The following is a 59,080-nucleotide window of genomic DNA, read 5'->3' as shown; positions in this document are numbered from 1 at the left end:
AAAACCTCTGTCAGTAATCGCCGATTGTGATCCAGCTGTCCAGGATCTGAAAAACTGATTCAAAACCCTTTTTGTCTCACATTTCGAAACTTTATTGTCGAAAAGACGTAATCTGACTTTGTGCCTTTAGGATTTGTTGTCACGGATGTCGTTAGGATCATTGCTGTCAAATTTGTTTTCCGAACTGATAACTTTGAGGTTTTGAGCTATTATTTTGGACCAAAATGCCCCTGGATAGCCGTATTTCGACCCGATTGTCCGAAAATTGTTCTGACAGTTTCTTTGCCTTAGTTTTACCCTAAAACTATCTTGTAAACAGATTTGATCGAAGAAAAAGAGCCGAAGCCCTTTTTCCTTTGAGGCCGTGGGCTATGTCCTTTAAGGGGGAGTTTTTCGTTTTCGAAAACTTGTCTTTTCGTACCCGATGATCGTATTCTGAAGCTTTAATGCTTTGTCTGTCGTTTATGTATTGTATTGCGATCGAACTAATCGATTTTGTTTGGATTTTGCTTTGTTTTTCCTCCGAGGTTCAGTTGAAGGAACTTTGGAAGTTTCAAGGCATTCCTGTGAAGGAGATTTGATTTGCGAAGCTGGAACAGCTCGAGGTTAGGGCAACTTCCTATATTTAGCTATGATTGCATGATAGGCGTCGATAAACTCGACCTATGCTTTATCTGATGTTGTATATGATGATGATTTATTGTTATGATTGTTTTCATAACTTATGATATTGATGATGTGTTGAATTGAGCGTTTTGATGCAACTTCGGAGTGGAGGCTCATTGATCTGGTGATCTTTGACATTTCGGGTTGGATGAGCCACCCTAGGCAAGTTCAAACGAGGGGTTTGAGACTTAGCCATTTGTTGGGATTCGTTTGAATACTTAGACTTTCCCCGGGAAACTTCTTTTGGGTGGTTGGCTTTCGGAAAACCTAGAATGAGTAGAATTTCGAAAACTAGAGACTTTGGGAGACTTAGACTTTGAGAAATAAACTCATAATCTGACTAATGTGAATTGAAATTATTTTTATTAACGAATAATCATAGGAGACTGAAGGGGAAAATATTTATGAAAGACGGGGAAAAGTCGACTTTGTTGTGGGTTTGGAGAGTTATTGGAATTGGGGAAAGCCACTAAGGTGAGCTATGGTGATGATTGGAAGTCATCGAGTACTCTAGTACTCCTGGTAGTGTTGTTCGAGTCGTGTTGTATTGACCGACACTGACTCTGGCTTTGATTTTGGGTTTTGTTGTTGGGGTTGTGTTGTATTGACCGACACTAATCCCTTGGGTTATCTTGTTGTTGGAGCTGTGTTGTATTGACCGACACTTAGTGCTCTTGTTGTTTGGGCTGTGTTGTATTGACCGACACTAGGCCCTTGTGTATTCTTGTTGGTGGAGTTGTGTTGTATTGACCGACACTTACTCCGAGTTGTGTTGTATTGACCGACACTAACTCATGGGCTTGTTTTGAGTTTGGGTTGTGAGCTAAACACTTATGTGGTGAGGACGATTCGATGTTTGGCTAACCATATTGCATCAATCGGGTGAATAACGAGAATGGTTCACCTGTGCATTTCATGGTGAATAACGGGAATGGTTCACCTTGCATTAATGATGAATAACGGGAATGGTTCATCATATGGTGAATAACGGGAATGGTTCATCCAGGATGAATAACGGGAATGGTTCATCCATAGTGAAGAACGGGAATGCTTCACTTGTGGCGAACGGGAACGCGTCACAAATCCGGATTCATATTGTGCATTTCACGCATACATTCATTCTGACTTGAATTGTGTGCTGTTTGATTTATTGAAGCAATGTTAGAGCCATAACATGCTAGGATTGTTTATATATATATATATCAACATATATATCTATACCATTATCACATGTTGAGTGTATATCTACGTATTTCTGTGAGTTGACCCTAGCGCCTTGGCTTTGTTTGTATGTTTGTGTTTGGGCGGTCGGCCTGCTGCCAGATGTCGATGGTCGTCTGGTGTTCAATGGTCTCTCCCTCGGGGGGGGGGGGGATCAGGTATGAGTTGGTGAATCGTGATGCCCCCACCGCTTGAATGATTGTTGTTGCTGGTCATCAGGCGACGTACCGGGGAAGGGTCAAGGAGGACCGGACTGACGAGCGTGGACGTCTGACGAAAGGAGTTCTACGACGCATGAAGCTGAGCTTCAACTTGCCGACTTCAGATCGCTGTGGGCTTGGTACTGGGAGGTTAGGTTTAGGCAGGCGTCATATCTTGTGTAGAGCTCTGATTCGTTTTGCTTTTGGGACAGGGTAGGTTCCCGACGCATGACTTTTTGTGTGGTTCTCTTACTGAGGGATCACAGTGAGTCAGTCAGACCATAGGGGTCTTTGCTTAGGCCATTTTGAGGCCGACTTTCTCCTAGTGGGTTGTAATTATAAACTTTCTTACTCACACTTCTGGTTTTGTATATACTTGCCTGCGGGCACACCACTTTGGAGTCATTGCGAGGGCGCGTGACATAGGAGTGCAGCTGAGGCTGTACATGTGTATATATTTGTATATTGGTTAGTTTAGTGGTTGGGCTATGCCTTTACTTCCTATCGCTTTATTTAAAAGGAATCAAACGAAAAAAATTACCTGTTTTCCGCGTAAAGATTATTTTGGTTACTAAAGTGACACCTGGAAAATCGGGGTGTTACAGGGCGGGCCCCACGGGTTCGGGTTCCGTTGTCATCCCTAGCAACCACCTTGCTAGCACTGTGGCATGCATTAAGTGTGTGGCACCAACGGAGGATGCGGAGCATGTCCTCTATCATTTCCCGAGATCGGTTTTGATTCAAAGCCAGTTTGCGGGTCGTCTTCCTTGGATTCTAGTAGCTGCTTCATTTCGTCATTGGATGTTTGTGCACTTACACCTTAATAGTCATGCCCTGTTTTGTGCAATTGCTTAGAACCTTTGGAAATGAGGAAGACTTTCATCTTTGAGCAAACACCTTGGCTTTCGGGGGAGGTATTGCGTCATCTATGCATGGATGTGGTGGAATTCCAAAGGTGGGGGATGGCCACGTAACGGCAACCCATGATGGCGGCGGGGGGTGGTGCAAGCTTGGTCGTGCTGAATACTGATGGAAGTTGGCTGCAGCGGGAGAACATGATGGAAGGTGGCGGTGTTGTCTGTCACAAGGACGATCGCTAGATTTCTGGTTTCGCGACCAGCTAAGGCGTCGGGGACGCCTTCAAAGCAGAGCTACTGGCAATCGGGAGGGGTCTCGCTTATGTCTGGGATTTGGGGTATTGGTGTGTGGCCTGTTACACAAATTGCCTTCAAGCATAGGAGATCCTTACGAATAATACATAGGTGGCTAGATTTTGGCACATGAATGTGATTATAGCGGTCCGGGAGTTTTTTCAAAAAAGGAGAATAACATATCATAAAAAAAAAGATTCAGTACTGACACAAGCTAGATAAAAGCCTGACAAGAAAAACAAAAGCAACTACTCTAGATAGCTAAAGATTGTTAAATAAGGATAGGAGAGTGTCCATCGTCCATGTAACTCGGGAGCAGAACCAGGTCGCAGATGCGCTCGCAAAGCTCGTCGTGAATGAGAATCGGGACTAGAAGGTCTGGTCTCAACCACCTACAACAGTGATACCTTTGCTCTGTTAGGATGTTGTTAGTTAGGTTCTTTTCTGCTTTTTCTTTCTCTCTGTGACAAAAAATACTAAAATAAGTAGATGGTGTTAAAAGTCACTATAATTGCGGACATTTTCAAATAAGTATATTTTTAATGTTTAAAGAATTTAGTCTATTTGTGAAACTTTATGACTTTCTAAGGGTACAAATTTGTATCGTCACCCTTACAATGTTTAATTTTCTTACCATTAGACTAACATGGTATATAAGTTTGTATCCGTGTTTATTTTATTGTGAACGATTTGAGATCGTTTACACAGTAGAATTTACTATAAGAAATAAATCATTATTCCTTCTATTTTGATTTATAAGTCAATTTTTAGAAGATAATTGTTCTTAAATAAAAGTCACTTTATAATAGTATTTATAAAATTTCACCATACATGCCAATTTGACTAGTTCCAATAAAAAATGATCAAGAACCAGTTGAACCAATCAATATTTTCCACCATGGGTGAGCCGTGAGCATGTCTTGTATCGCTATCTTTTGGAAGTAGAGGAGTATCATTCGTTTGTCACAATAATCTAGACTTGGAAGATGAGACACACAAAAATAAAAAAGAAACAAATAAAAGACTCAAGAAATCACCAAACTACCTCAGGTCAGCCATCACCTTAGCAAGTAGCCCGGGAGAGACTTTGACTTCAACATCACTCCTAGTAGCTGAGCTGCCAGCACTTCCATTGGTGATGGTGAAGGAGGAGCCTTCAGCACCACCATCTCCCTTCTATACCCCATCTTCTTCAGTGCGTTTTCGTATAGTGCCTCGGGAGATCGAGAAGATCTTTTTTGGTGACCACAAGGATGGTGAATGTGGATGTGGAAGGCATTCATATTGAGGGCATTGAATATGAGACTAGAGCAGGGGTAGGCTTGGGAGTATGAGTGGAGCATAATGAGGAGTCAGAGGAGGAGCTAGAGGAGCTGCTTAAGGACTTACTGCCAGAGCTGTAGCTATGGGTGGGTAGTGTAAGGTTGGTTTAAGTCATTGGTGTGAGCCACTTGTTTGTTTTTTAGGGACAGGGTAGAGCCAATTGTAAGGTCTACACGAGTTCTCCCTCTATAAGAACATATAATCTAATATGTTTTAATGATGAAAAAACAAGGAAGACTGTGACAAAACAATGAAGATCATGACAAAACAATGGAGACCAGCACAAGACAATGAAGACAAGGCAAAGCAAAGAAGACCATGACAAAGAAGAAAGGACAATGGTCAAGCCTCAGGACAAAGAGAAAACAAAGAGAAGATCAACATGAAAAATGCGAAGATCAAGACAAGATGTTGAAAATTGACACAAGGCAAAGATGATCGAGACAAAGCAAAGGAGATCAAGACAAAGGCCTCTTAGATGATCGACAAGAAGAATGGAGAAGACGAGCTCAAGGAAGAAACATTGAAGACTTGTAAGAAAAGGACAAAGCACTGAAGTCAAAGCAAACACCCAAGACCAACTATACAAAGTCTATGGTACAACATCATCCATATGCTCAACGGTCTGAAGTCCACATGCATCGTCTGAAGACTCCAGAATTCAGCAAGTAACGATCAGCGTCCAAGAAGAAGAATCGAGAGTACAAAGTGAAGAACTGAAGATAGCAAGGAACTATACTATGCATCCTGAAAATGATACATGTGAGACCCAAGATTTTAAGCTTAGAATAAAATAGTGAAATTCCTTATTAACGAATAAGTTCGAGGTATCGTGAAGGGAAACCTGAACAAGAGTTTATTGGATGAAATAAATTTATGAAGGAGAAGGTTCAGGAAAAGTTCAAGGATTGTACCAAAACCGATAAGAGTTATAGCACGACTAATATTCGCCTAAGCCTAGGTCAAAGACACTAGTAAATAGCTAATTTACACTTTAGGACGCGATGGAAACTAGTTCCAAAAATCTCCAGAGGAATGTTAGAATTTCTCTTATTCGTCTATAAACAAGTATTTCGATGCGAAACCCTGGAATGTACGAACGTCAAATTCCAATTCTCGGAAGTTTGCCGAAACGGAATCCCTGATAGTTCAGAAACCCTAAAATCGACGGACGATGAAGACTTTTTCTATTCGGAGCTTCAAATAAAGATTTCATCCGCGTACGCCCACTCTAATCGACGTTCCAAATCTTTCTTCAGAAGGAAGTTTCTGCATCCGAGGTCAATATCATAAAGTGCATAAAGTGCATTTTTAATGCCGGTAAGCATTAAAACAAGCCTCGAAAACCAAAAATCATACTGATATTTCTTTGAAGATTTAGAAGATTCAGCGGGAAGAATATCGTGTCTAAAATACGTTGGAATCAGTAGGAAAAATCGGAATCGCGAAATAATCATTTTTCCGCATTTTCCAAATCCTATAAATAGGTGGAAAATGAAAAAAAAAAAAAACAAAAAATTCCCACCTTTGAGAGAGAGAGGCCGAGAGCTTGAGGAGGAGGAGAGGAGAAGTTGATTTTCGCCGTTTCTTGCCCGATTGCTTCACCGTTCCTTGCTAATCGAAGACATCGAGGTATAGTTACTATCCCTCACTTCTGATCGTCAGATCTGTAGACTTTTTCTATGTTTTTCTGAGCTCAAAGTTTGGAGCTTTTTGTAAAATTGTCCAAATAGCTTGATTTCTCTGTCTAAACATCTTCCCTACGTGCCCAAGAGCACTTCTGTCGGATTAGTATTTCCGTAATGTCGCCGGAATGCTGCCGGAATCGATTTCTGTGAGAAATACCCATTTTGGGCAAAGTTTTGTTCTTTAAGCTAAAAACTCACGACTTAGCTTAGCTTTAGTAGGATTAGTTGTTATAAATGTCGTTATGATCGACCCCATCCAATTTGTTTTTCAAAATTCTGATTTTGAGTTTCTGAGCTAAAAATAATGACCAAAATACCCCTGCGACAGTTTTCGACCTGATAATTTTTCTGAGAGTTTCCCTGGCCTAGATATCGCCTAAGAATACATAGGAATTGATTTAGACCGAAGAAAAAGTTCGAAAACCCTATTTTCCATAGTGGCCGAAACCTATTTGCTTGGGTACCGTGTCCAAAAATAATTTTTGGGTCTCTATGACCTGAGCCATTGCGTAGCTCTTTCAATTGTCGAAATTTTGGCGCCGGTTTCGTGTCATTCCGAGTTCTGTAGCTCGAGTTATGCACGTTTTAGCGAATAAAGTGTTTTTGTACAAAACCTGAATCGAGTCAAAACTTATCCATTCGGGGAAAGCCCTTCCTTTCGTGCCTAAATGTTGTACTCTGAAGCTTCTTGAGCTTAGTCGAACATTAGTTAGGATTGTTTCGACGGTATCGACTTGTTTTGATTCATTATTGCTTTGTTTGCTCAAAGGTTCGATTGTGGAAACTTTGGGATTGACTGAACAAGCTTGTGAGGGAGACCTACACCGCGAGACTGGAACAACTCGAGGTTAGGGCAACTTACTTACTAGCTATTTTTGTGTGTAGGCGTCGATAAATTCGACTTGAATGTATTGTGATCGTGAGTGGCAACTCACCGTTATTAGTTAATGACCTAGAGTCGACTTGTTCGACTTATTTGTTAAATTCTGCACAAATATTGCTTGAACTGTTCTGAAAATTTTTTTCTGGAGGCTTCGGCCGAGTGAACTATATGAGACGTGTGTCTCCGTTTTTTGAGAGGCTTCGGCCGTTTACTGGTTTCTGTCTTATCGCTTTCTAGTGGACATGACAGGGTTATGTTTTGCAGCACTGCATTAATGTTTCATCGCTCGATAGAGCTTGATGTATTTGTGTTTAAGATTAAATTGTGCTGACTATATTCGTGCATTTAATGCGACCTTCGGAGTGTGGATTACACTTATCTTCGTCATGGCAATGACGGGTTTGTTTTGGGAATGTTTGATAGGTTGAACCAAGGTTCGAGCCTTTATTGTTTTAGGAATCGAGACCTTCCCGGGGAATTACTTGGGTTTATTGGGATCTTTTTACTTATAGAGTTTTGAAACAAACGAAATCAGAACTTGACTTGTAAATGAAATTCATAATACACTAATCAAAGATAGAACACTTTTAAATAATGATGATAACCTCTTGGAAAAGACTTAGGATGTGAAAATGGTTTGGAAAACGGGAAGGGTCGACAATCTAAGTGTGAGGAAAACTTTGAGTGCGATAGCACCTTTTGTTTCTTTAGTGGTTTATCTAGCCATCCATAGGATGAGCCTGGGGTGATTGGAAAGTCCCCAAGTGCGAGTGCACCATCTTTGCTCATTGAGCAGCCTTTCGGCCATCGAGCTGATGAGCCTGAGTAAATTGAAAAGTCACTGAGTGCGAGCAGCATTCTCCTTGTTCGTTGAACATTCCATTTGACCATCGAGCTGGTGAGTCAAAGTAACTTGAAAAGTCACTGAATGCCAGATGCATCCTTTTGCTCGTTGAGCAGTTTGATTGGCCATCGTGACGGTGAGCCCAAGTGACTAGGAAAGTTACCAAATGCGATTAGCACTTCTTTGTTTACCTTAGGGTATTGTAGAGACAATGTACTCTAGCTAGACACGCGTGCCTTGGTGAGGACGATTCGTTGTTTGGCTAACCATATTGCATTCATGCATACATTTCTTGGAAAGTGTGCTGCTTTCCGAAGGACGATCTCAGATCGGACTTCAACGGAGCTTGATGCCCCAAATGGAGCTAGCTGCTTCACAAGAGCGTGCTGCTTCCCAGGAGCGTGCTGCTTCATAAAAGCGAGGTGCTTTAGCGAAGCGAGGTGCTTGGCTTGTCCCATCCATCGAGATGGTGACATTTTATCCGGATCATCTTTTGAGCATGACATTGCACTGGCACGCCATGCACCTAACCATACTTGTGGATGTTATTGTGATTTGTTGTTGATAAACATCGTTATATATATCTTGATGATTTTATGTTGATAAACATGCTATGTATCAACCTTAGGGTAGGCAATACATGACTTATATGTATATATACAACATATATATATATACCACCTTTATCACATGTTGTTTGTATTATCTATTTTATTCCGTGAGTTGACCCTAGCGCCTTGGCTTTGTTTGTATGTTTGTGTTTGGGCGGTCGGCCTGCTGCCAGGCGTCCGTTGGCCGGTTCGTGATGATTCGTTGTGCGGGAAAGACCCGGAGCGAAATGACTATTACTGAAGCTGTCGACGAGGACCCGGACTTCATGCCTGATCGAGGAAGGGTCGATGAAAGTAGTGTGGGATATGGGTGGTTAGAGTCTTTGAGTTGGTTGTTAGAGTCATAGCTCTGATTCGTCATTTGTACTTTTGGGACAGGGTAGTCTCCGACACGTTACTTTCGTGTGGTTCTCCGTAGTTGGGAATCCCATGGAGTAGTCGGTTGTAGAGGTCTAGAGGCGGCCATCTGGGGCCGACTATACCCTTCTGTCACTTGTTTAATATTTCGAACTGATTATGCTTTCTGAAAACTTGTAAACCTTGCCGTCACTGGAGGACACTCGTGACGATGTTTTTTAGTTGCAGCGAGGGCTGTGCTTGTATTGTATATTAATCGCTGTTAATCGTGATTGGGTTGAGTCCTTATTTTCGACAAGTCTTTTTATTTAAACAAAACGAAAAAAAAAATATACCTGCTTTTCCGCTTTATTTTATTTTTGGTTACTAAAGTGACGCCACCGAAATCGGGGTGTTACATTGTGGTATCAGAGCTTGTCGAGTCTTTCGGGAGTCTTTGGGGAATAGGTCTTCTGTGCTAGGTTGTGTGACTCTGCAAAGAGTGAAAATTGATTGTCTGTCAAGCGATTTTTCGCTTTAATTGATTGAAGTTGCTACCTAATCATATTGTATAGCTATGTATAATACTATCTTATGATTGGTACTGACTTTTTGCTAAACGAATACAGAACATGGTGAACGCGAACCAACTTGCTGAGATGGTGGCCACTTTAGTCCAAGCAATGACTGTACAAACGAATGACAATGCACAGAGGCGTGCTGCTGAGGATGCACGCGAGCTACACAGGCTTCAGAGAGAAGCAGCCCTGGACCAGAACAGGGGATTGAATGATTTTAGAAGGCAGGATCCACCCAAGTTCACGGGCGGGACTGACCCGGACGAGGCGGATCTCTGGATCCAAGAGATTGAGAAGATTTTCGAAGTACTACAGACTAGTGAAGGGGCCAAGGTGGGCCTGGCAACTTATCTGCTGCTGGGCGATGCTGAGTACTGGTGGAGGGGTACCAGAGTAATGATGGAAGCAAATAATGTGGAAGTGAATTGGGCTTCATTTCGTGCTGCTCTTCTGGAGAAGTATTTTCCAGATAGTGCTCGTGACGAGCGTGAGGCACAGTTTCTGACTCTTCGTCAGGGTAGCATGTCCATTCCGGAATATGCTGCTAAACTGGAATCGTTGGCCAAACACTTCCGATTCTTCCGCAATGGGGTCGATGAACCCTACATGTGCAAACGCTTTGTGAATGGGCTGAGGCCTGACATTGAGGACTCAGTGAAACCGTTGGGAATCATGCGCTTCCAGTCCTTGGTTGAGAAAGCCACAGAAGTGGAGTTAATGAAGAACAAGAGGTTGAATCGTGCTGGAACTGGAGGACCAGTAAGGTCAGGTCCTCAGAACTATAAAGGAAGAGGTAAATTCAAACAGAGGAGGCCGTATCAGCATCCAGAGGGGAGAAGTTTTACCCCAAGATCTTATAAGCCTTTGACTACTGCCACTCCAGGGGTAGGAAGCCAATCAGCACACCCAGAGGTGACATGTTTCAGGTGTGGAAAGAATGGACACTATGCTAATGCATGTCTGAACCAAGGGCCTCGATGTTTCAATTGCAACCAGCCAGGGCATGTGGCCGTCGATTGTAGGGCACACAAGGTGGAGCCAACTATTAATGCTGTGAAAGGAAAGCGCCCTGCTGCTGGAGGAAGAGTTTATATCATGGACTGTGAAGGAATTGAAGGTGCTAATGGGTTAATCAGAGGAGAGCGTAAGAACGATGGTAACCTTCTAACCGTTCTTTCTCATTCTAGTACAATACGCTCCAATACTCTCGTAGCACATGCAACGCACCTATTTTACTTATATTGTTTAAGCTTTGACCTTATAGTTATTACGCCTAATAGTACTTTATTTGACCGTTGCTCGTGTTTAAACTATAGAAGTTACACGAGGTTTAGAATAACACGTTAAGCCTAGAAAGTAGTCTTGCACCGATGCGTTTAACAAGAAGCTAGAAGCTGAAGGATGAATCTCAGCGAGATTCCGTATGGATAGTATACGTATGATGTCGAGAGTGTGTAGTTCCGTAGCGGCATCATTGAGGATTTAATATCAGGGTAATTGAAACTACTGGATGTTAGGAACTCATCGACTGTTCTAGTGGGTTTTTCTAAACCTTCACCTTCGAAGTATTAGGCCGGATCAACTTAATATTGAGGGGGTGATATTCGGAATCAGAACTGGCAATGGACTTTGATAGATGGATTGGTAAGGTTGATTTGATTGGATCGAGGACTAGTTGAGTTGGGAGGTAAAGTTCGCGTGAAGTATTTGTTTGCTTGCGAAGGAGTTATAGTTTTAAGAAATGGATATTCATTTAAGAAGTATTGAAGAATTAAAGGACATTTGGGTTCCAAACTTGGTGAAAGTTTAGTTTTAAGTCCATAATTCTTGCCCTAAGTGTTTAGGACTCAAAGTTTGTCAGGTCTTGAACGAGAGACTAAGTATCGGATTGATTGGAGGACGATCTAGTTACAGAAATAAAGAGTTAGTATTAAGATGAATACTTGAGGTTGTTGTATGTGGGCAAATTTCTTAGAGTCTAAGAATGAATGGAGCTTTGTTATGGATTTTGATATTGCATGCTAGGGTAGCAAGTGAATTTCACTAAGTTAAGTGAGGATCTTAGGGTTAAGATTGACCTTGGGAGGTGAAAATCATGTTCGAATAGGAGATTTAGTGGTGTTAGCATTAACGATTGTAGTTAAACCTCAGAAGGTTGAGGGATCGGATGATAAAATGACTAGTTAAGTTTTCCGAGGTACTGTTATGATTTGATCTTCTAGGGAATAAGTTCGGATTTGGGGGGAAGTGTTAAGGATTTTAGGTAATTGTAAAGTGGGTTGTGAATAAGTGAAGGTTGGTTTTATGGTTCGAGTAAGGGAAGTCTCGAAAAAGGGGGATGACAATGATGGATTGTAAGATATTGATATGATGATTAGCTTATAAGTTGCTGATGAATGGATGTTACAAGGGATTGGGTCTAGCGATGCACAAGGTATTAAGACTCAAGCCGGGTTTTAATTTGAATGATGACTAAGTAGAAGATTGATTTCAGGGTGCGAATAAGGATAATTACGAAGTTAGAGGTAATGATTAATGGACTAGTAGATTCCAAGGGAATTGTTCGTCTATGAGTTATAGAGCGATCAAGTTAAGTTTTGAAACATGAGTGAAAATCACAAGGACAAGTTGAACATTCACTCTGGAATGGCAGAGGTGTACGAGTTTTAAGCAGAATATCGGACGAACGAAAGTAAATGAGCAAGTGGATAAGGCTGTGCGATTGCACAGAGTGCCAACCAATATTATTTCCAACATAGAACCGACACGAGTGGTCGAGCCGGACGACATAGAGCTGAAAGATGAACTGTCTTTCGAAAACGCCGCCAATTAGCATTGGTGACACAAGGATAAAACAGTTGAGGGGAATAGAGATTGTGTTGGTGACAATCATTTGGAACAAGGACATAGGCGATGCTACATGGGAGCTTAAGAAACAGATCGAGGAACAGTATCCGGAATTTCTACTGAATCGTAAGTTTCGAGGTCGAAACTTTCTTTTTGGAGGGTAGTAATGTGAGACCCAAGATTTTAAACTTAGAATAAAATAGTGAAATTCCTTATTAACGAATAAGTTCGAGGTATCGTGAAGGGAAACATGAACAAGAGTTTATTGGATGAAATAAATTTATGAAGGAGAAGGTTCAGGAAAAGTTCAAGGATTGTACCAAAACCGATGAGAGTTATAGTACGACTAATATTCGCCTAAGCCTAGGTCAAAGACACTAGTAAATAGCTAATTTACACTTTAGGACGCGATGGAAACTAATTCCAAAAATCTTCAGAGGAATGTTAGAATTTCTCTTATTCGTCTATAAACAAGTATTTCGATGCGAAACCCTGGAATGTACGAACGTCAAATTCCAATTCTCGGAAGTTTGCCGAAACGGAATCCCTGATAGTTCAGAAACCCTAAAATCGACGGACGATGAAGACTTTTTCTATTCGGAGCTTCAAATAAAGATTTCATCCGCGGATGCCCACTCTAATCGACGTTCCAAATCTTTATTCAGAAGGAAGTTTCTGCATCCGAGGTCAATATCATAAAGTGCATAAAGTGCATTTTTAATGCCGGGAAGCATTAAAAACAAGCCTCGAAAACCAAAAATCATACTGATATTTCTTTGAAGATTTAGAAGATTCAGCGGGAAGAATATCGTGTCTAAAATACGTTGGAATCAGTTGGAAAAATCAGAATCGCGAAATAATCATTTTTCCGCATTTTCCAAATCCTATAAATAGGTGGAAAATGAAAAAAAAAAACAAAAAATTCCCACCTTTGAGAGAGAGAGGCCGAAAGCTTGAGGAGGAGGAGAGGAGAAGTTGATTTTCGCCGTTTCTTGCCCGATTGCTTCACCGTTCGTTGCTAATCGAAGACATCGAGGTATAGTTACTATCCCTCACTTCTGATCGTCAGATCTGTCGACTTTTTCTATGTTTTTCTGAGCTCAAAGTTTGGAGCTTTTTGTAAAATTGTCCAAATAGCTTGATTTCTCTGTCTAAACATCTTCCCTACGTGCCCAAGAGCACTTCTGTCGGATTAGTTTTTCCGTAATGTCGCCGGAATGCTGCCGGAATCGATTTCTGTGAGAAATACCCATTTTGGGCAAAGTTTCGTTCTTTAAGCTAAAAACTCACGACTTAGCTTAGCTTTAGTAGGATTAGTTGTTATAAATGTCGTTAGGATCGACCCCATCCAATTTGTTTTTCGAAATTCTGATTTTGAGTTTCTGAGCTAAAAATAATGACCAAAATACCCCTGCGACAGTTTTCGACCCGATAATTTTTCTAAGAGTTTCCCTGGCCAAGATATCGCCTAAGAATACCTAGGAATTGATTTAGACCGAAGAAAAAGTTCGAAGACCCTATTTTCCATAGTGGCCGAATCCTATTTGCTTGGGTACTGTGTCCAAAAATAATTTTTGGGTCTCTATGACCTGAGCCATTGCGAAGCTCTTTCAATTGTCGAAATTTTGGCGCCGGTTTCGTGTCATTCCGAGTTCTGTAGCTCGAGTTATGCACGTTTTAGCGAATAAAGTGTTTTTGTACAAAACCTGAATCGAGTCAAAACTTATCCATTCGGGGAAAGCCCTTCCTTTCGTGCCTAAATGTTGTACTCTGAAGCTTCTTGAGCTTAGTCGAACATTAGTTAGGATTGTTTCGACGGTATCGACTTGTTTTGATTCATTATTGCTTTGTTTGCTCAAAGGTTCGATTGTGGAAACTTTGGGATTGACTGAACAAGCTTGTGAGGGAGACCTACACCGCGAGACTGGAACAACTCGAGGTTAGGGCAACTTACTTACTAGCTATTTTTGTGTGTAGGCGTCGATAAATTCGACTTGAATGTATTGTGATCGTGAGTGGCAACTCACCGTTATTAGTTAATGACCTAGAGTCGACTTGTTCGACTTATTTGTTAAATTCTGCACAAATATTGCATGAACTGTTCTGAAAAATGTTTTCTGGAGGCTTCGGCCGAGTGAACTTATATGAGACGTGTGTCTCCGTTTTCTGAGAGGCTTCGGCCGTTTACTGGTTTCTGTCTTATCGCTTTCTAGTGGACATGACAGGGTTATGTTTTGCAGCACTGCATTAATGTTTCATCGCTCGATAGAGCTTGATGTATTTGTGTTTAAGATTAAATTGTGCTGACTATATTCGTGCATTTAATGCGACCTTCGGAGTGTGGATTACACTTATCTTCGTCATGGCAATGACGGGTTTGTTTTGGGAATGTTTGATAGGTTGAACCAAGGTTCGAGCCTTTATTGTTTTAGGAATCGAGACCTTCCCGGGGAATTACTTGGGTTTATTGGGATCTTTTTACTTATAGAGTTTTGAAACAAACGAAATCAGAACTTGACTTGTAAATGAAATTCATAATACACTAATCAAAGATAGAACACTTTTAAATAATGATGATAACCTCTTGGAAAAGACTTAGGATGTGAAAATGGTTTGGAAAACGGGAAGGGTCGACAATCTAAGTGTGAGGAAAACTTTGAGTGCGATAGCACCTTTTGTTTCTTTAGTGGTTTATCTAGCCATCCATAGGATGAGCCTGGGGTGATTGGAAAGTCCCCAAGTGCGAGTGCACCATCTTTGCTCATTGAGCAGCCTTTCGGCCATCGAGCTGATGAGCCTGAGTAAATTGAAAAGTCACTGAGTGCGAGCAGCATTCTCCTTGTTCGTTGAACATTCCATTTGACCATCGAGCTGGTGAGTCAAAGTAACTTGAAAAGTCACTGAATGCCAGATGCATCCTTTTGCTCGTTGAGCAGTTTGATTGGCCATCGTGACGGTGAGCCCAAGTGACTAGGAAAGTTACCAAATGCGATTAGCACTTCTTTGTTTACCTTAGGGTATTGTAGAGACAATGTACTCTAGCTAGACACGCGTGCCTTGGTGAGGACGATTCGTTGTTTGGCTAACCATATTGCATTCATGCATACATTTCTTGGAAAGTGTGCTGCTTTCCGAAGGACGATCTCAGATCGGACTTCAACGGAGCTTGATGCCCCAAATGGAGCTAGCTGCTTCACAAGAGCGTGCTGCTTCCCAGGAGCGTGCTGCTTCATAAAAGCGAGGTGCTTTAGCGAAGCGAGGTGCTTGGCTTGTCCCATCCATCGAGATGGTGACATTTTATCCGGATCATCTTTTGAGCATGACATTGCACTGGCACGCCATGCACCTAACCATACTTGTGGATGTTATTGTGATTTGTTGTTGATAAACATCGTTATATATATCTTGATGATTTTATGTTGATAAACATGCTATGTATCAACCTTAGGGTAGGCAATACATGACTTATATGTATATATACAACATATATATATACCACCTTTATCACATGTTGTTTGTATTATCTATTTTATTCCGTGAGTTGACCCTAGCGCCTTGGCTTTGTTTGTATGTTTGTGTTTGGGCGGTCGGCCTGCTGCCATGCGTCCGTCAGCCGGTTCGTGATGATTCGTTGTGCGGGAAAGACCCGGAGCGAAATGACTATTACTGAAGCTGTCGACGAGGACCCGGACTTCATGCCTGATCGAGGAAGGGTCGATGAAAGTAGTGTGGGATATGGGTGGTTAGAGTCTTTGAGTTGGTTGTTAGAGTCATAGCTCTGATTCGTCATTTGTACTTTTGGGACAGGGTAGTCTCCGACACGTTACTTTCGTGTGGTTCTCCGTAGTTGGGAATCCCATGGAGTAGTCGGTTGTAGAGGTCTAGAGGCGGCCATCTGGGGCCGACTATACCCTTCTGTCACTTGTTTAATATTTCGAACTGATTATGCTTTCTGAAAACTTGTAAACCTTGCCGTCACTGGAGGACACTCGTGACGATGTTTTTTAGTTGCAGCGAGGGCTGTGCTTGTATTGTATATTAATCGCTGTTAATCGCGATTGGGTTGAGTCCTTATTTTCGACAAGTCTTTTTATTTAAACAAAACGAAAAAAAATATATACCTGCTTTTCCGCTTTATTTTATTTTTGGTTACTAAAGTGACGCCACCGAAATCGGGGTGTTACAATACAAGTCATTTATCAACATGAAATCAACAGTTCAACTCAATTAGACATCATCACTCAAAGCGTCAAGTATCCACTCCATGTTTAGAAGAACAAGGATGTTGAAGTAGGACATGAATAATGCAAAGGAACAGCTATGAGACTGTGCCAACTCAACAAGCATTATAATCCGGTCGCGTCCATACATTCATAGTCTAATCAATTGAAGCGCTCTGAGACAAGAAAAGGTGCATAGGACCTGCACAAGCTTCTATAAGCATTCAATCTCTCCAGTTCAGGAAGACAAAGCTCAAAGCTCAGATCTATAAGACTATTCAATTCTAGAGTTCTTTATGCGTGACAAAAACCATCACCTCCTAGAAATATGTGAAACCAGCTAAGATAAATGACAAAAGATCCTTGTCGCTCACCCACACCTCACTTCTGAAGAAACTAAAGTTCTCATTCGAAGAAATGATAAATAGAGGTCATCCAAAGTGACTGAAGAAACCTATGAGACTATTCATGATAGCATTAACCAATGTTCATAGTGTTATGATCATCTTTCAAAACCAGATGATGTCAGTTATTGCTGCTTCAAATAACTAGTCAATGTTGAAACCTACAATTAAATAGGTACTACCTTCGTTCCCATTTAACTGTCCGGGAAGAGAAGAAACACACATACTAAGGAGAGCAATTAATTTTGTTAATTTTCAAAAACTTATTACTTGTTTTCATGATTTACCTTCTAAAATGTGTTTTATCTTTCCTCATTTATTGCTCCTACCAGGGAACTATTAGAATAAACATCATTTAATGTTCTCTTGAAATGCTAAGTGGACAAATATATAGGAACAAAAACATTTCTTCATAGTGGACAGTTAATAAGAAACAGAGTTAGTAATTTGCTATAACACTTTAGTTCATATCAATCTTCAATGCTCTTTTAACTTCGACGCAATGCTCTCAAGTGTCATGATTTTCATCAATACTTGAATAAGTGGCAACCTAGTAGTTTTCTTCCTTACCTGAGCTTCAGTTACCACACAAACTCACTTGTTCATGAGATTCTTATTTCATTTCACTACCCTCCTACATTTTTATCTCAAATTAGAGTTGGATGAACCCTTTTGAGGCCCTTTATCCCACATAAAATGAAACTTTGTCAATATAAGACGTAATACTTAATGTGGTCTACCGCCTTCTAGTGGATTGTTTAGAATTCAACCTATTCATTGTTCGTTCGCAAAATGTTAAACCTAAACTATAGATAATACGAGGGTGATATTAGACATATATTTGTGTACAAGATTTTTTTAAAAGCATGACAATAGGTAATTTCCCCATGTAAAAAAGTTCAAGTCTCCAAAGAAGTAAACAAACGAATGTATTTAGAAAATCGTAAAGAGTATTTCATGAAATGTGTGACATCTACACTCATCGCCTTTTCATCTTAAATACTTTTAGAATCGTGTGTGTTGAGTTTTGAGATTATCTGAAGACAACCACATCTCCATAAGCATGTGTAGAAAGACAAGTTTATGTGATGCCATTTCAAATAAGCTTGATCGTAATATGAAGTACTACATTATCGTGAAGGATGTCATAGAGAAAATCATTCATAAAGAATTAAATTTTCCAATGATGTGAAAAGTTTGAGTTAGTGAAGGTGAACTTGTCTTATGGAAGTGAAAAATGAGAGAGAGAGAGATGACAACATGAGGAGAAATAAAAAACTAAGTAAAAATGTTACATGGAGGTAGCTTGTATCATCTTAGGAGAATTCACCAAGGAAAGCTCATGAGACCATTAAACCATTAAGAATGGACAAATGATCCTCATTCCTCACTTTCTGAGAAGATTATCTCCATGACATTGTTATTGGTCTTGACAACCCACTATTGATCTTATGCTCATGAGACTATATGTGTCACAGTGTCACTCTATTGTTGATTCAGCAATTTAAATATTTATTAATATTTTTTGGGATTTTAAAAGTGCTAGATCTACATGGTAAGTAGGATGATGAAAATACATTCGCTCGTAGATACTGGTATAGACTACCCATTATGGGGCAAGAGGAAAATACATAATGGGCGGATATCATCATTTTCAAATTCATTAATTCTCATTTTCAAATTATATTGCATATATCATCATTTTTTTCTCTTTCATACTGATATATTATATTTCTATCATTTCCAAATAAATGATTTAGCGGGTGAAGTTATAACAATTAAATTTTTAATATATATTATCAACATTATATTTATAATTATTTATGTAGGTTAATCATTTCACTATACATAATAAACTATATATATATTTCATTATCTGTATTATTGTCTGAATTATATATATATATATATTATATATATATATATATATTTTGAGATAGTCTAACATAATAGGGGACTATCTAGCAAATAAAGGTTGTAATAGTTTAGACTCTTCAATTTTGTAATGAGAACATATGATGCAACTTTCTACTTATTTGAGGAGGTTGTCCTCAACTTTTAGTTTGATAAATAAAATTCAGCACTCTAAAAAAATATTGTCTAAATTCTATACAAATATTAAATTAATAATTTTTTTGACAATAAAAGATATATATTATTGAATTCTTTTTTATACGATGTTAATTTTCATTATATATATATATATATATATATATGATGTTAATGAAAGATAATAATAATAAATTATATTAAATGGTGATAATAATTTTGTTTCAATTTTTTTAATTTTCTTAAATATCAATGGATTCCCTATATCGGCATAAAGTTAGTTAATAGTGATAGTTACGGATACGAGGGAGACATGATTGCACTTGTCTTGCCTTATTGTCATGCTAATGAGAATGATATATTGATTGAATAAATATATATAGAAGTATATTGAATATTTTGCTTTCCAAAAAAAGAAGTATATTGAATATATATTTTCATTATGGTATCCATCAGGGTCCATAGCTCAGTGGTAGAGCATTTGACTGCAGATCAAGAGGTCACCGGTTCGAACTCGGTTGGGCCCTCTATTTTGTTGTTTGTTATTTTTCTGACATAAAGTTTTTAATCACGAATAGCTCTAATTTTATTAGTAAGAAAGCCCAACAACACCAAGATGAAATAATCAGAGACTATATTTTTTAAGTCACCCCTCAAAGGTCAACTGAATTAGTGGAAGTAATACCTAATTTTCACATTTTGAAAATAAAAAACTAAATTTCTCATGCATGAGAACAAAATATGCTACAAAAGATTATTGATTTCATTATCATAGGCTTCATATGAACCCTTAGTAGTCCTTCTCATGTAGCTCAAGTGGTAGAATTTGGGGACATAAATTTAAAGTGTAGGATTCGAATCCTGTTTTGGAAAAAAAAAAAACTAACCCCACCTCTAAAATATATATATATATATATATATATTAAAGCTTTCAATCACATATAGTTGTAATGTTAGCCATAAAAGAGAGCACAAAAACAACAAGATGAAATAATCTGAGCCCCAATTTTTTTAGTCATACCCTTAGAGCCCAACTGAATAGGAGTTACCTTTCAAAGAAAAAAAAAGAATTGCGGGAATTAATAACCAATTTTTTCATTTTTTAAAAGAAAAAATAAACTTACTTTACCATGAGAATAAAATTTGTTACAAAACGCTCATCACATTGTGGATTTATAACCTAAAGATGAGAAATAAGTACTCTGACAAGGTTTCATTATCCCTAGTAGACAAACGGATGGATAAGAACGACTTGGGGTAAAGCGGAACTTCGCCAGATCTTGATCTAGAGTGAGGAAGTGAAGAGGGTGAAGGAGGTGAGACAGAAGACGAGGATAAAAAAAGGAGAAGCTCTAGGTCACGATTTTTAAGGTCCTAACATGGTGCCATTCAACAAAAAAATTCCAGGGATGGCTTCATCAAGTTCACGTTGTGGTTCAACAATAGAATGGGGTGGGGCTCTAAGTGGAAAATAGGCAAAGGGGAGGATGGGACACGATGGTGTACAAGTTTCCTAATAGAGCTACCAATACTCTTTGTATCTCAGTCAGGGCCATGGAGAAGGTTATACACAATAGGCAAGTGCCTAAGGCCCCCAAATATATATAGGCCCCCAAATATATTTAGTATGTGTATAAGATATATATATAGGCCCCAAAAATATTTAGTATGTGTATATGATATATTGTTGAGATTTGAGAAAGGTAAAACAATGAAAAATTAGGTAACATTAATTACAACATGGGTAATGCAATGTGAGAACATAGAAGTGTAACATGAAAAATGCAACTTTGATAGTTATTAGTAGTATTATTTTGTATTAACAAATTTACATTTTCTAGAAAAACTAATAAATAAAATATTTGTTGTTTCTACATTTCCAAAACTCAAAAAATTAAATTGTGTTACTCATAATAGTTAGTTTTTTGATGATTATATATATATATATATATATATATATATATATATATATAGTATTGCATAAGTTTACTCTTCCCTCACTGTTTCTTTTCTAAAAAATTTTTTTTTTATTTTTTCTACGTTGAAGTGAATTATCAAATGAAATATTTGATACTAAAGTATTGTAAAATCGCTCATTGATTCATTAATTGTGTTTCATGTTCTATTGTTCATATTTTTTTATTTATTTTGCAGTATAAAACTATGATAAATGATTTTGCAACTCAAAAACTGGGAGATTAATATGAAAAATTGTAATTTCCATGATATGTTAGGTCTCTTTAAAATTCTTCTCAAACAAATCACTTTAACATTTTCGCCTTAGGCCCCAAAAGCTCTATACACGGCCCTGATCTCAGTGTCGGTGAGCTTCTCCTGAATCTGTGACCTCTTCGCGTCGAGGTGGTTTCGATTCCCCTGTTTGGGTGTTTCATGCTCAGGAAATAGTGGGCTTTCTCATCCCTTTTGCTCATCATTGCTGCATGGTTAGAGCAAGTTGGCTGGGTTCGTCTCTCTTTCATGTTTTTGGCGAGATCCGGTGCGGAGGAGTCCATTTCTTCGCAAGGTTGCTTGCATAGTGGAAGAGGAGTTGTTATTTGAAGGCATCTCAGGGTTTTATGGAAAGGGCTTCTGGATTCCAAATGTAATGCGTTTTCCATAGATTTCCTTCCACGACAGTGTGGGCGTTGCTAAGGCGCTCTAATTGAAGGAGTTTTCAACTATTAGTGGTGGTGCCCTATTTTATGCTTGTTGGTATATTTTTGTGGTGCATGGTTACAATCTTTTCCTTTGGTTTGATTTTTCTTGGCAGCGGATGTTGGGTCTTTTGAGGCTATGGTTATTTCCGACCTTAGTGATTTTCAGTTTGGATTGGTGGTTTCTCTTTTTCTTTAGTGGAGGAAGTTGATCGTTGTGGCATTAGTCATTATCCACCATCAATGAATTTCGGCTTCGGCCTGATGGTTTTGTTTCGCTCTAGTGTTTCTAGTGGAGGAAGCTGGATCATTGCGGTGTAGGTCATTATGCAGCCTCAACGATTTTCTTTTAGTTTATCTGATTTGGTTTTGCTGTGCTCTTGGATTTTAGTGTATTTGTTTGGAAGGTTTGGTTTTGTTCTGGAAAAGACAAACTTTTAGGTTTTGTCTCTTTTGGTTTGTGTTTTTCCTTTGGCAGGTTTGGATTTTGATCTGGTCGGAGCTTTTTTGGGATTGACCTCTTTTGTTTGGCTTTATGATCCTTTATAATTCAATAAATATCTTTTATTGTTAAAAACACTTCATCACCTTGTGTTTGATACGAACTCTCAATAGCCCCTCTCATTGTGCTCAAGTAGTTTAGCTCGATAGGTTCAATTTTGAAGTGCATGATTCATTTCTTGTTTTGGGTGAAAAAAAACCAACAAAGTCCTACGTTCATGCCCAAAATAATATATGCAAGAAAATTCAATATATATTTTCATTATGATGTCCATCCTAGGGTCCATAGCTCAGTGGTAGAGCATTTCACTGCAGATCAAGAGGTCACCGGTTCGAACCCGGTTGGGCCCTTTTTTTTATATCACTTAAAGCTATCGATAACTTTATATTATATATATAAATAAGAGAATTGAACTTCATTAAATACATTGAGCAATGAAAATTTTTCTTTGTATTAAATATATTATATAATAAAATTTAGGGTTAATGTTCAAATTAGTCCTTGAGTTTGTAAGTGAATTTAATTTTAGTCTCTCTAAGGAAAAATGATGTTTAGTGGCAGTCAAAAACCGCCAATAATTGTAAAAAAAAGACCGCCACTAAAGGTCATTTTTCCTCAGAGGGAGTAAGATCAAATTTGCTTACAAACTCAGGGAAAAATTTAACCATTAACAAATCTGGAAAAAAAAAAAAAATCCACTTTATTATTCATTATATTAATTATTAATTGTTAAGCTCTTAAATTTCTCATATTTAAAATTAAATACTAATATTATTTAATCTTTAATAATCACAACTTGAGGAGAATCTTTTAATAATAACAATAATTGATGGAACAGGTAGTGGAACTAAGTCAGCTCAAGGCGTGGCAATGGGTGAAAGCGAAGGTGAATGGCTTTTGCTACTCGTGGTTCGAATGGAAATCAAATGTAGGAACATGCATTGAAGCGATGTAGAAGTGAGGCCAAAGGAAGAGCAGCGTGCTGGGATACAAAGGTCAATTAGTAAGGATGGCTTTTGGTACCAAATTAAGTCCGAAACATGGGCCATGATTCTGTTATGCGAAGTGGGGTGCAAAAATAGGCAAGCTGTATTGTTGAACTGGCATGCTGCATTTGTATTGTGATGGAATATCTAAGAGGTTGGCTACATGAGGCTTATATGAAAAGAAACTAGGATGATTGTGAGAATTGGTTGCTGTACTCTGGTGGCATTGGCATGGAAGCTGGAATTTAATTAAATTAGCATATGTGTTTTGTCTAGTTCTCCAGGGAGATTACCCCTTGATCTTAGAAATCTTGTACTCTTTTTCCTTCATCAGGTTTTCCCAAAGGGGGTTTTTCCTGGTAAGGTTTTAACGAGGCATGATTTCTAAAATCTTTCTCCTTGGAGGGGGTGGGTGGTAGGACTTCTACTAGTGGGGAGGTCTTTGTTGATGTTACTGTAAGGTTGTTACGCTTGTTCTTTTCTTTTGTTAGATTTTCTCTCATTTCCATTGTATTGGGTTGAAGTACCCTTGTACTTCATATCAATACAATTCTTTGCTCACCAAAAAAAAAAAAAACAATAATTGAAATTGACTACCTTTTCATTAACAACAATATTAGAAAGTTATACTAATTTTTTATATTTATAACTTATGGAAAAAAATTTCCAATCCCTTATATATTAAATTAACATTATTTTTATATTAATTATTCATCACAAGTTAAGAAATATTTAAAATGTAACAAATAAAGCATATTACTATTGTTTACGTAGAAAAAATATATTAAGCATTAAATTAAATATCAATTTAATAAGTTAAGTATATATTATATCTTTAATTTTATTTGAGAACATGAGAATAAATCACGACCGTTAGATCTAATGATGAACGGTCCAGATTAAAGAAAATTAATAGTCGTGTGATCACTTAAAACAAGTCACATGATGTCATGTTTTAATCTGGATTATTCATTATTAAATCTAACGGTTGTAATATATTCTCATTTTCTCACATAAAAACATCATTCTCATTAGATACATCCATTTAAAATCATAATTTATTATAATTTTAAATTTTAAAATTATTTCATTATCAATAAAAGTATAAAAAAAGTATGTTATAATAAATTATATTACAAAGTTATTCTTAATTTAAATTATTTCAAAATTCAAATTCACATATTATTAAAATATTATTTTTAAAAGACAAGATATGATTAAATAATAAAAAAACATCTTAGGAACAATTATCCCCCAATTGAGTATCAATGTTTACAACCAGATATGTGGCCAATTGTGCCCCTCTACAACTGAAACCATAACAATAAACTCCAAAACAGAAAACACAAATCAAACGAACAGGTTCAATGCTAATTATTAAATATCAATTATTTAATTTGAGTAATATTAATTATTACAAAAAGAGAACACTAATACTTTTTATTTGGTTGTCTCAACAAAATTATTTTTTATTTTATTATATTTAAAATGAAGACTATCTTAATATTTATTTAATTACACTATACTAACTTTTGTACGATATTAAAAATTATTGTAAATAAATATTTGCGTTGCACGGGTATTATATCTAGTGTTATTCAAAAGAGAGATCCCAACAAACCAAGATAAGTAATTAGAGTTATACCTTTAGAGCGCAACTAAATTGGTGGAATGGTTAACTATTTTCCCAGTTGAAAAGAAAAATCTAAATTTATGATAAATGAGAAGAAAGTTGTCATAAAAGACCATTACTATTTAACTCCATCACCTCTACCTTCATATGAATCCTCGATAGTCTTTCTCATGTAGCTCAAGTGATTGAGCTCAAGAGGCATAATTTGGATTTCGGGATTCAAATCTTGTTTTGGAAAAAAAATCAACCTAAATCCCAGCTCTCGACCCAAATATATATATATATATATATATATATATATATATATATATATATTTTTGCATTATTACTTCATCACCTTTTTCTTAATATGAACCCTCAACGGTCCCTCTCATTTTCTCAAGTGATAGAGTTTGGGAGATACAACTTTGAAGTGCATGATTCAAATCCTGTTTTGGGTAAGAAAAACCAGACTAAGTTCTACCTCCATACCCCGAAAAAATATACATAAAAAGTAAATATATGTTTTCATTAAAATGATCACCCTAGGGTCCATAGCTCAGTGGTAGAGCATTTGACTGCAGATCAAGAGGTCACCGGTTCGAACCCGGTTGGGCCCTTTGTTTTTGTTTTTTTTTTCTCTCACTTAAATATTTTGATAATTTTTTTTTGTTACAGGAAGAAGAAATATTTTGATAACGTTATCAATAAGGAAGATCCCAACAAAATTAATATGAAATAATTAGAGCCCATCATACCCATAGAGCCTAACTGAATTTATGAAATGAATAACTAATCATTTGAAAAGAAAGACTACATTTCTCATACATGAGAATAATCTTTTTATGAAAGGCCATTAACTTCTTCACCTCGAGCTTCATATGAATCATCGGTAGTCCTTCGCATGTAGCCTGTTCTGGGACGACCCGGGAAGGGTGTCACCCGATCGAGACGACCAGGTAAGGGTGTTACCCGAGTGGGGCCCAATATGGACGACCAGGAACGCTTCCCGAGTAGACTCGGCCACGAGTGGGACGGCGCTCACCCCTAGCTCGAGGACTTGGACCCCACCACCTAGGGGTTGACCTAGGCCAACCACCCTACGGAACTAGGGTGGTTGGATGGTGGGCCCCCTAGGCAATCTAAACCGTTGGATCGCTTCAAACCGCAGAGGGAGCAGGAGGATCCAACGGCCCTTGACCCACCAGTACGAGCCATGCATGACGTTGCATGGCTCCAACCCTAATTCTCCAACTTGTATATAAGGGGGGCAGCTCACTCATTCTAAGGTACGTTACTCTCTCTAATTTCTGCTACCCCTTTACTCGATCCCTCTACTCACTTTGGCATTGGAGTCCCTTGCAGGAGCCCCTCCCGGGTCCGTCACGCAACTCAGTGCACAGGCTTCTCTTCTTCACTTGGCAGCCCTGCTCTCGTGGTCCACCCGATCATTTGGCGCCGTCTGTGGGGAATCGAGTAAACTTTTCCTTCACCACGTGCCGTCAGAGACAAGTGCAGCAGCAACGAGCAATGGTAGAAACCCGACAGACCTCTCGCCGTTTCAACCGAACCCCCGAGGGTCATGTGGAGACTCTGGACGAATCCGCGAACCACCAACACTCCCCCCGGCCCCAGAGGACTACCCCTCCGACTCCCCCCCGGGGACGATCCCCGGAGACCGGGATCCTTACCCCCCATGCCGCGCACGAAGCCCTGTGCAGGCTGGAGGCCCGGGTTAGGGCGATGGAGGAGGAACATCCTCTTGAGAAAGGGCAGGAGCGCAATGTCCAAGCCCGCAACACTCGGGACGAGATCCGCACCCTTCGAGCGCGCCTCCGCCAGCTGGAGGAACTGGAAGATCTCTCTAGACAAGAACCGGCGTTCTCTCAGGAGGGGGAAACGGGAAGGAGGCCACCTCCCCCGTCAGACTACCACAACGGTCATGGCCAAGAACAAACCGCTGAAAGGGCCGTAAATCAACCCCCCATCACCGCAGGTACCACTCCCCGCGCAGAAGTTACTCCGGACGGAGGAGCCCCGTTTCCACCAGGGAACCCCTCAGGGACCCAGTCCGCCCACATGGCACCCTGGTGACTTTACCTCAGACGATCAATGGTCCACTCTCTCCAGACATCATGGCGACTCCTTTCCCCCCAGGGTGGTCAAGGCCCAAAATGAAGCTCTATGAGGGTGACTCCGACCCGACGGAGCACATCAACTTCTTCGTGGGAGCCATGCAGTACGCCGGGGCTACTGACCCGATCTACTGCCGCTGCTTCCCGATGAGCTTGGGGAAGGGCCCGATGAACTGGTTCCAAAACCTCCCCAACAACTCCATCCACAATTGGGAAGGGGTCATGTCCAACTTCTTGACCCAGTATTCCTCGGTAAGAAACATTCCGAAGTCAGAAGAAACTCTGGCTCTGATCAAGCAAGGCGAGAAGGAATCCCTGAAGGCTTTTCTTAACCGCTTCAACAAAGAAGCAGGAGACATTCCGGACCTCCTCCCTCAGGTCCGCCTGATCTTGGTACGACAAGCGCTTAGGCCAGGTCCTTTCCTAACTTCTTTGGATGGAAAGAAGGCCCGGACGCTGGAGGAATTCCAGGCCCGATCAGAGAAGTATATTAACATGGAGGAGGCTGCAACATTAAGGTCCACCAATCAAAACCCAGGCCATCGACCCTCTGAGAAAACCCGAGACCCGGGTGAACCTAAGCGCGATCGCGAACAGCGACGGAAGAGCCAGGATGAGAAAAAGCAGAAGCGGAAGAGGTTCGATAGTTACACCCCCCTGAACTCTTCCCTCTCCCGCATCTTGCGGGAGAGAGCCTCTACCGACCTCAGGGACAAACCCCCCCCGCTACTCACACGGGGGGATAAGCTGGATTCCAAGAGGTTTTGCGAATTTCATGACAGCCCCGGTCACAACACGGACGAATGTCTGAATCTGAAAGACAAGGTGGAAGAGCTGGTTAGAATCGGGAGATTGTCAAAGTATGTTGCCATCTCCTCAGGCAACCCCCCTCGTCCGCATTCGCCACCTACCAGACGATCACCCACCCCACCCAAGGCCCGGGCCAGGACCCCCCCAGGAATCGTGCACGTACACCTCCTCGAGAAAGGAGCCCCCGTCATAGAACCCCCGACCGGCGCAGGAGTCCCGAACGCCGTAGAAGTCCGAATCGGCGCCGCTCTCCAAACCGGTGGGACCAAGATGATGTACGACGACGCCACGGAACCAACCTGGTCGACGTCGGCTCGATTGCTGGAGGATGGGCAGCAGGTGGACCATCAAACAACAGTCGGAAGAAAAGCACTCGAGTTATCATGTCAGCCGCTGGGAGACCTCGTCCTAACTCCCTTCGTACGCCGCAGCAGAAAGTTCCCATCACCTTCACAGAAGACGACTACGGCACAGACACCGGCGAGGAGGACGACCCGATCGTCGTAGAAGCCCTCATCGCAAACGGTAAGGTACGTCGAGTACTCATCGATACAGGTAGTTCTGCTGACATTATGTTTTATGATGCTTACAAAACCCTAGGCTTATCTGTGAAAGACCTGATCCCCTATGACCATGACCTGATCGGTTTCACGGGGGACAGAGTTCTACCGTTAGGATATTTTGATGCATACCTCTCCCTAGGAGACCCTAATGTTTGCAGGACTATCAAAGCCCGGTTCTTAGTGGTGAAATGCCCAACAGCCTACAACGCCATCATCGGCAGACCAAGCCTTAATGTCTACCGAGCCATCATCTCCACCCACCACCTGATGCTGAAATACCCGTGGGCCGGTAGGGCAATTTCCGTACGCGGAAACCTAACCATGGCCAGGGGGTGTTATAACTCTAGCTGCAGATTGACGCGAGAGGATCGCAAGAGGAAAGAGCCCGACCGAGGCAAAAGGGTCGAAAACTTCCATCTTCGAGCAGGAGCGTGCTTGACGGACATCGATCCACGAGTAGACCAATCCAGAGAGGACCAACGTCTTAAGCCGGACGGGGAAGCACGACCAGTCCAGATCGGTCGTGGCCTCGAGCAAACCACCAAACTGGCGCGAGACCTCCCTCAGGATCTGTCCAACCGACTGGAGACCCTTCTGAGAAGTAACGGACACCTATTTGCGTGGTCGTCCGCAGATATGCCGGGCATCGACCCAGCATTCTGCAGTCACAAGCTATCAGTAGACCGAAGATTCAAGCCAGTGGCCCAGAAGAAGAGGCAGATGAGCGCGGAGAAGCAAGAAGCAATCAAGGAACAGACGGCGGAACTTCTCAAAGCCGGGATCATTCGCGAAGTTAAGTACACCACTTGGCTTTCGAACGTGGTCCTGGTTAAAAAATCCAATGGGAAGTGGAGGATGTGCGTGGATTACACGGATCTAAACAAGGCCTGCCCCAAAGACCCCTTCCTCCTCCCCAGCATCGATGCCTTGGTGGACAACTCCTATGAGTACGAATACTTGTCCCTCATGGACGCATATTCAGGGTACAACCAGATCCCGATGTACAGAGACGATGAAGAGAAGACCGCTTTTATAACCGATCGGGGGACGTATTGCTACACTATGCTCCCATTCGGCCTGAAAAATGCAGTGGCCACCTACCAACGAATGATGACCAAAATCTTCGGGGCGCTGATCGGAAAGTCAGTCGAAGTCTACATTGATGACATCATCGTGAAAACACCAAAAGGGGGCGACCATGCAGCCGATCTGGCCGTCGTGTTTGAACAGCTGAAGAAGTACAACATGCGCCTCAACCCCGAAAAATGCACCTTCGGAGTCAAGAGCGGGAAGTTTCTGGGATATATGCTCACCAGTCATGGGATTGAACTAAACCCCGAAAAGTGCAAGGCTATTGTCGAAATGAAAAGTCCTAGGACGGTCAAGGAAGTCCAGCAACTGGCGGGACGGATGGCAGCAATCGGACGATTTCTCCCCAAGGCCGCCCTAAGAGCCTTACCACTCTATGCCCTGCTACAGAAAGGGGCGAACTTTACTTGGTCAGAAGAGGCCGAACAGGCTTTCTCCCGGCTGAAAGAGGTTCTCACCTCCCCACCGATCCTATCAAGTCCAAAGCCAGGGGAACCCCTATACTTATACTTAGCAGTCCGAGACAAGGCTGTGAGCTCCGTGCTGGTACGAGAGGAGGCGGGGGCCCAACTTCCGGTCTACTTCGTCAACCGCTCGCTCAAAGGAGCTGAGCTAAGATATCAGATGCTCGAAAAAGTGGCACTCGCTCTCCTAACCACGGCCAGGCGACTCAGAAGGTACTTCCAGTCCCATAGCATCGTTGTCCGCACAGATCAACCGATAAGGCGAGTCCTCCATAAACCGGATCTAGCCGATCGAATGGTGGGTTGGTCGATCGAGCTTTCCGAGCATGATATTCGATATGAGCCTAGACGGGCGATCAAGGCGCAAGTCCTAGCAGATTTCCTGGTCGAGCTCACGAGCGAAGAAGACCCACCGGCGGAAATCTCCTGGGTCGTTCACGTGGATGGCTCGAGCAACAAAGAGGGGGGCGGCACTGGGATCGTCCTACAAAGCAACTCAGGGATGATCGTAGAACAGTCACTACGCTTTAATTTCCCGGCCACTAACAACCAAGCCAAGTATGAAGCTTGCATCGCCGGTCTGGTGACAGCGCGGGACCTGGGGGCGCAGGACATACTTGTCTGTTGCGACTCCTTATTAGTGGTCTCACAGGCTAACGGAGAGGCGCAGGCCAAGGACCCAATTCTGGAACAATACCTCTCCCACCTGAAGCGGTTGGCTGCCACCTTTCGTAAGGTGGAGTTCCGCCACGTCCCAAGAGCTGAAAACGACCGCGCGGACACCCTAGCGAAGCTGGCTAGCACCGGGAAACCCGGCCTGAATAGGACAGTCATCCAGGGCACTCTGGCCCTCCCGTACGTTGCAGGCCCCGACCGGTCCGATGGAGTCCACGCCTTAAGCATTGGCACGGACGACGACTGGAGGACCCCTATTGTTAAGAACCTCACCACAAGCTGGCTACCACCCGACAAGTCGGAAGCCAAGAAGCTGACCAGAAGCGCTTCCTGGTACACCTTGGTGAATGGAGACCTCTTTAAGAGAGGATTTTCCACTCCTCTCCTCAAGTGCTTATCAAAGGAACGTGCCGAGTATGTGCTCGCCGAAATCCATAAGGGCAGCTGTGGCCACCATCCCGGCGGGCGTTCTCTGGCGAGAAAGGTCCTCCGGGCCGGCTACTACTGGCCCACCCTAGAGAAAGACGCTGCTGACCACGTCAAGCGATGTGACCCCTGTCAGAAACATGCCGACCACCGCTTAGCCCCACCGGAACGACTCTCGACTATGGTCTCCCCTTGGCCTTTCCACCAATGGGGAATGGACCTCTTGGGACCTTTCACAACCGCGCCCGGACAGCTGAAACACCTGGTCGTCGCGGTGGACTACTTCACCAAGTGGATTGAGGCAGAGCCCCTTGCAACTATCACTTCGGCCCGCATACAGCGTTTCTTCTACAAGAACATCATCAGCCGATTCGGGGTACCCGGAGTCCTGATTACCGACAATGGCACACAGTTTGCCTCCCAAGGGTTCAAGGAACTCGTGGACGGGCTTCACATCAAGCACCACTTCACCTCTGTGGAACACCCCCAGACGAACGGATAGGCTGAAGCGGCAAACCGAGTAATCCTTAGAGGACTCAAGAAAAGACTGGACGACGCTAAGGGCAACTGGGCAGAGCAACTCGATCATGTCCTATGGGCGTATCGCACAACTCCGCACTCTACGACTGGGGAGAGCCCTTTTCGCTTAACTTTCGGCACAGAGGCGGTTATCCCAGCAGAGATTGGAGAGCCGAGCGCTCGTACCATGGGCCACGACCCAGGACTGAACGACCAACTCATCAATGAAGACCTGGACCTGCTCGCCGAAAGGAGAGCCGTCGCCAACTGCAGGGAGCTGATCGCGAAGCAGCATGCAGCTATCCGCTACAGTAAGAAGGTCGTCCACCGCGCGTTCCTACCAGGGGACTTAGTCCTCCGCAACGCCAGCATCGGAGCCCGAGGGACCGAGCGAGGCAAGCTTGCCGCCAACTGGGAAGGCCCATACAGAATAACTGAAGCAACCGGCACCGGCGCCTACAAGTTGGAAAAGCTATCGGGCGAAGCAATTCCCCGCACTTGGAATGCCACCAACTTGAACCGCTACTACAGCTAGCGCTGCCAATCAGACATTTGGGCCCGGTTTTCTGTTTTCCTTTTATTTTCTTAAGTCTAGAATCAAGGAAGGTATTTCCAATCCTCCTCTTGTAACCGACAGGCATACTTGCGATATTTAATGAACGAAGAAGGAGCGTTTTGTTAAGATTATTTTCTTAGAACCGATCGAAATAAACGAAAAGACCCACCGGGCAACGAATTAAAAGACCCACCGGGCACAATAGTAAAAGACCCACCGGGCATGAAATTAAAAGACCCACCGGGCACAACAAACGAAAAGACCCACCGGGCACAACAAACGAAAAGACCCACCGGGCAACGAATTAAAAAGACCCACGGGGCATTAATTTAAAAGACCCTCCGGGCACCAAATAAAAAGACCCACCGGGCACGGCAAATCGAGCGACCCATAAGTCCACGACGAACGCAGAAAATAAGAAGTCCTACCAGGATGAGTCGAATAACCTTGGTTGAGAAGAAAACAAACCGAACAAGCTATCCATTAGTATTAGAAGTTCTCAGTACAATCGGTTACAATAGCCCAGCACGGCTCAAAACACTTAAGCAAAAAATAAAGACAACAAAATGAAATTACAACCCCCTCAGGGGGCATTCTCCTCCGGGAAGGTTGGGGTAAATTTTCCTTTCGAATCCACAGTCCCGATCCGGCCTTCGGAGACCACCTTTCGGTACCCGACCGGACCGGTCACCAAGCCCGGATTGACAACTATAAGCTGGCTCACCGCATTATTGAAGGAAGCCTTGTTAATCTTGGACACGGTGGCCGTCAGCTTTTTCTTGTCTGCTTCCAGAGAAGCGATCCGGGCCTCAAACCCTTTCTTTACGACCGCATCTTGTTCCCGCTCTTTCAGCAAGGCAGCCTCTACCTCCTTCACGCGAGCCGCGCCGGTCTCAGCTTTCCCCTCCGCAGACTTCAGCCGCTCCTCCAGATCTTCACGAGCCTTCTCGCCGTCCTGAACCTTTTTCTTCAGCTGCTCATTCTCAAGCTTCAGGCTGTCCAGCAACTTGTTTAGCTCTTCGATGGCAGAGCACCCCTCTTCCAGCTCCTTGTTCATGGAGGATATCAGTTGATCATCCTTCTCTGTTTTCTCCCTGAGCTCCTCCAGTTCAGGAAGAGTCGACAGCTGGAGATACCTGACAGCAGATGCGGTCTTGAGCGAGGCACGGAGAACATAATTGAGGAGTCCGGCAGGCTCCTGATCGCCCAAGTACTTTTGGTTATTCTCCGTCAGCACGAGATCGTCGATCTGCGCCAAGTGCTCCCGGCAGCTGCCCGCCCTAGGACCCCAAATGGACAGCCTTTCAGGCGGGGGCACCACGGTGACGGGCACGGCCCGCTCCGGGTCAGAACCCTGCACTTCACTATCAACATGACCTTGATGGTCATGATCTTGATGGTCCTCCACTCGGCGCTTCTTCGAGGCCGGGCCCTGGGTACCCTCACCCTCAGAAACCGACCGTCCTTGCTCCTGGACGGGATCGGAGGTCCCCCCAACTACGGCCCCTCCCCCGTCCTCCGGGTCGGGCTGGGGTTGAGTTTCAACATGCCCCTCTTCCCCCTGGGCCACATCATTCCCTTGATCCACCTCTTCATCGGAAGACTGTTCGTCTTCAACCTGTATCGCGTCCAGCAAAGTCCTGTCAATGTCCGCCATGCCACCTGCCCAACAATGAAAACAACATTAGCACTCGAAATAAGAAAAAGCAACGGGAAGGAGTATCACAAGTAAGTAGCTTACGCAACAACTTAGCGTTCCTTCGAACGTTATAAGAACACAAGTCATAGCATCGAAGGGGACGAACCGGGACCTTCTTGTCCCCCTCCATGACATAACGGATAGCGCCCATCAACAGCCGCTTGAATTTCAAATCGGTCCCCGACAGGGCCCCCTCGTCCGAGAAACTAAAGGAGGTCACCTTTTCCCTATAGTGGGCTGCGTTCCAGGCCAGCGGAAAACGCGCCCGCATCCCGCCCGTCGGTCCTGGCTCGAACCACCAGAACGGAGGCGGCGAGGTCGGCGCCACCCGGTAAAATTGGTCCTTGAAGTCTTTATACGAATCGACAAAGGCTTTGAAGATCGGGAACACCGTCCTCAGAGTAACCATGCCGTGACCGCCGTGACCCTGGGTATGGGCGACCGCGAAAAGATGGAAAAAGAGAGGCAGGGATGGCACCTGCCCAAAAACCTCGCAAGCGGTCTCATAACCGCGCACAAAACCCCAGGCCCCGGGGTGAAGTTGGGAGGGCGCCACCATCATATGACGCAGCACGGAAACCTGAAAGTCGGTTAACGGCATCCGCACCTTCACCTTCTTCATAGTATAAATATGCATATAAATGCCGAATGGGGGGGTCTGCGGGAGCCTTTCGTCCTTGCCAGGTGCGAAAACATCATGCCCCGGACCGATCTGCGTCTCGGATAAATAATACTGTCGCCGGAAGTGCCCATCGTCCTCATTGGCGTAACAGGACTCGAGCTTCAGTATTTCCCGACACCAATCGTCTAAATGCGCTCGGTCACCCTCCAAATGAGGCCACTTCTCTCGGTCGATCTTCTTCCGTTTCGGAGCATCTTTGCTCATCTTCGGCTTGGAACCACCCCCGGCCGCTTTGCCCCCGACCGCTTTGCCCTTTTTCTTTTCGGCTCCGGTCATACTTAAGCCTGCACAAGGGAAAGCGTCGTTTCAATATCTCAAGTTATTGACCACGACTCAAAGGGGAAAACCAGTAGGATCCGCCTTTGTCCCCGGCAGGGAGAGCAAACCCAGCGCCGGAGGACCGGCCCACGGACCGCCCCTCCGCCACACGGGGGGGGAGAGCCAACTCTCTCCTTCCCGAAAAGACGCACCCTAAGAACCCCTAGAGGACGGGACGAGGAGAAGAAGAAGAAAATAAAATGCGGGAGAAGTCGAGAAGAACTCACCAAGTAACAAGAAGAGGACGATCACCGGGAAATGAAGGACGACCGCCTGGAAACTGAGCCTTACGACGACGGAATGGAGAGCTTCAAAGGATGAAAAGATGAGAGCTTGAGGTGCAGAAGAAGAAGGAAAACACAAATGAAATCCCTTCTCCCCTTTTTATAAGAGAAGTTAGGAATGGGAAGCGACGCTTCACCAAACCCTATGTCTGTAATGATGACCCTAGGGGAGGCAGGAAAACTATCATCCAATCAGCTTCCGCCACGTCAGCAAGGGAAATGAAACGACGTAACGCGTGCCAATTGTTCTCAGACGCATTAATGGCACTGCCAAGACGTCGCTTCATGTTACTGTTACGTAACGTTTGGAATTCGAGTTGTCACTCGCCGTCCCGAGGTCCACGGGGGGGGGGGGGGTGACAACCGTCCCATATCATGAGGGTGACAACCGTCCCATATCATGAGGGTGACAATCGTCCCATATCATGAGGGTGACAACCGTCCCATATCATGGGGTGACGGCCGTCCCATATCATGGAGGTGACGACCGTCCCACATCATGGAGGTGACGACCGTACGATTGACGATCGTCTCGTATCATGGGGATGCCGACCGTCCCCTCCGGCTTCATCTTCACCTTCTTAGGCTCATGCCTCACCCGTGCAGTGAGGCAGAGCTAGGGGGCAACTTGATCCAGCAAGAGTTGGCAGGTGCCGATCCAAAGGATGTAGGGAAATTCGCATAAACCTGACCGAAAGCTTCTAGCCCACTACCTCAGTGGACTAGAGCTGGGGGGCTACAGTTCTGGGACGACCCGGGAAGGGTGTCACCCGATCGAGACGACCAGGTAAGGGTGTTACCCGAGTGGGGCCCAATATGGACGACCAGGAACGCTTCCCGAGTAGACTCGACCACGAGCGGGACGGCGCTCACCCCTAGCTCGAGGACTTGGACCCCACCACCTAGGGGTTGACCTAGGCCAACCACCCTACGGAACTAGGGTGGTTGGATGGTGGGCCCCCTAGGCAATCTAAACCGTTGGATCGCTGCAAACCGCAGAGGGAGCAGGAGGATCCAACGGCCCTTGACCCACCAGTACGAGCCATGCATGACGTTGCATGGCTCCAACCCTAATTCTCCAACTTGTATATAAGGGGGGCAGCTCACTCATTCTAAGGTACGTTACTCTCTCTAATTTCTGCTACCCCTTTACTCGATCCCTCTACTCACTTTGGCATTGGAGTCCCTTGCAGGAGCCCCTCCTGGGTCCGTCACGCAACTCAGTGCACAGGCTTCTCTTCTTCACTTGGCAGCCCTGCTCTCGTGGTCCACCCGATCATAGCCCAAGTAGTAGAGCTCATGAGCCATAATTTGAAATGCGAGATTCAAATCTAGTTTTGGGAAAACAACATCCTAAGCCCCCACCTCTCGACCCAAACAATATATAAATAAAAATTCAAAATATATATTTATATATATATATATATATATATATATATATATATATTACAACTTCATCACCTTATGCTTCATTTTGAAGTGCATGATTCAAATTTTGAAGTGGTAGAGCTCGAGAGGTTCAATTTTGAAGTGCATGATTCAAATCCTATTTTTGGTATAAAAAATCATCCTAAGTCCTACCTCCATACCTTAAAAAAATATTTACATGGAAATTCAACATGTATTTTCACTATGACGCTCATACAAGGGTCCATAGCTCAGTGGTAGAGCATTTGACTGCAGATCAAGAGGTCACCGGTTCGAACCCGGTTGGGCCCTTTGTTGTGTTTTATTTTATTTTTATTTTCACACTTGAAGCTTTCGATAATTTTATCCAGTAGAGAGAGATCCCAAAAAAACCAAGATGAAATAATTAGATCATCTCCAATACTATTTCTTAGTTCTTAGCACTATTCATGTGGGCCCGTATTGCCACATGTGTTTAAGCAACTCTCAAGCAATTTTGCTCCAACCATGAGTTCTTAGTTCTTACCACTATTCATTTGGTCTCACCAACCACATTATTTATACTTTTTATTTTCATAAAGTAATAAAACAAAATTCATAAAGTAATAAAGTAATTTGAATGAGAGAGAAATAATTAATATTTTAAGCTAAGAACTCAAAAAGAAAAACTCCTTATATAAGAACTGAGTTCTTATTTTTAAGAACTAAGGAGTCCATCTCAGCACCTCCAATGGTAAAGTTCTTAGTTCTTAGTTCTTAACTCCAAAATAAGAACGAAGAACCTTGCATTGAAGATGCGAGCCCAACTATTTTCGATTATAGCCTTAGTGCCCAATTGTATTGGTGGAATGAATATAAATACTAAGTAGTCTTTCTCTTGTTTAATTTAAAGTGCGTGATTCAAATATTGTTTTAGAAAAAATCCAACCTAAACCCCACCTCTCAACCCCTAAAAAAATTCATAAATAAAAATTCAATATATATATATTTGCATTATAATCTCCATTCATCGGTCCATACTCACTGGTAGAGCATTTGACTGCAGATCAAGAGATCATTGGTTCAGACCTAGTTTGTCCCTTTGCTTTTTCTTCTTTTTATCACTCGAAAAAATTCAATTACAGATAGTCCTCATGTTACCTATAAGAGAGAGCTCAACAACACCAGTATGAAATATTCCCAACCTGTATTGTTTTTTGCCATATCCTTAGCTCCTCACTGAATTTGTGGAATTAATAACTAATTTTCCAATTTTGGAAAAAAAATTAAAAAGGTGCTACAAAAGGCCCTTTACTTCATCACCTTGGTCTTCATATGAGCCTATTACTTTTCCTCTCATGTAGGTCAAGTGGTAAAGCTGGAGAGACTTAATTTTGAAGTTTCAACCATTTTGAGTCCAAGAAGGAGTGCAAATTGAATTTTACTTTGTTTTTTGTGAATGAAAGTGACAAATCGTAGAAAGGAGGAACACCTAGATGGCACCAATGACATATTAGGGAGATCAACAAGTCTACTCTATTTATTATTGGGTCGGTACTATCGCAAGTGGGTTCGCTAAGCCCAACTACTTAACCAACTCAGGAGTATTAGGGGATCTCCCTAGGGAGGTTGTCCACAAACTTGGGATTTTATAGATCATAGGGGAATCAAACCCACACCATGTGGAAGGTGAGACACAACTCCGGTTCCTACAACCAGCTGACCAACCCATGTTGACATTGAATTTGACTTCCATTGCATATTTTAACTAAGAATTGACATTTTACATTTCCCATTTTCCATCTTATACTTACTAAAATATATTTTATGATAATGCTAAATTTGATTAAACTAAATAGGACTATTGAGAAAAAGCAGATGGAAACATGAATGATGGTTTAATTGTGTCTGTGTAATTCTTAATGGTTTTCAGAACTTAAAATTATGTTTTCCAAAAACTTCTTGCATTGTCTAGATGTTGATGGCAGCAGAAGATTAATGAGCGCGTTGCAAGAAATTAAACATTGACAGACACAAATTTTATCTTTGTTCACCCATCTTGTGTTATATCCAATCTTTGGTCTTCCACCAATATTTCCACTAAAGAGAGTATTAGTCAGGCTCCTCCTTAAACAAGTGTTATGAGGACTTCTCCCAAGTTTTTTTTAACCTAGTCCCTCCAAGTTGTTGAGTATTATCCAGGACTCCTCCCAAATGTTCTTTAATCCAATCTCTCCAAGCCGTTGAATATTCTTTGTCAAAGCCTCTCCAGGCTTCACAATTTTATTTTCCCAATCTCTTAAGGCTTCATGTGTATGCTTTGTTCAAACTTCTCCAAGCTGTCGAGTTTTCTTATCTGAGACTCCTCCCAATATTCTTTGCTCCAGCTTCTTCGTGCTTATGAGTTTTGGGCAGAACTTCTCCAAAGGAGTATTATAAGGACACTTCATGTTCATCAATTGAATGGGCTCAATTTATACTCTTGAGTAAGGTGTGAAGGTATGAAAAACACTAGAAATGGAGGGGGGGGGTTTGAATAGGGTTTTACGTTTAAAAACTTTCCCTTTAAGATTTTATCAAATCTTTTCGGTTTCTAAGAACACAATGTGTAAGAGATAAAGAGAGGAGAAAAGGACACAAGTGTTTTATCCTGGTTCACTTGATAAATCCCTCAAGCTAATCCAGTCCACCCGTTAAGGTGATTTCTTCCTTCGTAGAATGAAGGTAATCCACTAATCAAAGATTGTCACAACTGCACTAGTACACCTTGCTCAGTGACTATCAAATCTAATAACTAGCAACACTAAGACACAACAAGTCTTAGTCTTCTCAAGGAATCTGACCTACCCGGTCCCTTAAGGAAATACAGACAGATTTTTGAAAGGCATGGGTTTACAAAGAGTTGCTTCTAAACAAGCAGGAGTAAACACAGTAAGAACAATGAAGAAATATGTCCAAGGTATTCGCAGGTAAGTTTCACTTGGATTGCACAATAGTTTCTTAGCCAATTTCTTCTCTCTTCAGCCTTTAAATACTCCAAGGTGAAAGTGTTGTATCCGTTGAAGGAATCTAACCGTTGGAGGGCAATTCTGAAAATTCCAGAACCTGTTGTGGCTGAACCTCGTTAGGTAAGGCGCCAGAATAGTACACTGCTTTTGTACTATTGACAATGACATTTGCCTTATCCTAGTTGACTTCTAATCTTTGGAGACGCTTCATGATGGAACCTGTGAAGCAACTTGATCAGAGTCACGAGAAAGCTTGGATCCTCTGACCTTCATAACTTCTGCATCTGGACCGTGCACTCAGAACTTCTGGTCTTCAGAATCATAAGCACTTTGGTCTTGAGCGCCAGCTTTCTCTTGAACTTCAGAATCTTTAAGTCTTCAGTTTCTGGACCGTTCGCTCAGAACTTCTGGTCTTCAGAATCTTCAGCACTTGAGTCTTCAAAGCCCACATCAGGGCTTTAATCTTCAGAACATCTGAAGCATTTACTAGCGTTCAGATGAACGTAGTGATTGCAGAAGCGTTTCACTAGTTACTCTTTGGTCTTTATCTTCTGATGAATATGTCTTTGAATCAAAATCAGAACTTGTTTGTGAAACACTTAAAAAGCAAACGTTAGAGTACCATAATTGTTTATACACAAATATAAACGTGTTATCATCAAAACATAGAGTTGTACAACCTGGCCAAATCTTGGTCTTACAAGGTGCATTTGATTTTACTAGTTTGCAACTTTCTAGAGTATTTACAGGATAGAGCTGAATATACATTAAGTGCTCTCCAATCTTAATCTTACATTTTGATCAATATAGATATAACATTGACGTACACCACTGCCACCGCCACCGCCACCATCACTTTCCACCTTCCACCGCCACCACCACCACCTTAAATGTCATTATCATCACCGCCACCAGTAGATATATACCGTCATGACCCACCAGCACCACTACCACTACAACTACCTCCCTCCTTAGTCGCCACCACCACCACTGCCACAAGCACTGCCACAACCATCATCACCATTACTTCCAACATCACCATCTCCGCCGCCACCACCTAAACGACCACTACCACTACCGCTGCCACAACCCTCCACCATTACCACCACCTCCCTTCACCGTCGTCACCGCCATTACCATCATCACCATCACTTCCAAAACCACCGTCGTCGCCACCACCCTAACCACTTCTCAGCATCACCGCTGCCACCTCTACCACCACCATCACAACCACCACCCTCCATCACCACCATCGTCATTATCACAGCCACCTCGGCCGCCACCGCCAACTTTACCACCCACTAACACCATTTTCATATTTATAATATATATCATTATTCATATTAAAATTTTATCAGGCCTAATACAATCAGACCTCATACTATTAGATCTTATACTATCTCTTTCAAAAAAAAAAAAGATCTTATACTATCAGGCCTTATAATATACAACATACCAAACAGACCCGTAGTCTTTAACTTGAAATCCTCTTTTTTATATGAGTTATGATATGTACACACTTCCACATCTTTTTCATCTTCATTTTCTATTTATTTTTCTCTTTATTATCAATTAAATTATCTATCACATCTTTATTTTCTCTCTCCTTCCTTCCTATATCTATCTTCTTCCACCTCTCCATGTGAAGATATAATTGTTCTTTTTGTATGTCAATGAGACATGAGAGATATCTCTCTTTAAAAAACTATTTTCTATTCTTTTCATCTTCTTTTTCGTATGCTCATACATACTATAGAATCTGCCCATTATCATTTGTTTTTTTAGATTAACTTGTACTCTCCGGTTGAATTCATGTATGGCTACTCGCCACGAGAAGACAATGTTAGTTTGAGGGAAAACACCCCAATTCCTGGGTTCTACAAAGGGTTGTGATGTGAAAACTTCTAGCGAACGTTAGATGAGGACTCACATGAAAAACTTAGTTTCAAGACTCTCTGTACCTACATGGATCACACACCAAGTAGTTTCTTGTGGCTATATAACCAAAACCGTTCATACCCATTATCATTCCCTTGCCACCAAGCATGAGAACACCGTTGTACAAAAAGACATTATTCCATATGGTCTTGATCCAACCACTTTTCAAGTTGCCTGCCACATGTTTGATGAAATGTCTGACTTGACTGTTGAATCAGCCACCACCATAATTTGCGGCTTCGCCAAGCGGCACTGCCATGAAGACGCTATTCATCTTTTCTCAAGAATGCTTGCCTCCAAAATTAGACCCAATGAGTTCACATTTGGGACTGTGCTTCACTCCTCCACTGTACTCAGAAATGTTGTTATTGGTAGGCAGCTTCATGCTTGTGCAACAAAAATTGGCCTTGCTTCTAATGTATTTGTTGGTAGTGCACTTCTTGATTTGTATGTCAAGTTGAGTACTATAGAAGAAGCCCAGAAGGCTTTCGGAGATACCCAACATCCCAATGTGGTGTCTTATACAGCTCTGGTTTGTGGGTATTTGAAGAGAGGTAGGTTTGAAGATGCTTTGCAGGTTTTTCATGAGATGCCTGAGAGGAATGTTGTCTCGTGGAATGCAATGGTTGGTGGGTGCAGCCAAACAGGCCATAATGAAGAAGCTGTGAATTTTTTTATTGACATGCTTCGAGAAGGATTTATTCCCACTGAATCTACATTTCCCTCTGTCATTACTGCAGCTGCAAATATAGCCGCCCTTGGAATGGGGAAAAGTTTCCATGCATGTGCTATCAAGTTTTTGGGTAAGCTTGACGTGTTTGTTGGTAATTCACTTATCAGCTTTTATGCAAAATGTGGAAGCATGGAAGACAGCCTCCTAATGTTTAACAAGCTTTTAAAAAGGAACATAGTTTCATGCAATGCTGTGGTATGTGGATATGCACAGAATGGAAGAGGTGTTGAAGCAATAAGCTTTTTCAAAAAAATGGGTTCTGCAGGATATAAACCCAATGGGGTTTCACTTCTTGGGCTACTCTCGGCTTGTAATCATGCTGGTCTTGTTAATGAGGGCTACTCATATTTCAACAAAGCCAGGCTTGAGAGCCCTAGTTTGCTAAAACCTGAGCATTATGCTTGTATGGTTGACTTGCTTGCACGCTCTGGGCGTTTTAAAGAAGCTGAAGATTTCCTTGCCAGTATACCTTTTGACCCTGGAATTGGGTTTTGGAAGGCGTTACTTGGAGGGTGCCAAATCCACTCTAACATCAAGTTGGGGGAGCTTGCAGCAAGCAAGATTCTGGCTTTGGATCCTGATGATGTATCATCATATGTGATGCTATCAAATACTCATTCAGCAGCAGGTAGGTGGTCAGATGCTTCAACTCTAAGGACAGAGATGAAGGGAAAAGGGATGAAGAGGATTCCAGGTTGCAGTTGGGTTGAAGCCAGAGGCAAAATTTGTGCTTTTCTTAATGCAGACCAGAATAATGATAGACGTGATGAAATTTATGTGCTACTTAGGTTTTTCTATGATCATGTAAGGGATAATGAGGTTTCGGAATTGCTCAACATTCATTGCAATTTCAGTTCAGCATAAGTAATGCGCATAGTTCTTTTTGATATAGGCTTTTGCCATTTTGAGTTTTAAAAGGGTTGAGTTTTATTTTCTTGTATACTTGAGTATTATTTTTGTTCAGCAAGATGAGCCTGGCCATTGTGCTGCTCAGAAATAGAAAAACCTTTACCAGAGCAATTCTGAGGCTAGTTACTGAAGTTGTAAGTTGTAACCAAAGCTAAGGATGGCGGAGTTCATGACAATTTTCTTGTCTCATAAAACTCATTCTGAAAATTCTCATACTAACTTATATGATTACAGGCCCTGTTTCGTATTCTTCAATTCCTCAAGGTTTAGATGGAAAATATGCAGTAAAAACTCAGATTTGGCAGTTTTCTTTATATTTCATGTCTATGCTATAGAATGTGCTTTATATAATTGCTTACTTAATTCTTATTTACATCCAGCCATCCAGGTAAGACTCTTTCTCCTAAGATTTTCACTGCTTAAGCTTAACCACTGGCTGTGTATTATATTAGCTGAAAATTTTGTTTTTAACTGTGTGTATTTCCTAGAATGGTATACCTCACCACTTTCTAAATGGTAACATTCTGCATGTTTTATACAATAGGAAGCTAAACAAACTTTTAGTTAAACCACGTTTATTTTGTTGCCCCTAATGGGAAGGGTTGCATAGTTGACTGAAAGTTTTGTCTAATTTCCAACATAAAACTTTTACTTATTGTGCCATGGTAATTGGTAAGTGCATTAATTGTGGTGTGTCTAAATCCGTTTTAGTTCACCAACCACCTAAACTCTTATTTCATAAGCATAGACTTTAGTTTGGAACCTGTTAGGGTTCTAAATATTACTCAAATTAATAGTAGGGCTGTTCTTTGTGGGTGGTGCATGGGCCTTGGATGAGGCACATGGGTATGCCGTATGGGTCTTCCTGTGGTGCGTCTGGGCCTGTACCTGGGCATGTTCCCATCCCCGTTAGGTATTACTTACGTCTGTTAGGCGGCACTTTTTTATTTTGGTAGAGTTGGGCCAGTTAGGGCCAGTTTTTTTAGGTTAGTAGGTTAGATTAGTTATAAACAGGGGTGGCCTCATTAGGTTAGGATTTTATGTTTTGAAGTATTGGAGTCCGTAAAAAGGTTTCACCCTTGGAAGAAGGTTCTCCTTCTTAGTTTATTTTGAGAATTAATTTCAGAAGTATTTTCAGTATTTCTTCTTCTTTCCTATCTTCTATTGCTGCTCATTGTTGTTGGGTTATTTTGATAACCCCTTAGCTACCTTAAGTCAGTTAGTCAGTTAGGGAAGTCATGTGGTAAGTTAGTGAATTGGTTATAGATTAGAGAGAGAAGAGAGAATATAAATAATAGGGTGGGGAGAATAGTGAGGGTAGGGTATCTTGTTTGTAATTGGGAATTAGGGAGAGTGGCTGAGTCTCTTGAATTACTCAGCATTGTTCTAGTTTTCCTGTTCAATAATATCAGTTTTCCTTCGTCTTGGCTAATTCTATCAATTGGTTTCATAGCACCACTCCAGGTGTTGTGGATCCATGAATCTTGAAGAAATGAGAGAGGAGACAATGAGTTACGAGGGAAAGCAAGGCGATTCCCACCTTTGAAGGAGAAAATGCTTACTGGTGGCTGATCAAGGCGGAGCAGTATTTTCAGGCTTTGAAAATATCAGAGAAGGAGAAGTTGTCTTGGGCTTTGTTAGCAATGAGAGGGAGTGCTCTCAATTGGTGGTACTACTGGAAAAGGAACAACCCGAATGCAAAATGGTGAGATTATGTGAAAGCTTTGTTAAAAAATTATTCAACCAGAAATGGATCCTGATATACCAGTCTGGATTCAAGATTAGGAAGAAGAAACTGATTTAGATTCTGTGACATCTCAGAGGGGAAGAAAGGAATCTGGGGTCAGAAAACCAGAAGTGGGCGCAGAAAAGAAACTTGATTTAGGGAAGCAAAAAAATCAGATAAATCAAGAACATAGAATGGTGGTTCACAAGAGCAGAGGAACACCTCAAAGGTTAGAAATAGGGAGTTCTTGAAACGCAGGTCAGCACAATGAACACAACCACGAAAGCCGCAAGACACAGGCTGGGTCATCAGTAAAACGAAATGGGCCTTTAACGACAGAGCAAGGGATCTTTGTAACGCTGACCACCTTTCACGGTGGGAGTTGCCGGGCCTTGATGGTCGTCCAGTGGCAGGAGCGACTTCTAAGGAGTGCGACTACTCTGCCTTTTCACCTAAGTTTTGTCCACCGATCCCTCCAAATAGGGTACCTACGCAATAACTGCAGCATATGGGGTGACCAAACTGCCGCCACCAAAACCGCCAAATCGGGATGCTGGTACAGTTGTGAATTCTTCAACAATTATGAAGATGGGAGAAACTGAACAGGAACAAAAAGGAGGGAAGCTTGTGACTTCTTTAGTTGTTTGGTCTCAAACTGCGAGACGGGCTACGACCACCACGAGAACCACTAGATTTAGAGCTGACAACAGTGGAAATCAAGGATGAGAGTGCCCCTTAATTTGATCACTCAATTGTTGTTGGCAGGAGGATGGTGAGGCTGTTCGTTAACCTCTTATTTTGCGTTCTCTCAATTCTGGTCATTGTTTTGCTCGTTGATCGTCACCACACGTCCCTCCACAGTGGGTGAATGATTCTTCAACTATCTTCTTGTAGTCAACATTGTCGAGATGGAAGAGAATTATCATTCTGACATATGGTTCCAATCTTTGAGCATAAAATAACAAACCCGAGTATTGAATTTGACCTTGGCTTCTCCTCCTTCATTCTTGTTGTCTCCTTTATCAACGATCGCCAAAGGTGTGCAGCGCAGGTGGCTAAGTCACTCAGACGGTCAAGTCAGTCAAGCTAATAGAGAGAATAATGATTAGGGTTTGGAAATAGTGTGTACTTGAGAACTGTTAATCCTGGGATGAGTCCCTAAAGGTATGGGATCTCCTATCAAATTGAGTTATCCAAATATCCTGGATTAAATGGCACTAATCCTAATTCTCACAACCCTTATGGGTAACCCGTTTGGGCCGTTGTATTGGGTCTGATCATATTATTCTGTAACATGTACGATTTAGAATTTTAATCTCATGTTTGGAACTATTTAAGCTTGATTTAGCGGTTAGTGATTGGATTTTTTTGGTGTTGTATGTGTGTTTAGTGTTTGGACAAGATCAAGATCAATTTGGAGGAACCCTTGCACTCCCTAGGCTGGTCATTATTGTATTAAGAGGATAATGTTTTTCATGATTCAGACACTTTTGTGATTGAAACTTTGATGTGTGTGTGGCTTGGAACTTGGTTGATCAATTATGTAAACTGATGTGTGGATCAGTATTTATGTGTTGGTTGTAATTCTTATAATTATGTGTCTATTTGCTTTCACATTGTTACTTAGTGAGAATGTGATGCCTGAATTAGATTCTAGATTGCAATTAGTATACTAAAATCATGCGGTACCTTTGTTTCAATGTTAGTAGTGTTATTTTTGCAGATATACTGGTATTGAATTCAACATTGATGACGTGAATTAGCTTCCCTCCACAAATTTACAGTCTTAGAACTCACAGTTTAGCTTCCAAATCCATAAATTTAGTAAGTATCCAAATTTCAAGATTAAGTTTAAGTTCACGAAATTCAAGTTTCTATTTAATCCATCACATATGTAAGCACTGTAATTTATGTTAAATCATAAAATTTCATCTCCTCCCCTTAACTCTTTACAATTTCTGCCAGCCTGGAGAGTGCAACGGGTTCTTCCGAATTGATTTTTATCTTGTCCCACCACTAAACAAACATATAACACCTAAAAATCCAATCACTAACAACTAATTCAAGCTTAAATTACATCAATGACAATTACGGAGATTGTACAATCAGAGTTTGAAAAAGAAGGTTAAACAAAAAATTAAAACTATAGATAAGTACACTGAAATCAAAATTCAAGAGAGGGAAATAAGGGGAAGCAATGGGAATAAAGGGAAGTGGTTGTTGAAAAAAGAGGTGAGAGTGAGAGGAGTGTAAAGAAAGGATTCATGGGTCAACCCTTTGTCTTGCTCCTATATGCGGAGTGGTGACTCCATGTGACACTCTTCTATCCTTCTAATAATAGTGTCCCTTGGTGTGATCGCTCGGTTTTTGTTGTCAAGATACAACTAAGGTTTTTGGCTAACCTCTTGTTAAGAGCTCTCTCAGTTTTGGTCATTGTTTTCTTCGTTGAACATCGTCGCATGTTCCTCTAGAGTGTTTAGGTATAAGATATTAAGCTTGAGAATTGACTTTTACCTTGGCTTCTTCTCCTTTGTTATTGTCGTCTCATATGTCAACGATCGTCGATGGTATGCTCTAGAGATGGGTACATGCAAGACACTCTGATACTAAAGTCATCTAAGATGAGAGAGAGAGAGAGAGAGTGAGAGAGAGAGAGAGAGAGAGGGAGGGAGAGAGAATAGTGATTAAGGTTTTAAAAGAGTGTGTACCTGAGAATTGTTAACATTTCTCATATCTATAGATAATTTTGTTCCTGGACGAAGCCCTAAAGAAATGGGATATCTTATTAGATTGTGCTATCCAAATATCAGGATTAAATGACATTAATCCTACGTCTCATAATCATCATTGGCCTCTCCGTTTAGGCCATTGTACCAATTTGATTATATTATTCTGTAACAAGTGTGATTTAGAAATGTAATCTCATCTTTTGGAATGATTTACACTTAATTTAGTGGATAGTAATTGTATTTCTTAGTGTTATATGATTGGTTAGTGGTTCTTCAATATCAAGATGAATTTGGAGAACCCCTTGCACTCTCTAGGTAAGGCGAAGTTGTATAGAGTTAAGGGGCGATGGATTTTTATGATTTGACATAAATTAGAGTGCTTAATATAATTTATGTTAAATAATAAAAATATGTGTTCCCTTTATCTCATTACAATTTCAGCCAGCTTAGGGAGGGCATGAATTCCTCCAAATTGTTCTTGATCTTGTCCAACCACTAAACACACATTTAACACCAAGAAAATTCAATCAGTAACCACTAATTCAAGCGTAAGTCACTCCAAAAATGAGATTAAAATTCTACATCGCTCCCAATATATATTAGGTCACAAAGAGCTTCTCCTAGAGATATAAGCCTATAGTAGGAAGGATGAAGTGGTGAAAATGGAATATATGTTGTTAAAATTTGGTTTTGGTGCAAAATGATACTCGGTTAAGGTTCGGGAAAATGAAGGAAATTGTTTAGGGTGTGAGGAAAAATTCAGCAGCATTACATTCCTAAACTTTCCAAAGTACTGGGTCCTGATCGTTGGATTAAATGAAGGGTTCAGATTTCTCGTTCAGTAACAATTAGATTAAAAAATGAAAGAAAAAAGGGGAAAATATCAGTTGCATCCAAAAAACACCAAGGAGGTTACAACAATGGAGGTTTCTTAAAAATAATCAAAATCATAAAAGTTATGAAACATAAATTCATATCAAATTAAAATTGATAAAAGGGGGACAACAACGAAATATTCAACGGCGGAGAAGAGCCGGAGAAGAACCAAATGTCAAGGACGAAGCTGGGAGGCTCGACGGTGATGGAATGGTGATGACGACGCTGGTGAGGGAACAAGATGAATTTGATTTCACGAAGTTATTTACCTTTAATATCATTTTATTTTACTTTTATAATTAAGGTGCCCACTAAGGTGGACGATTTTTTTTTTTGGTCCACCGGTAATCCAGCGCTGTTGGATTTAAGCATCTTGGAATCTACATTAATTGAATGGTTAGGATTAAGTGAATGATAAAAGGGTGCAAATGTAAATTAATAACCCTTGGTCCATCTTACAGGCTTCCAGCATACACCTCTCTCTCTCTCTCTCTCTCTCTCTCTCTCTCTCTCTCCGTTGCCAATGCTGATGCTAATGGTTTCCCTCATGCGGTGTTCTTTGATACCTTCGTTCTTGGTCATGCTCTCGTCGTGAGGCAAGGCGGAGTACCAAATTTCATCTCCACCACCTACTACTTTGCACTTCACCACCTTCTATCTTTGATTTGAAACGTTTGTGTCGGGAGGGGAAGGTTAAAGAGGCGATTGAGTTGATGGACAAAGGGTCAAGGCTGATGCTGGTTGCTTTGATCTTCTATTAAATTTGTGTGGCCAAACGAAAACCCTTGAGGATGCTAAGAAGGTCCATGACTACTTTTTACAATCTACCTCGAGGGGTGATTTCATGACTACTTTGAAGAGATTTAATTTCTTTCTTCTTTCTGTTGATTTGTAAGTTATAGAATTAGTAGGGGGTGAATTTCATATTCAAATATGTGGGGAGGGTCAAAGTTTTTTTTTAGGTAAGCCAAATAAATAGGCACAAGGGGTGCCACCCATGATACAGAAAAGTTCGCAAACTTAGAGCATCTCTAATACAAGGTTTTTAGTTCTTATTTTTGAGTTAAGAACTAAGAACTGAGTTCTTAACCACTAAGGGGATGACGTGGAGTTATTGGTTCTTAGAGCATCTCCAATGAGGGTTGCTTAAATCCAGTTGGAGCACTTAAGCAACGTTACTTATTTTGAAACATCATTGGAGCAACATGACGTGGTAGTCTGGTTGCTTAAATTTAAGTAACGATTGCTTATTTTCTCTCTCCTTACTTTTTGATTAAGAAATTATATTTTCTCTTTCATTCATGAATTTGAATAGTGTCATAACCTTGAAATAATATAAATATATGAGGTATAGTGAGACCTAACTAAAAGTAAAATAAACAACCGTAGTTTGAGCAAATTATACTTGGGTTGCTTAAATCCTATGTGGCAATTTGGGTCTACCAGAATAGAGTAGTGTTTAAGCAACCTAACTAGAAACTATGCATTGGAGATGATCTTATATAAGAAGTTTTACTTTTTGAGTTCTTAGCATAAAAAATTAATTTTTTTCTCTCTCATTCATTTAATTTAAATATTGAATTAACATTTAAATTTAAATTAAAATTATATGAAAATAAAAATATTAATATAATGGTATTGTGGGATCGGATGAATAGTGCTAAGAGCCTAAGAACTAAAAACTCATGGTTGGAGCAAAATCTGTAAAGAGTTGCTTAAGCACACATGACTGTACGGGCCCACATGAATAGTGATAAGAACTAAAAATTAGTATTGGAAATGCTCTTACAAACAAAGGCAGAAAGAAAAGAGAACAAAGAGGGTACAATATAAAACAAGAAACTGGGTAGCAAACTAGAATTGCTGAGTAACAAAAGGAAGCAATAAATTAGCAATTCCAGCATTCCAACTTGATAATGATTCAGCGTGTAACACCCCAATTTCCATGTGTCACTTTAGTAACCAAAAATAAACTTTACGCGGAAAACAGGTAATTTTTTTTTTCCGATTGATTCCTTTAAAACAAGGCGATAAGAAGTAAAGACACAACCCAACAACTAACTAACTGATATACAAATATATACACAAGTACAGCCTCAGCTGCACTCTCCCGTCACGCGCACCCGCAGTGACTCCAAAGTAGTACGCCCGTAGGCAAATATGTACAGACCCAGAGGTGTGAGTAAGAAAGTTTATGATTACAACTCACTAGGAGAAAGTCGGCCTCAAAATGGCCTAAGCAAAAACCCCTACAGTCCGACTGACTCACTGTGATCCCTCAATAAGAGAACCACACGAAAAGCCATGCATCGGAAACCTACCATGTCCCAAAAGTAAGACGAATCAGAGCTCTACACAAAATATGACGCCTGCCTAAACCTACCCTTCCAGTACCGAGTCCACCGCGAACTGAAGTTGGCAAGTTGAAGCTCAGCTCCATGCGTCGTAGAACTCCTTTCGTCAGACGTCCACGCTCGTCAGTCTGGTCCTCCATGACCCTTCCCCGGTACGTCGCCCGATGACCCACAAGATAGATCACCCAAGCGGTGGGGCATGACGGTCCACAAGCTCATATCTGATCCCCCCCGAGGGAGATACCATCGAACACCAGTCGGCCATCGACATCTGGCAGCAGGCCGACCGCCCAAACACAAACATGCAACCAAAGCCAAGGCGCTAGGGTCAACTCACAGAAATACGTAGATATACACTCAACATGTGATAGGGGGTATAGATATATGTTGATATATACATATATAAACAATCCTAGCATGTTATGACTCTAACAATGCTTCAATAAACAAACAGCACACAGTTCAAGTCAGAATGAATGTATGCGTGATATGCAATCATGAATCCGGATTTGTGACGCGTTCCCGTTCGCCACAAGTGAAGCATTCCCGTTCTTCACTATGGATGAACCATTCCCGTTATTCATCCTGGATGAACCATTCCCGTTATTCATCCTTGGTGAACCATTCCCGTTATTCACCATATGATGAACCATTCCCGTTATTCACCATGATATGCACAGGTGAACCATTCCCGTTATTCACCCGATTGATGCAATATGGTTAGTCAAACAACGAACCGCCCTTACCACGAAAGTGTTTAGCTCACAACCCAATCTCAACAAACCCATGAGTTAGTGTCGGTCAATACAACACAACTCGGAGTAAGTGTCGGTCAATACAACACAACTCCACCCACAAGAGTACACAAGGGTCTAGTGTCGGTCAATACAACATAGCCCAATCAACAAGAGCACTAAGTGTCGGTCAATACAACACGGCTCCAACACCCAAAACCCAGAGTTGGCGTCGGTCAATACAACACCACTCGAATAACAAGAGTACTAAGGTACTCGGTGACTTTCAATCGTCACTTTAGCTCAACGCAGTGGCTTTCCCCCCAATCTCTCCAAAACCCACAACAAAAGTTGACTTTTCCCCGTCTTTAGCAATTATTTTCCCCTTTAGTTCTCCTATGATTATTCGTTTGGTAAAAACGGTTCGAATTGGATTAGTCAAGTTATGAGTTTATTTCTCAAAGTCTAAGTCTCCCAAAGTCTCTAGTTTTCGAAATTTTAATCATTCTAAGTTTCCAAAAACCAACCACCCAAAAGAAATTTCCCGGGGAAAGTTTAAGTATCCAAACGAATCCCAACGAATGGCTAAGTCTCAAACCCCTCGTTTGAACTTGCCTAGGGTTGCTCATCCAACCCGAAATATCAAAGATCACTAGATCAATGAATCTCCACTCCGAAGTTGCGTCAAAACGCTCAATTCAACACATCATCAATATCATAAGTTATGAAAACAATCATAACAATAAATCATCATCATAAACAACATCAGATAAAGCATAAGTCGAATTTATCGACGCCTATCATGCAATCATAGCTAATATATGTAAGTTGCCCTAACCTCGAGCTGCTCCAGTCTCGCAAGCAAAGGCTCCTTCACTCAATTGCTTTGCAGTTCCTAAAGTTCCTTCAACTGAACCTCGGAGAAAACAAAGCAGAATCCAAAAAAAATCGATTAGTTCGATCGAAAAAAAACATAACCGATAGACAAAGCATTAAAGCTTCAGAATACGACATTCGGGTACAAAAAGACAAGTTTTCGAAAACGAAAAACTTCCCCCCTAAAGGAATAGCTCTCGGCCTTAAGAGAAAAAGGGCTCCGGCTCTTTTTCTTCGATCAAATCTGTTTACAAGGTAGTTTTAGGATAAAACTAAGGTAAAGAAACTGTCAGAACAATTTTCGGACAATCGGGTCGAAATACGGCTATCCAGGGGCATTTTGGTCCAAAATAAAGGCCCAAAACTTCAAAGTTATCAGTTCTGAAAACAAATTTGACAGCATTGATCCTTATGACATCCGTGACAACAAATCCTAAAGGCACGAAGTCAGATTACAGCTTTTTGACAATAAAGTTTCGAAATGTGAGACAAAAAGGGTTTTGAAACAGTTTTTCAGATCCTGGACAACTGAATCGCAATCGGCGATTACTGACAGAGGTTTTAGACTCTTGGGAATGTAAGGAACATAACCCAACCAAGAAATCAGAGAAATCGGACAGTTTTACAAAAAGCTCAAAAACTGTGAGCACAGAAACGACCTCAGAAACGCAACAGAAACAATAATCAGAGGTAGGAATCATGCTAGTTACCTCAATACGTAGAAGTAGGGACGAACTGCACGAAGATTGGTCAAGTTTTCGCGAAAAATCTTCTCCCCCAAGCTCTCCTCAATTCGCGGCCTTAGATGGATGGAATGGAGAGATATTTTGCTTTTTCGCCTATTTATAGGCGGGTGAAATCGCGGGAAAATGAAAATTTCGCGATTTCGATTTTTGCAGCACATTCACCGAGAAATTCTAAGAGAGATTCTGGCGTCAGAATTTCAGAACTCAAAACAAATATCTATGATTTGGGAAAAACGATATCTAAAATCCCAAAGGCGGTGTAAGTTAGTCTGTCCCGAAAAACTACTTTTTGCTGTGATGCTCAAACAACAAAACTTTGTACTAGAAAAAGATTGGAAACATCGAAACAAATCTGGCATCGCGGACGGAAACTTCGTTAGAAGTCCCGAATAGAAAAAGTCTTCATCCATCGCTCGAATCTAGGGTTTCGAAGCAAAGAAATTAGCGTCGTCGGACATCCGAAAAGTGAATACTATCGTGCGTACAGTCCAGAGTTTCGAAATGAAACGCTGGTCGAAGGAAAAATAAAGAGAATCTTTAAATTTTCCAAGGATTCGAAATCTCACTTAAAACGTTGCTCTAGAAGCGAAATAACCGATTCTGGACACGCTCGCCATAAGGCAGGTGTGCAGACGACTCGCACTAACTTCGAATGCAACTACGCAACATTCCTCAAGCAATTCCTGAACTTTCTTCTTCATTAATCTTTCTCAAATACCAAACTCCTGTCACGCTTACACTGATTCTACGCGTGAGTCGGAACTTAACTTGTTCTGAAAATCCAGGTCTTACACAGCGGCAAAAGGAATCCTTGATAGAACTCCATTCAATGCCAAGTCCCCCATCACTGATCAAAGATCACAACACCGTATCTTAGAACCGCAATCCCTCTAGCAGCTTGTTCTAATGCACATGGCGAAAGGGAGATAAACCAGAGAGGGTTCATTTAGCGATTTTTTTTTAATTGTAAATTACTAATATAACCCTTGGTTCACCAGTGAACCAATAATAAAAGTGTTCACCCTAATGGGCACCTATAATTAAAATATCTATGAAATATTTGAACCCTTCCTTTACCCAACGACCAGGATTCATTATTTCATAGAGATTGAGGGACTTAATGCTGCAGATAATCTAAATTCATGATGGAACGGAGGTCTCAGTTAAGACATGAAGAAGGTGAGTGGAGTCTACAAGAAGCTTTGTAGAAACCGAATTTTGAATTGTGTGGTTAATATTTAGGCAAACTTTTACATGTTGGTTGGTGAGAGGGGGTTATAATGTTGTTTGCCTCATACCCAACAAGTGAATGTCAAGCGGAGGTTTATGCCATGTCATTTGGAGAGTTAAGATTTAGTTAAAAAATCCTCACAAAAGTCACATATAGCAGCCGAAAATTTGAGCATAATTACATAAGTTAATAATTTTAACTTTTCTTTGATTTTTTTTTATACATCGAAAAGATAAATTGCACCCGCTAGGAAACGATCCCTAAACATCCCCCTACCCAACTCATATGTCCCCTAGCTCCTACCACTTGAGCTATCCTACGAGGACTAACTTTTCTTTGATAAATTAACGAAGTAGAATAAATTTTCAATTCTTTCGAAAATGCTTAAAATTACGAAAAACTCAAAAAAAAAACATATAGAAGCCCAATAATTAATTTTATTATTTCAAGATAAGTATCATAACGTTCAAAAAAAGATAAGTATCATAATTTTTAAATTACTCTTGGTGAAAAGACCATAGAAAAATCTTTTAAAACCTGAAAAATATGCAGCAAAAGGGTATTTTGGTCAATTCACTTTAATGTTTTGGATAGATTCAAAATTACTTAATGATTTATGCTAAAATATAATTTCAAATAGTTTTCATTTTTTGAAAAAGAAGAATGTTACACGCCAAATAAAAAATATGCATAGGTAGATTGAGAGCAGAATCCAAGAGGGGGAGGGGGGTGATAAGGGAAAACAAGAAGAATAAGGGGAAGATTTTGAAAAAGCGAGAAAAATCATTGAAAACTGGTAGAAAATCTAACGTGAAAAATTGGACCTCTCATCAATGGGTTGACTCCTCTAAAGTGAATAAAATAAGCATAATAACTATTAGTAGTGATTATCTACTTTGAAAATATTAATAAAATAATTCAATTAATGGTTGTGATCATGTCTTTACCCTGTAAAGTGAGCCCACTATCTTCACATGTCATGGTCATGTGAGAATATACACATGAGGAGATTCAAATTCACTTACTTTACAAGTCAGTTGATACCCAAAAATAAAAATGCAAGTCAGTCAAAGGTCACCAAAAGAAGTTCATGATTTTAGAGCCCAATCACAATGCACAAATGTAATGAAAAAATAATAGAAATTTCTTGTCATGAAAATTTAACCGAAGATTTCCAATGAAAGCAAGAAAAGGGGGCAAATGAATACTCAAGTTTAGATGAGTAAACTTAATTAGTAATAAGTTATAACAGGTGGTGGAAGAAAGTTAATAGGAATTATTAACAGGTGTAAGTCTTTTAGTGCACTTTAAAAAAAAAGGTGAGAGTATATATATATATATATATATATATATATATATATATATATATATATATATATTGTGATGATTTCACAATGATGTAAGTGTGACGATGCAACGCTCATATAAGCATCTGCTAGAATAATATAGAATACTGACATAAATATCCACTAGAATAATGTAGAGTGTTGATGTAAGCATCCACTAGAATATTAATAAAGCAGATAATGATGTCATGTATTTTACTAGGTAGTAACCCGTGCTATGCACGGTGCCATTTTTTTTCCAAAATATTTTATTATAACATAATATGATGTGATTCAAATGTCTTAATCCAATTAAAATATAATAAATTAAATTGTACCTCACATCTTATTTTTTCCTATTTTTTTTTCTAATTTAATTTAATTATAATTTCATACGAAAATATAAAGAAAAACAAATAACAAAGTATCAAAACAATATCTATAAAGTACCATGTTATATTATTTTTTTTCCAAATATTTTACAATGAGATATTAAGTTAACAATAAAATAAAACTAAGTGTCCATATTTTGAATTTTGGTTTTTCATAAATATAAATAGAATACTCATCCTACCAGAATTTAATATATAACAATCATACCAAATCAATTATGAGATTAATTTCTATGCACCGATGGTACTACCTTTCAAACTTAGAAGAGCCTCTTGATTACCTGTTTGCCTCCCCTTCTATATTGATTTAATCCTCTTTTGAAAACAAAGAGTAAACACTTGTTCTTACCAACAGTACTTTCTGTTTGTTACCTTTCTTATATTTTATTTCATCTAAATCCTCAATTTTTCATTCTTCTACTTAAATTGCAGAATAGTCTGCTGATTCCACGGTGATTAACCAAAATATATGGACAAGAACTGCAACACCATGCCCTATTAGAAGATCCAGCAGGAAACGTCCTAGTTATGAAAACACATAGGCATAGAAACAGATATTGGTTCGGAAAATCTATAACTATCCTCAGAACTATATATAAACTTCACACTACAACATGGATCAAATTTTCATATATTCAACCAGCTAAATTTGAAATTAGAGTCTATGACAGCAACAACCATGAGGTAGAATATCCTGCTAAGATCACCAACAACTTAGAAGAAACTCCCCAGCATCACAAAGGCAAGCATGCTGACAAACCAGGTGTTCCAGTGAATTACGATACAATTAGATACTGGAATGAGATGATTGCTTCAGGTAAACATGGTCTGCTCATGTGGAAGGCAATCTTAAGTCCAGAAGAAATGAAGGGAAAATCTGAAAGGGTATTTCACTTACTACATTTCATCATTTTCTTCATACCAAATCATTGTATATCATAAATTATACAAGTTACCATTTTCAGGGGATACCATCCTGAAGGTGCGAAAAACACTAGAAAGGGGGGGGGGGGGGTTTGAATAGAGTTTTTGAATCACGGGTATACTTTTTAAGTTTTTTCAAAACTCAAAGATAAAAACTAAGTGCTAAATGATAGGAAGTAAAGCACACAAGTATTTTATCCTAGTTCACTTGAGATAAAAGCTCAAGCTAATCCAGTCCACCTGTGAAGGTGATTTCTTCCTTCTTCTGATGAAGGCAATCCACTAAAATCAATGAGTGTTACAACTGCACTTTGCAACCTGCTAAGTGACTAACAATACACTGATTTTCTCACTAGTATCCTCTTAAGAAGATGATCTACCGATCCTCTTAAGACTAACTAAATACTGAATCAACCTTGATTCAATTCTCTCAAGATCCGACCAACCTTGGTCTCTTGATTAACTTTACAATGTGATGTAAAAGGTTTCGGGTTTACAATAAGTGCTTCTAACAAGCGAATAGTAAACTCAGATGTTTAAGAACAATGAAGAAATAATGCTAAGAGAATGGTTCGTATATGTTGAATGTTTTCAGCAAAGTTTCTTGGCTTCTTTCTTCTTTCTTCAGCCTTTATATACTCCAAGACTTGTGATGTAGCCGTTGCTAGGGTTTTATCCGTTGGAGTGGCAATTCTGCAATTTCAGACTGCTAGGCTGTACAAGGTAGGTGGCGGACAGACTGAGACATTAACGACGTTGTACTGTGAAAGCGACCTGTCCTTTCACCGGTTGACTTGAGATCAAGGAGCTTCAGATGAACGTTGGTGAAGCTTCTGATCATCGTCAGAATGAAGCTTGGATTCTTCTGACCTTGCAACTTCTGCTTCTGAACAAGTTCCTCAGAACTTCTGATCGTCAGAGCTAGAATAGCTTGGGTCTTCAGAACTTGAGTCTTCTGCTTCTGGACCGTTCCACTGGAACATCTGGTCTTCAGAACTTCTGACTTGAGTTCTTCAGAACTTCTTGAGAGCTTCCATCTTCAGAGCTTCTGAAGTATTTTCCACTGTTCAGAACGAACATGGTGGCTTAAAGAGCTCTCTTTTTAGTAACCCTTGGTTCTTCTTCTTCTGAACGAATAGGCTTGGGTCAGATTCAGAACCTGTTTGTCACAACTTAAAAAGACAAACGTTAGGGTACCACAATTGTTCATCATCACAAACCTTAATTGTAATCATCAAAACATAGAGATGCAACCACTGATCAAACCTTGATCTTACAATCTCCCCCTTTTTGATGATGACAAAACAAGTATTTTGATGAACAATTTTTACACAATAAACTGAATACACAGGAAAGAAAGGATCAGAGATTAAACTTATCCTTGTGTAACGGTTTGCATTGCTCTTTCTGAATCTGGGATCACACCTGATTCTGAGCTAGGGTCTCCCCCTGACTCCCCTTGAATCTATGACTTGATGAGATGATGAATAGTCTAGATTCGGAGTCTGGTTATGTGATCAGAATTTACGACGCTTGAAGAGATGTATACTCATCAGAAGTGATGGTTCAGAACTTAGCGTATATCACATAATAACATAGATTCTTGTCCAGATATAATTGGAATAAGGCGTCAGAAGCAAGATTAGTTCAGTATATGAACAAAATGTATTCCTTATTTGAGACGCTTGACAATATCTATGTGCTATAAGTAATTATACTTATTCTCCTCTACTGGTTTTATATATATATAAGAAATTTTTTTTTATCAAAACCATTTTTATGTACTCCCCCTTTTTGTCATAAGCAAAAAGGGTGAAAAAACAAAACCAACAATAACGATAACAAGAAGGTGATGCAAATAAGATATGTTATTATTACTGAACGGAGAAGAAGTACAAAGGATCGAGAGGAACGAAGAAGACTAATCCTAGATAAATAGGAAAGCTCGAGAATTCTTCATGGAGAGAAGTTGAAGGTGGAGGGGACGAATGTCCTGATCAATTGAGGCTAATTGAGTAGCCAGTTCTTCCTTCAAGGCAACATTCTCCTGGACAGCTGCTTGATCCGCTTCATCGTGATCTTCTTCATATTCCAGAAGCATGCAAATGCCCTGGAGCTGATCTTCAACGTCCTTCCGGCGAGTGGTCAGACGGAGGAGGTCAGTCAGAACTTCTTGAAGGTTTTGAAGACAGTGAGTT

At 40.9% G+C, this 59,080-nt stretch overlaps 2 protein-coding genes and 4 non-coding genes across 6 annotated transcripts; all 6 read left to right on the top strand.

The window, feature by feature from the left end:
* Positions 1 to 19,476: 19,476 nt before the first annotated feature.
* On the top strand, positions 19,477 to 19,548 carry TRNAC-GCA (transfer RNA cysteine (anticodon GCA)). Its single transcript has one exon. It is a non-coding gene; the product is annotated as a tRNA-Cys (tRNA).
* A 2,907-nt stretch (positions 19,549 to 22,455) lies between these two features.
* TRNAC-GCA (transfer RNA cysteine (anticodon GCA)) lies at positions 22,456 to 22,527 on the top strand. Its single transcript has one exon. It is a non-coding gene; the product is annotated as a tRNA-Cys (tRNA).
* A 2,796-nt stretch (positions 22,528 to 25,323) lies between these two features.
* On the top strand, positions 25,324 to 25,395 carry TRNAC-GCA (transfer RNA cysteine (anticodon GCA)). The gene has a single exon. It is a non-coding gene; the product is annotated as a tRNA-Cys (tRNA).
* A 1,515-nt stretch (positions 25,396 to 26,910) lies between these two features.
* Positions 26,911 to 31,439, top strand: LOC130736493 (uncharacterized). The gene is made up of 2 exons (XM_057588319.1): positions 26,911 to 27,548; positions 27,791 to 31,439. The coding sequence occupies exons 1-2, from the start codon at positions 26,911 to 26,913 to the stop codon at positions 31,437 to 31,439; spliced, it is 4,287 nt and encodes a 1,428-aa protein (XP_057444302.1).
* A 5,203-nt stretch (positions 31,440 to 36,642) lies between these two features.
* TRNAC-GCA (transfer RNA cysteine (anticodon GCA)) lies at positions 36,643 to 36,714 on the top strand. The gene has a single exon. It is a non-coding gene; the product is annotated as a tRNA-Cys (tRNA).
* A 4,350-nt stretch (positions 36,715 to 41,064) lies between these two features.
* LOC130738104 (pentatricopeptide repeat-containing protein At5g42450, mitochondrial) lies at positions 41,065 to 43,145 on the top strand. Its single transcript, XM_057590008.1, has one exon. The coding sequence runs from the start codon at positions 41,308 to 41,310 to the stop codon at positions 42,922 to 42,924; it is 1,617 nt and encodes a 538-aa protein (XP_057445991.1). The 5' UTR covers positions 41,065 to 41,307; the 3' UTR covers positions 42,925 to 43,145.
* Positions 43,146 to 59,080: the final 15,935 nt, after the last annotated feature.

This window comes from Lotus japonicus, chromosome 2, assembly GCF_012489685.1.
Source record: "Lotus japonicus ecotype B-129 chromosome 2, LjGifu_v1.2".
NCBI classification, from domain to species: domain Eukaryota; kingdom Viridiplantae; phylum Streptophyta; class Magnoliopsida; order Fabales; family Fabaceae; genus Lotus; species Lotus japonicus.
The sequence above is the reverse complement of the archived record's forward strand: the minus strand, read 5'-3'. Positions and strand labels throughout refer to the sequence as shown.

What these genes read in the sequence shown, in the direction of transcription:
- LOC130738104 (XM_057590008.1), top strand. Translation starts at nt 41,308, where the DNA reads ATGAGGACTCACATGAAAAACTTAGTTTCAAGACTCTCTGTACCTACA.
- LOC130736493 (XM_057588319.1), top strand. Translation starts at nt 26,911, where the DNA reads ATGGCGACTCCTTTCCCCCCAGGGTGGTCAAGGCCCAAAATGAAGCTC. An exon ending in AAAAAGCAGAAGCGGAAGAG is followed by an intron (nt 27,549 to 27,790) that starts GTTCGATAGTTA and finishes CCATCTCCTCAG; the next exon opens with GCAACCCCCCTCGTCCGCAT.